Source organism: Mercenaria mercenaria, chromosome 14, assembly GCF_021730395.1.
Source record: "Mercenaria mercenaria strain notata chromosome 14, MADL_Memer_1, whole genome shotgun sequence".
In the NCBI taxonomy this organism is placed as follows: domain Eukaryota; kingdom Metazoa; phylum Mollusca; class Bivalvia; order Venerida; family Veneridae; genus Mercenaria; species Mercenaria mercenaria.
In genome coordinates, this window is record NC_069374.1 from 11,984,193 (window position 1) to 12,056,281 (window position 72,089).

The following is a 72,089-nucleotide window of genomic DNA, read 5'->3' on the forward strand; positions in this document are numbered from 1 at the left end:
CTAAATTAATGGCTTGCTTAATTCGACACGGAAGTTGTAAGTTTTATTATCCTTGTAAAAATCAACACAGTCTGTGGGAACGTAATACAATACGAATGTCAGTCATTTTCGCTGATATCGTTACTCTGTATCCAACTATTATATTTTTTTAGGCCAGCCAAGCCAGCTGACCAGGGGACTGTTTTACCCCTTGACTTTTCGTTTTTTTATGATAGTGTCAATGTGCCACTTTGTCTCTTTAGATTTATTCACTTTTTGCAGTTCCTGTTCATAAAATGATCCTGTCACTGGTATGTTGTCATACTCTTTAATTTTGTATACGGGAATGCCTTGCCTTTTATATTTTTTTAGAAATATAAAATATTTCAGTTGTCCAACGGTCATGTATTCCCTTTAAAAGGGGATGTTTTAAATGAGAAATGCGTACTATGTCATTTACTTTAAAAATTGTACGGAATGATACTTTTTGATTTTAAAGTGTTTTTCTGCTTTCTTTTGACGACTGACATACTGTAAATATCGGGCCCTCATCTTGGCTAGAATTTATGATTTCAGAAAGTGTTAATACCCTAGGCGCCTGAGTGATTTCTATGGTTATAATTAATAAACAATCCCCTGCAAAACGTCTGTAAAGGCAAACGTGTGTTGACTTGCAAAGTACCTGTACATTGCTTGCTTTAGAAACCTGATACATGCTTCGCTATAGTTAGCTTTCACTTTCCGTCGAGTAATAATTAATGTTATGTTTTTTTCAAATAGGATTGGAAAAGACGACCTCTCCATTCTTGTCCTTTATCGCTTCTTAGGGTCTCTGGACGTCTATTTGTAGAACTCAAAACTTCATTAACGCCTCTGACAGTTTCTTTGTTAGTTTTATCGTATAAGAGTACAACCCACATGTATCTTGAAAAATACATCTACAGTTACCATCAAAAAACGTACACCAGAATTATATTTAGATTAGATTCACAAGAGGCAAGATCTATGTCCTATAAGGAATCGTTTACCGTTTATACAACACGACCTCTTTTAAATTTTCTCAAGCCCCGTTTTCTGACACTATAACTGTCTTGGTCATTTACCCATTGCTTAATTTTCCTTAGACTGATGTCATTTTTTCCCTTTTTTTTTAAAACATGTTGGTTAATGTTAATGGTCCAGAATAAGAAAACTGGATTTTTAATATCATACCATATATTTTCTAAATATTGATTGGTATCACTCATACTGAAAAATGAACATAATACGGGTTAAACATTTCATTTTTATATACAATAAAACTTTTTTCATTTCTAATACTTTTTATTTGAAAACATTGCTCACTTATAAATCTGTAAAGCAATCAGAAGCAGACACACACAAATCATACAAATTTAAATGTCATGATCTTTATCCCTTTGTGGGGTTACCACTGAAAAGAAAATGCGCCAAGTAAAATTTGGGCATGATCATTCTGCTATAGCAAGGTTGAAACTGGTCAAAATTGGGTATACATCATTAACTTGGCTAAATGAGTCCTTCATTTATTATACATATCAAAAGATAAAATCTGCCCGTTCTCGTAGGGTGAATGTTAACGGTTCCTGGGGGGCCCAGTTCTTCTTTATATTTACAAATGGGTATCCGCTTTGCACACAAATGTACCAGTTTTACAAGATGGCATTTATAGTCTACACCCTGGCTCTTGTCTTGTAATAAATCTATTTTATGGTCAACTCAGTGACATATCTTTGAATTTCCCATCACATCTGTGAGTTAAGGAGATTCCTTCTTTTGTTGGTTTCTGGTCCTCCCATTTTCGAATGTGTATGTAGTTTTGACCTTTAAATTCAGATACTGACAGGAAAATTTTTGTCACCGTCTAGTTGTATGATACACGATTTATCAACGTTTTGATTGTCTTTTCTTGACATACTGTATTTTACAGTCTTTTTGATGTTTAGTTTCAACTTTTTGGAGGGATTTTTGGTGGCCATTTTAAAAAACAACCAAAATCTGTAAAAAATAAATAAATAACAAGTTTAAAAAAAATATAATCATGAAATTTAAGAGTAAAAAATTCATTCTTTTTTAAAAAATGATAATATAAAAATTTCTATAAGATATATTTTATGATAACTATTTATGTATCTTTTTTAAATAAAACATTATTGAAATAATTACCCGATGTTTTAGACTGCTTGACAACTTCGAAGTCGACAGCCGTTTCTGTCCAGCAGTTTGAAAACGTTGGTTGTAGATGTTAGTCCAGTGTCTTGTGATGGTTTGCCAAATATAAACCCGAGTAGGATGTTGACTGTTTTGAATCTAAAGTTAAATGACCAGATGAGTTTTGGGTTGATGAGATGTTCTAAAACGAAGCATCCAGAAAGGAATAGTTGGTTTAAATGTTTTTGCAGGTGTAAAGAGAAATTCTAAAATTTAAGGTCCTATCATATTTAGAAACACACAGTTTGGAGACCATCTTGAATGTTCCTGCATAGGAATATCATTTGATTCCCAATTATGTAGTTTTTTTTTACAAGAAAAACACTTCACAACGTCATTTTCCCCCAGTGTAATAAAACCATTTTAGCTAAATCTGTTTGTTTTTGCGACTTTGTTTAGGCCATTTTTAAAGGTTGAAACTCTGTCTTCGTAAAACATGAAGTCAGTTGGAAACAGGTAGAGATACACTGTCTGTCTGATCCATTTTTAACTAAAATAAAACAAACAAAAAAAATTAATAATAAAGATATAAATTGAAAAAGGACCATGGAACAAATATTTATTTTCAAAGTCCTGTTTGATGGTAATTAATAAAACAAATTAGTACATACCTGACAACTGATCCGATTTCTATACAGTAGTAAATTCTTTAGGGAAAACAGCTTTTGTATCTCAATTTGATTATGTTATCAGTAGAGTAGAGTGAAGTAAAGTGTTTGTGGTGAATAGCGAAAACTGGGCTCATTAAATACTTTTGTAGCCGTAAGGAAAAAAGCTCCAGTTTGTATTCATTATGGTGGCTTGTTTGTTTTGACTAAACAAATGCTCACTTTTCTATTCAAAAACTGGACATGTCCTCATTTCTATTATACACTGGACATGTTCTAAAATTTTTATTCCATAAAATCGACATGTCATCTTTTCTTATTCATAACTCAAAAATGTCGTGTTTCTATTCTAAACGCGACATGTCGTGTTTTCTATTCATAAACTCGACTGTCATCTTTTCTATTCATAAACTCGACATGTCGTGTTTTCTATTCATAAACGCGACATGTCGTGTTTTCTATTCATAAACGCGACATGTCGTCTTTTCTATTCTTAAACTCGACATGTCGTGTTTTCTATTCATAAACTCGACATGTCGTGTTTTCTATTCATAAACTCGACATGTCGTGTTTTCTATTCATAAACTCAACATGTCGGTGTTTTCTATTCATAAACGCGACATATTACGTCATCATTATGTAAACAAAGTGGGGGTAAGTGGGGTGTATACACCCCTCTTTCATCAAGGCACGCCGCTTTAAACTATTGAACATACTTAATAAAGGACCACACCTGGTTGCTACTGACCAAGTTTGATGCAATTTTGATCAAAAGTTTCAAAGGAGACGTCACCTGAAGAAAAGTGTTGACCGACGGACGACGGATTGCGAGCGATCACAAAAGCTCCCTCCATAGCTCTTCGTGCTCAATGAGCCCAAAATAGAAATACAGATTTAAAATTAATAATAAATTCTTAATCTGGTTTGGCCATTCATTTATCGGCATATTTACTTTTCATCAGGCGTAAACAAAAAAATTGTTTGTTTCCGGTATCCCCATACCCTAATTTTTGGCCCGACCCTAAATGTTTAACAAAAGTTACAAAACTGCACTTTTTATGCTTTAAACATGGCCAGTGATGTTAGAAATACAACTTACTGATGCTCTAAATGCATAACCCCCTTACTTGTATTCATTTTTTGACACAAAAATAATTTTCGAAAAGTCTCCCTTAATAAAAAAAATCCAAAAAAAAAAAAAAAAAAAAAAAAATTCCGACCTACCTACCTAATGTTTTTTGAGCATGTTACCGGAAAACAGATTTTTTTTAGGCCCCATGTCCCATCTATCTTGATAAAACTATGAAAGGAAGTACCCGTACATTGCAAGTTGATATATCGGTGATAACGGATGTCAGATTTTACCTTATTTTCCTAAATGAAAAAGTATCTCTTTCAAAGGCTTATTTCAGTTGTAAATATCGGCTTAAAAGTTAACACGACTGCTGATTTATTGAAATATAGTCGCGTAATTGCATTATCACATTGATCAGTCTTCTGCAAAATACACAAAAAAAACAATGACAAAATATAATTTGAATTAATGATGCAAAGCTTCAGGAATTACATACATTTAGCAGAAAAAAGTTCACAGGGATTAAGCGAGATCTTGTAGCTTTATACAAAGATTTCACATGTCTGTTACGTCAGTGTATTTCATTTGAAATAAGATATGAACCGCACCATAGCCCTATGATGGTGCGTTTGCGACCAGAAAGGATCCGACCATCCCGCGGATAACAAAATCGTGTTTGAATACCTTGAGAGCGACATTGGACCAAGATCTGCGCAAACAGTACTCGGGCGCTTTCTTATAATCCAGGAAGAAGGGGTCATTGGAAGTATTTAACATAATTGTAAGGGCTCTCTCTCAACAAATGGTATTAAAAATAAATATTTTCGATGTAACTATGATCATCGAACCGATACATTTTACATTCATTTTAAATAGGGGAATTCCCCCGCCCTTCCCATCAGCCACATATGTCAAGCCTGAGTGTGTTCGTCAAATAAAGGAGTAGCTGTTTTAAAACAGGAAGTTTTCTTGTCGGGGGCGGAGACATCTTAAAATGTTGAACTGAACAGCGGAAAAATGCTTGCTTCTTTTGGAATATACTCTTCATTCTGAAGCATTGTGAGTAGATATTTTAACTAACATATAGATTTTCTTTACAGCAGTTTCCTTTTTAGGACGGGGATGCATTTGTAGTCACATAATTTTAAAAGGACGTTCTTTTACGTTATTTTTGTTTGTTTTAGAAATGTCGCTCAGCAATTGTCTTAAGCAATCGTTTTTATCGAAGGTTTTTATGAATATTTTACACAATTCCAATATCTAAACTGAAGTACCGAGACGTTAACACATTGATTAAAACCCCATGCTTATCATTTTTGTATTCCTTCGTCCATTAAATAGCAGTTATATTCGAAAACACGGTGATAATTTCCTTATATCTGAACGAAATATATGTGACCACTCATTTTGATAGTTAGATCTCTTCCAAGCTGATGATCATGGTTTAGACTCAATTTTCGAAATGTTTTGAAGCGGATAGCAAATTTATTAAAAAACGAACAATAGCTGATGAAATATATTTTTTGTTCTGGTTTTCAGACAGGTGTAAAAATTTAACGCAATTGTTCAAATTTAGTTAATCCGGTATATACCGGAGTCTGAAATATATCATGGTCGCACCAACTCTGTATTTAGTCACAGCCATTTTTAACATGCATATTGGTGCATATGTTATTACTGGTATCTTTCGTAAGATCAACATCCAGGAATGACACATGTTTCGTTGAAATTTCATACGTGAATTTAATAGAGCTATGTATTTCATTAAGGGCTTTAACAAAGTTATTCACTTCGTCCAGTGAATGATCCCAGATCATGACTACATCATCCAGAAACCGAAGCCATAATGTAGGTTTCAGCTTCTGGCTTTGTAAAAAGTCTTGCTCTAACTTACCCATGAACAATGACGCATAGGTAGGTGCGAACGGACTACCCATGGCCGTCCCCATTGTTTGAATGTAATTATCACCATTGAACTGAAAATGGTTATTCTTAAGTGCAAGTTCAATAAGTTTACAAATACTGTCTACGGACACACTAGTATCAGACAGACTCTTGTCCATATTTAAGAAAAATCTGCAGGCTTCAATACCCTCATCATGTGGAATATTCGTATATAGAGAGGTTACATCCAAAGTCACCAAATAACTGTTGGATGATAAACTGCAGTACTTAAGTTTTGAAAGGAAATCCATAGTATCTTTGACATACGAAGGTAATGATTGCATATGCGGTTGCAATACATATTTTAGATATTTAGATATGTTATCAGTAGGGGAATTGCATGCAGATACTATGGGCCTACCTGGATATCCTAATGGCAAAGAATTATCTTTACATTTATGTAGTTTGGGTAAAATGTAAAACTGGGGTATACGTATTTTTTCGGGAAAGGTGTCAAATTCCTCTTTCAAAAATTCTTCACATTCGGATATTTCATCCATACATTCACATACATTTCATTTCACTGTTTCAGCAATATTTCCAACAAGTTTTTCGTAATACTGGTCATTGTTGGGATGGACCAACAGCGCCACGCCTTAAAGATAATCATGTAAATTCATAGTTTATCATACCGCTCATGCTTACTGGCAGGGATCCTGACAGTGTCTAAAATTGCAACTTGGAGCAGCCCCGGATATTTTAAAGAATATAAGCATTTTTCGTATAGAGTCCTATGTAACTTTACCCTGGAAGGTGTGTGCTTCTGTAGCTCGATCGCTTTGGCAGGATACTTGACCCGTTCTCATTCATATTTCGAACCATGTGCAAAACTGTTATTATTATTTATTTGTTTATTTAAGTAATATCCTATATAATGTGAAAATTACATAGACAATACTCAAACATTCAGGATATACTGGTTTTTCTTGTTGTTTTTGTTTTTAAAATCTTCGTCAATGTTTAATTTAATGCATGACTTCTGCATCCGCATTTTAAGTTTTTTTTTTGATAAATGTGTAGATTAATTTGTACTTTTGTCGTAACTCTAATTATATTAATTTAGATCAATTAATGAACAGTAAATGCAAAAAAAAGAACTTGTTAAATTGACAATATTTTGACTCTTTTATCTAATGTCAAATAGTCTTTCTCTTTGAAAGTAATAATACCTTTTTGTATAGTAATTCCTATTATATGAAATTGTAAGTTCTGTTTGTTTATAAACAAGTTTAGTTACTTGTTTGTTATGGTGTTATTGTTCTGATTACATGTTTGTAATAATCCATGACCTAAACAAAATCTTGAATCTTGAATCTACTCACACATTGCAAATATTTCAAGTTTTCTCACGCGAAACGAACTTTTTTTATTTATATTGGTATGTTTGTAGAAAACGAGCGCTCGGTCGTTGCCGTAGAAACTTGCATGAACAATAGATTTGATGAGTATAACGACGCACCGACACAAATTAATTAAAGCCAGCTAGATGGCTTCCTCACATGATATGTACAACAGGATCTCTTTTGAAGAGTATCGCAACTTCGAGTTTGTGGCAAACTGATTCCCCTGAAGTGATGCTCTAAGTCTAAAACATTCAATTAGTATACATGTATATTAAATATAAATCATTGGTTAGATTTTTTGTACTAGTAATAAATACTTAAACTGTGTTTAGCTATACATGCATTTTGTGTTTAAATTGTTCATATTTTCAAATGTAAAACTCGGATCTAGTGAACCTTTGAGATATTATATATGGTCTGTAGCTTGTATCCGCTCGTATCGTTGTATGTTCGAAACCCCGCACGAGGTGTCTATTTTTACTAAGAGTAAGCCACCAAGCTGCCTGTGTGAGCATTCATGGCTTCATCCAAGTATCAGTTCATTGCTAAGGTTATGTCCGAAGGAGGCACCCGGGGTCTTCCTCCCAAATTTAAACACTGTTAAGGACTATGCTATTTCGACAATGCAAAATTCGTATGTAAAACTGAGATTGTCGTAACAACGCGAGAAATGCACGGGGATCAAAAAGAAACTAATAATTATAAGAAAATGTATCTCCGAATAAATTATAAAGTATCAATGACACTCAAAAACATGTCCCAACAGTGCACTAGAAGAAAATGCATAGAAATTTTCGGGGTAAGTATTTGGTACCGTAAGTCTCTCATATATATACAATATATATATTCTTCAATCAAGGATATGTCAGTGTAAATGAGCTGAGCGTTAGCTTTCTAAGAAAACGCCGTTAAACTATGTTACACGAATCACACGTGCACCGCTCTTTTACAAAACTGTTTTCGCCATGTTTTCTTCAGTGAACGAAACAAAAGGAGTATTTTACCTTAGATTTCCTTATTGTAGAGTGCGATTGACTTTCTAATCTAAATAAAACATCACTTTTTTATAACATCCCACTGTCCGATCTTTCTGATCACTTAACGATCACTCACAATTACAAAATAAAACCAACGTGTCATCAAAATTATCACTTTACACGGCTTTATGGACATCACGGCCTACTAACATTAAATTTGTAATCATGCGCCAACCAAACAAATGATGAAAGATCGGTACTTTTTCAAAGACATGTTTTATTTCCTGTAATTTTCTGATATTCTAACCTTCAAACAACCGAATTGTATGCACAGAAATAACGAAACATTTATGCAATATAGCTTTTAGTATAAATTTTGGATCTATCTTTTTCCAGCCCAACAACAGACATGTATATGTCACAAACCCGGTCTGTCCTCGAAATCAGTGTCAAAGGTTACTAGAACATAAATACAATAAATAAACAACCGCTTACTATGTTCTTGTAAGTCCTGTAAGATGAAATGGCTCGTGTTTATACATTCATATATATTCCGTATCGGGAACATTGACAATCACAAGTCGATCCTTACCACGAACATGAAAACAGTTATTTTATGCCTTTGTTTACATTTCAAAAGTAACTATTCACATATACGTTCAAGAACGTAAATTTCGTGCTTTCCGACCCACATGGTGTGTAAACTTCTGTATTTAAAAGTATGGTGTATTTGGCAAACCATTTGTAACTTCCGACGTGGTAAATGTCATTGTCAGTTATGTTTACGAAATTTAATTGAATATTTATGTTTTATACTTGCAAAAGAAAAACTTGATGGTCATGGTCGCTGGCTTCGAATTCCTCGCCCATCACCGACGTGGGATCAAAAACCCACTTGAGGTGTGAAACTTTTCACGTAAGGAAGCCATCCAACTGAGGTAAGTGTCTCGATCTAGGTACTAGTCTGAGCCTCAAAAAATGTCTGGAGGGACCCCTGGAGCCTTTCACCACCAACAAAACCTGGGAAAAGTTCATTGTGTCATTTCGGTGTTACTCACAATCAAACAAAATAAACATTGTTCCCGGTTTTTGTTTGTTTGTTTTATATAAATGAATATGCAAAAAGGGTTTGTTCACGAGGGGTTATGCTTTAATCTTACAGGTAAAACAAATATATTCCTATTGTATAAAGGGTTAAGGTAAATATATATGTATATGTGTGTGTACTCGTGGAATTAAATGTTAAGTGTAAAAAGTATATATTCGCAGTTCAAATCATCCATGCTAAATAATACGTACGATATGTTTGCTTTCTCACTGTCTAACATGTTCGAAATGATTTATTCGATTTTTATCATAGAGTTCTAGTTTATTTTTCACCTTAAATTAAAGCAAACGTGTTCAATATAATTTTAAACAAACTCTGAAGTTTAGTAGGTTGTAGCATTCTCTAGGTCAATGGTATTTTTATTACCTTCTGTAGTCAGTCATTATCTATTGTGAAAAAAAAAACTCTTTTTAACCAAAGTGGAAAAATTCAGGTACTTGAAAATGCAGCTTTCTAAAGTTAGAATTCTCTATGTCATTTGTCAGACATACCTTGTAAATAAATAATATTATTACAAAATTAATACTGCTATTTCTTTTGTTGCATTTTGCGGATTTATGATAAAGTTATTTATGTGCATCTGTTCACAACGAAGCACTGACCCTGAGGACTATGTATGGGAAATATAAGAGTGAACTAAGTGTTGACTGAAAAGGGCAAACATTTATTTTGCCGAGCAATACCTTAACAAATATATATTTTCACATATCTGGGCGAAAAATACCGCTTAACAAATATATATTTTCACATATCTGGGCGAAAAATACCGCCATTGCAAAACAATACATTAAAAAAATATATACATTTTCACATGTCTGGGCAGAAAATACCGCCGAAAAATACCTTAAGAAAGTTATATTTTCACATATCTGGGCGAAACATACCGTCCTTAACAAATAGATATGTTCTCATATCTGAATGGAGTAACAGTCCAATACCATAACAAATATATATATTCACATATTAGGGCGGATATAACCGCCGAAAGCATATCAAGAAATGTAGATGAATTTGCATATTAAGAGAAATCTTTCAAAATTAGAAAATTGTCACTTGAAAGAGGAGGCGGAATGGCATGTGGTGGTAAGATAAAACCAGAAATTAGCCAAAATAAAATTAAAGAAAGAAGCGTGCTATTCACTCTTGAATGCTGACGAAGAAGGAAGATGCCGTTTCACGCTTGGTTCAACGGTATAAAAGGAATTCATTGATTGGCTTTTACCGTAGTATATAAATTAACATATTTCAGAATAGGACCGATTTGCTCCAAATGTACAACAATGACATAAATAATTTTATCTACCGAAAAAATTCATATATATCTGAGCAGTACAATTCCTATAAATGAGCACTACGTAAGCACTCAGGCCCCTATCGCACACCATACCTATAGTTCGGACTTCTTTAATGTGTAAAGGCATGTGCACAAAAATGACAAATTTTGCCAACACCTGGTAAATTGTAATGTGTTTTTTAGAAAAGTAATAAACGGAAATAGAAAAATAGCTCTCAGCTCATTTACACGGATAGTTTAGCTTTATTATGTATGTTATAGTTTTTCGCAGTTATGCACGATGACATAGAATACTTACCCCGAAAATTGTGACACGAACATACTGGTAACTTTTCCCACTTTACTTTTTAAATTAAAGTAAGAGTTCAGCACTTCATGGTTTTGATGTATTGTCACATTGGAATAACGTTTGTTTTACAGTAACTTCGAAATTAATCAGAAATAATATCATGTACCCCACCCACCTAATTCATAATTTCAAAATAGCATAGGCCTTAAAAGCTGGATGTTGCAAGTTTACTTTAATTTATCATCTTATACTAAAATTTCCAATCATTTCAGGGTTTACCTGCATATTTTCTATGGCATTAATACACTTGCTTTACTTTCATTGTTCGAATGTGAAACCTTTATACGTTCAATTAAAATAAATGAAATATTTGAAATAATTAATATAATGTTATCGACACCAGTTGTTATGACCGCACTCGCTTTTCGAGGTTTGTTCACTTTTGCGCTATTGTTTACAATAATATTGATTCCACTGATGAAAATTGATCATCATGAGAACTGCAAACTGCACATATATGTTATACAGAAAAAACACTGTCAGTAAGACCAGCTTTCATCTGTAAAATTGCTTGTTTGTAAGCAGTGTCTGATTTAGAAAGAAATATATAAATAGATGTATCGTTCGTCCGAATGTGTTGCCACTGGCCCTTCCTGGGCAGTGCCCAATGTGTTCCTTTATCCCGCTGTCAGTTTATGTACTTATGCGTGCGTGCAAGCGTGCGTGTGTGCGTACGCGTTTCTATTTGTGGCAGGCCTATTTGGCGATCTGTGTCTTGCTGTGTTCTATGCTTCCAGGAAATCTACACTTACCTTTTATGTTTTTCTATATTCACGATTACTAAAAAAAAACAAAATCAGTCTGATATTTCGAAAAACGAAAAGATTAACTTTAAATAGCCACCTAACCTCTTTATTAATTTTCACGGTGCCGAATTTGTACGCACAGGTGTATAGGCGTATGCTCAGGTACGTCCCTGAAGGCTGACTTTTCAGGGACAAATCCTCTTTTGAAAATATAAACTTAGTTTTTCGCGTTTGAGCTTCTTTTTGTTGTCATAAACACCAGTTGGCAATACCTGCAATTAAGAAATTTGAGCTCGTGATTGCATCAGTTTAATTGAATTGCGCAACTATAATATGCAAATGAAAAGCATATAATATCCTAGTTACGTTAAACTTATTTTCGTGAGATCAGTTTTACCAAATTAAATACCTTATCGGCAGGAGTTGTATAGAATACAGGAAGTAGAAATTGTTTAGGCAACCATTGGTGCATATTAATGGTTTTGGCGGGACGTAACTTAAATCTTTACGTGTAGGTATCGCACAATATTAAACGCGTTTTCGGAACTTTTTTTTTTGCAAACAATCGTTTGAATGTTAAGGTCCATGGGTTTGATATTATAAATGTGTTTTTATCGTTTTTGGTATTTGTGAAAATTTTATTATCATCTGGAGGCATGTCACATTGTCACTTCCATCATGAACTTTAGAATAGCTTTAGCAATTCTAACATTCAAGTTTTGAATTGAAGTTGCATAATAATTCTCTAATCCTAGCATTGCAGAACAGAACAGAACAGAACAGAACATACATTTTATTTAGGATTTAAACTGCAACGCGTGTCAGCGTTTCAAATTTGTTTTCACTACGAAAAACTCAAATGCATGTCAAATGCCGCTTTGAAAAGATCTTGATTTTTGAAACAAATGTTTTGATGATTTGAAATAAAATCTTTTTAAGAAGAAAATCCGGTGAAAAACTCCCTTATTTCCCGCTGTTCAATAAATGTCTTCATCTAGTTATATAGCTAATGTATCTTAACTACATTCTCAGGGTAGTAGACTGTTCAAATGTGCATGGGATTTTTATGTGTAATTAGTTTTATTGTATCTTTTCAGGTCATGCGTAAGTAAAGATGTTAACTTCCAGTACAGAACTTCCAGTACAGATCACGCTACAGTAATCAAAGTATGGTATAAATTCGTGAACATTGTCTGAACAGATCGCGCTACAGTAGTTGGGGCATTGTATAAATTCGTGAACATTACATTAATAGGTCGCGCTACACTAACCAAAGTATGGTAAAAATTTGTCCACATTGCCTGAACAGGTCCCGCTACATTATCAAAGTACGGTATAAATTTGTGAACATTTTCTGAACAGATCGCGCTACAATAGTTTGAGTATTGTATAAATTCGTGAACATTACATTTATAGGTCCCGCTACACTAATGAAAGTATGGACAGATCGCCGTACGGTAATCAAAATACGGTATAAATTTGTGAACATTGCCTGAACAGATCAAAGTATGGTATAAATTTTCGAACATTACCATACTTTAGTGGCTAGTAATTCTGGACTTCTAGTAATTTAGTCTTCAAAGCAATATCATCTTACATTTTGTTTTACATTATCAGTCATATAGATCTATATTATTGTCCATAAATATGTCTATACATAAGTACCTCTAATGTAACTATGTATATAATCGCTTGGACATTTTTATTGAGGGAAACTAAATATAGCATGTACGTAAAGGAGAGACACAGGTGAAATAAATGACAAAAAATTAAACGTCATTAAGATAAAGAGGGAAACAGTAAATATCCTACTGACTTTTTAAAGTAGATCTACGATACATTATTGCACACTTGAATGACACGAAGTATAATGTTCTTGATTACGATTTGGTCCATATTTTGAAAAAATAAATAATAGAACCATTGTTTTACATATAGATTGAACAACATATAAAACATGTATCATTCTCTACAAAACGATTGTCCATATAATGATATGTGCATTTAATTCCGGAAAAGGAAGTTGCAAAAAAGCGTTACACTTAGTGACAGTTTTACGCCATTTTCTCAGAACTGTTACATATCTTCGTCTTGATGCATTTGCAGTTATTTTCCAGTGCTGAAATTATAAATAGCTTGGTTGAACATATTTTACTCCAAGTGTTTGTTTTTTATTTCTTAAAAAAAAATGATATTCTTTTTTAAAAGGGAGACAACTTTTGTTAATTTTTTAAGTATCCAGTATCGTACGTGTCAATACGTTAAAATATGTATTGGACAGGTAGATTGTTTGTTATTTAAATATGTCGTACTTTTACCAAATATTTCTGTGGCTGGATGATTTACTACTAAACCTTAAGCTTCGTATGTCATGTATTATCTGAAAATGGAAAAAAATTGGAGTCTTCTTTTTCCCTAAAGTTCTGCCATTAAAGTGCCTTTAAAGAGTCTGTTTCTTTCACTACTGCAGTTTATGCAGTGTAGGAAAGTACACGACACGGATACTTTTTACTGTATTTTAGTGTGTGCAGATCTTTCTGTATTTTTAAGTAAACAGAAAAATTTGGATTCTTCTTTTTCCTGAAAGTTCTGCCATATGCCTTTAGAGAGTCTGTTTCTTTCACTACTGCAGTTTATGCAGTGTAGGAAAGTACACGACACGGATACTTTTTACTGTATTTTAGTGTGTGCAGATCTTTCTGTATATTTTAAGTAAACAGAACAAAACAGATATCAAATTGATATATGTTCTAAAATTATACGATAACAATTCTACGATTTTAATGTTATATTTTCTTTGTAGAGAATACGAGTGTTACTACAGTGATGGAAGAACCCTTTACTGTGAAAGCTGTTGCGAATACGAGTGTTGCGAAGGTGGGGACGGACTGTGAGTATGACTACGAAAAAACCGTTGAGGTCTAAAAAAATAATTTCTTGCTTGACAGTTTTTGTTAATGAAAATATATCTTATTGTAAGCTTTAAGTCATTAGCAGAATAGCCTTACAGTGTTGCGTGCAATTCATGTAGCCAGTTTAGAACAGCCACATCATCAAACGCACATATATGCTTAATAAATAACCATACAAAAATATAGTGTTGGGCATCTGTTGTTTTCTTCTATGTGGCATGAACTGTGTCAGTGTGAGTAAACAAAAAATAATAATAATAAAAAGCAACAACAACGTACAGGACACCAATAACAAGAAAAAATCATATTACAATTTTAATTCTGCATTGTTCAGGTCTGGTGGTGCCATTGCAGGGATTGTAGTAGGTACTATAATTCTCTTGGCTCTGAAAGTCTGCTGTATCTGTGCCCGAGTGAGGAGGTATCAACGATGTACAAGAACAACTATTGTCACTGTCCCAAGTAAGTAAACAACACTTTCAAACAGTAATATTTTTTACCGTCAAGTAACCGATACAGTGGCGGTAATTTGACCAGTGTTTTCTGGAATCCATACACGGGTGAACATGTTCTACGAAGTAATCGACAAGGCCAATACACGTATCAGAAGTGGAAATAACTGTTTAGTAGTTTCTTTAAATAACGTGTCGGGTCTTCCATGAAATCGTCATTGAGAACATTATTTGGTTTGCAGATAGAACTCACGACCTCTTGCCTTATGTGCACGAGCGGGCAGCGGCCTATTTAATCTCTACATTTCATATATGTGTGCAAGTATCGCTGAAGAATATTTTGTTTATCTCAACTTCCTTTCGTATTGTGGTTTAGATGGATATTAATGTGTCAGATAGGTTCAGAACACAAACTAATACATTGACTAAAGAATCAGGGGACGCTGAAGAACAGAAAACAATGTGAATGTATATTTTGAAAATTTCACACTACCTTTATTTAATAGATATAATGCAAATGCAATACACGGGAAAGTTTTGAATTCTCAAACATACTAGATTGCGAATAGTAGTGAAAATCAAAGATAATTCTCTTACATCTTACTAACACTAGTATCTAAATAAACATCATGTTGATAAAAATTGACACAACGAAACTCAGTTGTCTCTTCGTTCTGTCCCGTATTTTTTTGTTTGATATTACAGAAAGACGTCAAAAACACGGAATTCAAGTTGACAATATGGAGGCTTTGTTACAAACCTTCCAAAACATCTTTTTAGTTTTAAGTAGTGTTTTCGGCAGATTACAATCTTTCAGTTTTCAACCGCTTTACAAACAAAAGTAATGGGCGCTTCCAATTCGGACAGAATAATAATTTCTTTGAAAACTATATGGAATTAAATGCTAAGAAACCTTTTTTGAAGTCATTAAAATTTAATAACTTCGGTATACTAACATAAATTATAAATACGTTTCCTTTTTTAAATGTAAAACGTTTACTTGCCATTAAATTTACATAAATACACACTTTGTCGAGTGTAACGAAAAATAATAATTTGAAAATATTTTGAACATGTGTGATTTTACAGGATCTGTTTTGTAACTAATCAACACCATGTCGGCTACGACCAAACAAGAATCCCCACAATTCATCACCAAACCCTAATCAAGCAAGGAACGTGAACCAGACTGGATACGACCAACAAGTGCCCAATTTCGAGCCAAATCCCTCCACCGCCGAATGAGAGTGTAACTAAACAAACACAGAAATGAACTGGATTGTGCAGAGAGATAGCAAGAAAAAAAGAACTTATCACTGTAAAGCCTGTCTAAAAATGACCACCTATAAATCGAAGAAATCAGTGACTTTTTAAGGCCAGGTGGTCTCTGTGTACATGTGACTTCTAACACAGGTTTTGACTGTATATTGCTAGTAGGTTAGATAATTCATTGACAAAGTAAAACAATTTGTGAACAAAAGAAGGAAAATGATGTACATATAAATGTGTATTTTTTAATGAGCAGTATGAAATTTACACTTCCCTAACAAAAAATCATTAAATTTTGTCACCTTCTTACAATCGAGATACGGGTATAGTGCGCATAAACTATAAATCGTTCATATTTTATTGCATTTTCTTCGACAACTCATTCATACATAAAGAACACTTGAAATATTTATACTGCAGAAACAGTACGAGTATAAATGTTACGTTTTCTTACATTTATTTACTTTAACACTAGATCGTTAGGCAAATATAGAAATTTACGTAGCTGCAATTATATCTTATCGTCACCGTTCGTTTGCATTTATTACTTGAAAAAAAACTTGTTCATAGATGTGTTTCATATTCAGAATGTAAACGACAGCATAGTAAAAGTGATATTCTAATTCAACATTTTTGTGTACAAATTTTACTAATTCTATCATTTCCGCTGACTCTGTTACAAATTTTCATCAAAAAAGAAATGTTTAATTATAATGTTTATTTGAACAAAACATATACAGTTACTTAAACCCCAAAGAGTTCTTGTTTCATTTCAAATTATAAAATAAAGCGAATTAATTGTCCATCATATCTAATTAAATATCTAAATTACTTTACTGACCTTTTGTATTATTCTATACTTTATCTGCTCAATGTAAAGAGTTCTTACAAAACATGTTTTTGGGTTGTTGTTATTTTTTTTGTAAAACAAAACATAACAAAGCGTTTTAAAGTTTAAGTTTTCAGTCATTACTTTTTGGTTGTACATATCTCATCTACCAGTTAACTGTAGGTAATTTGCACATCTCTTCTACACTTACCGTACATGGTTATTGGCCGCCAAGTCCCGTGGGTCGGGAAGCACGTAGAGGTATAAAAGGTAGAGTAGGAAGTTAATATAGAAGTGACTCCGTAGCGTTACCAGAGCTTTTGTAAAAATGTTTTTCTACCTCTGGGGACTGGACTTTTAAAAATTTAAGGACGCTAATTAAATTTAGAATTAAGGAAAAATCCTATTAACCGTAAGATATCTTACACTCCAACACAAGAGACACATCCGCTGATTTAGTCTAGGCCGTAGTGTTTATGGTCCGCCTTTACCCTGCAAAAATTCCTTAAATGGACTGGCCCATCATTCAAATTAGTCAGTACAACTTCTTATTCAAAGGGGTATTCACTGAAAATTTACTGACTGAATAGTGAACAGTGCAGACCATGATCAGTCTGCACTAGTGGCAAAGGCAAAACCACTTGCGCTAGCAGGCTAACGTATAAAACAGGTCAACAAAATATGCTAACTGAAATCAGTGTTATGTAGAGACATTTTAAGGAAACAAAACAGGTAATAAATTTAAAAAGTTGAATCTTAACGTGTAAATAGTAAAAACAAATCTATATGAAGATCTCTTTGAAGCACAGAACGCCCCTTCGAAAAATAACTGCTGATAGTTAAATTGTGTCTGTTGATGAATTGTTATAAATATCCCCCTAGCACCGCCTAAGCGGAACACTGTAATTTAAAAACACGGTGAATGATGTAAACGAACCTAAAGGACCAGCCATAATCACCCAAAAGTTCATGTATGGGCGACTTCTGAAAAACCATCAGACGGTAACACTGTTTAAAAATACTGGGTGTTGTAATAGTTTTAACATTTTTTGTTAGCAAGCAAAATTTATAAAAATCGGTTTAACTGAGTCTATTCATAGGTGGTAATGTGCGCATCCATAACGGCGGCCCTAGCAAAAGACATAAGAATGAAAGATGATCCCAGAGTCTAACCTAATAATAATAATGAATGTACTTGTTCTCTTTTACGACAGTCACATGGCACTTAAGTCTGCTGTTTTGAAAGTCAAGTCGTTATTCATACTTGACTTTACATATTTTTAAGCCCAAAGATTCCACAGACTTGTTTTACTTTACAGATCGAGAGAAAATTTTACCCTTCAAATCCTTCATTATTTTTCATCTTTTCAGTAAAAGTCACTTAACGTTTGATTATTAACCTTTAGCCTGCTGGCGGCAAGTGTTTCTGCCTTTGCGACCAGGCTGATCTTGGTCCCGCACTGTTCGCTATTCAGTCAGTAAAATTTTTAGTGAACCCCTTCAAATAATAAATGGTACTTGACCAAATTGAATGAAAGACCATTCCATTATTATAATAGCAGGGGCGTACCTGGACGATTTTCAACTGTACGCCAGATAGACGACCAGCATAACTATGAGCCAAACAGAGATGATGCGAGTACGGGGTAGGAGAGAGAGAGAGAGAGAGAGAGAGAGAGAGAGTCCCGATTGGATTGTGTAAGGGTATTCTAGTTTGTGTTGTTATCGGTTTTGAAATCATCGCAATGTTTAATTTTCATGCATGACTTCTGCATCCGCATTTTGACAGTTTTTTTTATAAATGCGTCTACCCATAAATTGCGAATGTATCCGATTTTATCAAATGAACATTGATATATCTTTCTCACACGAAAGTAAACTTTTCCTAGAAAATGTAAACCACATCTAATTTTTGCAAACGAAAAATTCAAACTGCGTAAATTGCTTTAATATTTCGGATCCGGATCTAGATTGAATTACACTTCGATATTGATGTTATATTAAGTGCTTTTTTTGTTCTCCCTTTGCATGCTTTGAATACCAATGTTTTATCCGGGCCTCTATGGCCGAGTGGTTAAGGTCACTAACTTGACATAGATGTTTGGGGTTTGAGCCTCACTCGGGCGTTATTCTTCTACGAAAAAAACCATCCAGCTGGCTTACGGAAGGTCGTTGGTTCCGTTGCAAGGAGAACCTGGGGGAAAAACTAGGACCAGCTTTCATCAATAAAATTGTTTCTTTATATAATTTAGAATGAAAACAAATATCGAAGTTGTTACCACTGCCCGTTCCTGGGCAGTGCCAATAGTGTTCTTTTTGCCACCACTGTCTGTTTGTGTGCGTGCGTGCATGTGTGCGTCTGTGTTTCTATTTAAATAGAAAAAGTGGAAACTTCACAGGTCGCTCAACACGACAAAAACGAAAATATTGCAGGATCGCTTTGATTGAGCCTGTTCATGGACGGTAGTGGAAATGCATGCTACCGTCCACGCCCTCTAGCCCCGGGTGAGCAGAACTCAACATTTACACATGCTAAAAGTAAAAAAAGCAATTTAGAGACATCCGCAGAAGGCGGGCCTATTTGGCGATGTGTGGCTCTGGCTGTAGTTGCTGTGCCTTATGCTTGCAAAGAATATACCCTTACCCTTCGAAGATAATTACAGGAACAAATAAATCTATTCCAAAAATGAATATGATAAATCTCTTGCAGATGATATTGTTAAACGAAGAACTTGAAACAGCCGCCTAACTCCCTTTAGGCTTTAAATTTCATTGCATTTTTTCCACACTTTTTCATTTCCCCGGTGTCGAATTTAATTGTACGCACAGGCGTATCGGCGTATGCCCAGCTACGCCCCTGTAATAGGTATTTAGCAGGTTAAAGCTTCAGCACCATGCCGACGGCTTATAGAACCACTCTAGAGTCCGTTTCCTGGTAGAAGATAACGACAACAAGCCCTCTACAGGAATCGACCTCGCGAAATTTTAAAATGTGAGACTGACGCCACTTGGACACTATATCCTTAGGACGGCCAGCACATATTTATGCAATCTCGCCAGGCATATGTATGTTTTTGACAACACAGAAAATGACGTCACTCGACCTTCAGCTATTTCCGGAAGTAAATAAAATGAAAGTAGAAATGCTAAACTTGAAAACGAAAGCCGCATTTTTTTTTGCTATTGGGGAGCCAATTTTCAGCACTTTATTACGAATTGAAATTACCTGGGCTTTAGTACAGCATGTCAGCTTTTAATCTTTGAAAAATATTTGGCTCTGGATAAACAGAAATCCCACGGGTTTCCCTAACGGACCAAGGGTAAAATTGATAATTTTGGAACTTCATCAAATCGCTCAAAATGTCATTTTTTTATGTTTTCTGAGGTCAGTATATGCCTCAATGTAAGATATAAACCATATTTGAGAGCTGCAGACCTAGACATTTCGAAATATTTTCAAAATGGCCTAGGGTTTTGTGTAATAAATGTTGTTTCTACGGAAGCGTGAAAGGGCCATCAGACGCTAATACGTTTTAGTACGTTAAGGCTGCAGAAAGGATATACAGATTTCCTAAAATGCATTTTAGTTTAGCCATTTTTGTCTCAAACGTCAGTTTTCGTACAGACGTGTTAAAAATGTCGAAAAAGCACTGATTTTTAGATAAAAAATGATTTCTGTAATAGGCCTAACCTTAGGACGGCCAGCACATATTTTTGCTATCTCGCCAGGCATATGTATGTTTTTGACAACACAGAGAATGACGTCACTCGACCTTCAGCTATTTCCGGAAGTAAATAAAATGAAAGTAGAAATGCTAAACTTGAAAACGAAAGCCGCATTTTGATTCGTAGATAGTCAGGGGTCACGCGCAGAGGTCACCCCGTCTAAATGTATGCGCGTGGACTTCTTCTTTTTTTCTCTTTTTTTTTTGCTATTGGGGAGCCAATTTTCAGCACTTTATTACGAATTGAAATTACCTGGGCTTTAGTACAGCATGTCAGCTTTTAATCTATGAAAACATATTTGAGCTCTGGATAAACAGAAATCCCACAGGGGTCCGTAACGGACCAAGGGTACGTTGATAATTTTGGAACTTCATCAAATCGCTCAAAATGTCATTTTTGATGTTGTCTGAGAGTGTCAGTATATGCCTCAGATGTAAGATATAACCGTATTTGAGAGCTGCAGACCTAGCCATTTCAGAAATATTTTCAAAATATGTTTCGTGTAATAAATGTTGTTTCTACGGAAGCGTGAAAGGGCCATCAGACGCTAATACGTTTTAGTACGTTAAGGCTGCGGAAAGGATATAGGGTTTTCTTTCTTGTAGAATGTAAAAAATAACATTTATGAAATCAAAACCACGTCCAGAAATAATTGCGATACAATATGACTTACACTCTCGAAGTTACACTTAATGAAAAATATATAAAACCCTGTACATGGCCATGATCAGAAAATGACAAAAATGTTTCTACAACTTCTTTGTCCTGCCTCCTCGTCATTTTCTGAAATTTCAATCATGACATTGTTTGATTTGTCTTTATCTACGATTTCTGGCTCCAAATACACCATGCTGTCTCCAAGTTGTTCAGATACGCCATCAACCAACATATCTGGCATGGTGCTTGATTAAGGAAATAATTGGAAAAGCATGTATTTTTGTGAATTAATCTTCAAAGGTGTCATTTTTGTTGAAAATCATTAATATTTTTGAAATTCGATCAAATTTTACATCTATCATTCTTGCAAAAATACGCTACTAGTATTATCAAAAGTTTTATGCTTGTATTTCAAAGTGTCACTACATTTCGTTTGTGTGGAAATCTTCTCACCAAGGGCGTGAATCTTCACCGTGAATAAAACGAAAAACTTCTCAGGTACAGTATAATGGAAAACAGAAGTATCATCCAATTTGGAAGTCAAAATGTTGAAACTGGAAACGATTTCGTGCAGTATCTTATACAATTCATTTGTAGTACACTACGTATAACAACTTACACAGTGTCTTCGAGAAACATATACACAAAACAAGGAAGAATAACGTAAAAAACAGAATTTGGAAAGCTTACAGGCACTGAATAAAAATGGAAATGTTCTCTTTGAATAGTGCGACGATGGTTGCTTTTTTAAAGTACAAAGTTTAGCGATACTTAATTTCGCAAATTATTGTAACACACATTTTCACATGCCATTAACACAGGAGTATTATATACATCCAGAACAAAGTTACCATAGATACAATGGGTACACACAATGATATATTCTACTTTCACCATTCGAGATTCACAAATTTATGCCCATCCAATGAATAAAGAGAAAATTAGAGTGAAAAGAGAAGGACACACACAAACTGTAAGTCGATTTTTCGCAGCTCAATCAATAGTCTGTTAAATTGTAACTGTGCACACTGGTTACATCTATTACTGCACTTTACTGGTTTGCATTTACGATTAAACGCTTTGAAACTCACAAATATATGGTGCTCGTTTGAATAAGGAGAAAAAATAAGCAAAAAGAAAAGGAAGCACACAAAATGTATGTGTGTATAAAACTGGCTGACTTTTCACAGCTCAGTCAATAGAAAAGGTATAGTTATCCACAAAGTGTGCTCGCATCAGCTAAATTGCAAGTGCGCACACTGTTTATATCGTAATATTTTGCATTTTCAATTAAACGCTTGCAAGCCTGTGATTCACGCCAGTGGTTTTGAAATGGTACAATTGAAGGCGGTTTAAAACTTATCTGTTTAATCATATCGGGTGTTTGAACGAGTATGTGAAAAGTCGACAATAAAAATTAAAACCAGCGATCGACTGTATATTATATAATATTTGTACATTTTAGAATCTGACCTAGACTTACTTAATTTTGAAAATTAGGATTTAATGATGAAATGTATCTGTCATAATAATATGTGTTGCATTGTTTTGTAGATGTCCACCAAGTTTTTATATTGATTGATTTTATTGAAACTTTTTTTTCAGTGGTTACTATCACATGATTTATAGAAACGTATAGACTGGTTTACTGATCTTTTAGAAACTTAAAGTGTTCGTTACCCCAAAAACTCGAGCTGTGTTTATGAGTGTTCAAACTTTTCAGATTATTTAAAGGGAGGACCAAGATGGCAATGTATCGCTCACCTGAATTTCAGAGTTTAAACAAGCTGGAAAGTGTGCAACTTTGGAAGAGGATCATAATATGCTCCAGACGTCGAAAGTTCCAGAGGCAGTAGAAGTTGATAATTACGATAGTGTGACAGATGACAAACAGTTCAAACACTACATGGTTCTACTACTACTATTGGATGGAAACTACACACACAGACAACTGGAGCAGGCTGGGGTTTTTTTTGGAAGGTATTTTTTTAAAATGGCTACAGATCTCGACCAAGTTTGATGGAGACGCATCCTGCTGTGCATGAGAAGAAGTTGTTTAAAGATATTTGTATATTTAGCTGTAGAATCCCCTTAAAGGATGCTGAATTCCCCAATATGAACAAGTTTGGTAGAGGACCTAACGATGATGCTAGAGACCAAGCTTAGTAAAGATCCATCCAGGGGTTCATAAACTGAAGTCGTTTAAAGGCAATTCTATTTTTTGGCTCTAGTTTAAAGGTACCGGGTGCCCCTATTCGAATAAATCTGGGACTTATGCTACAGACCAAGTTTGATGAAGATCTATCAAGCAGTCCATGAGAAGATATCCTTTCTAGGTATTTCTATGTTTAGCCCTAGTTGCCCAAAAGGGGCCAAGTGCCACTATTTGAACACAATTGGGGGGGGGGGGGGGGGGTGGAGGGGGAGGACTTTATAGTGATGTTACATACTAAATTTGATGACGATCTATAAATTGGTTCATGAGAAGAAGTCATTTAAAGGTATTTCTTTTTTTAGGTCTAGTGGCTTCTAAAGGGGCCAAGCTCCCCATTTGAATATGTTTGGGGGAAAACCTTATAATGATGCTACAGTTCAAGTTTGAGGAAGATCCGTCAGGCAGTTCAAGAGTAGAAGTCATTTACAGGTATTTCTAATTTTAGGCCTTTCGGTCCCTAAAAGGGGTCAAGTGCTCCCGTTTGAACAAGTTATCCTTTCCGCACCTTTTAACTTAATAATACGTATTAGCGTCTGATGGCCCTTTCATGCTTCCGTACAATCAACATTTATTACACGAAATTCATTTCTAGATCTGCAGCTCTCAAATAAGGAAATACTTTACCTTACGCTTTCAGACAACATCAAAAAGGACCTTTTGAACTATTTGACGAAGTTCCAAAAATCTCTATATACCCTTGATCCGTTACGGACCCCTGTTGGATTTGTGTTTATTCCGAGTTCAACTATTTTTTCCTAGATGAAAAGCTGACATGTCGTGCTAAAGCCCAGGTATTTTCAAATCGTTAGAAATTGCTGAAAATTGACTTCCCATTATCAAATTAAAAAAAAAACGAAGTACATATACATTTAGACGAGGTGACCCCTGCGCGTGACCCCTGACTATCGACCAATGCAAATGCGTCTTTCATTTTCAAGTTTAGCCTGTCTACTTTCATTTTCTTTACTTTCGGAAAATAGCTGAATGTCGAGTGACGTCATTTTCTGTGTTGTCAAAAACATACCTATGCCTGGCGAGATTGTATGAAAATGTGCCCGGTGTCCTAAGGATATGGAGCATCTAAAAATGGTGAAATGCCCCAATTTGAACAAGTTTTGGAGAGGACCTCGTAATGATGCTTAATCAAGTTTGATGAAGATTCATCAGCGGTTAATGAGAAGAAATCATTTAAATGTCTTTTTTTTCTATTTTAACTCTAAAACATTTGAACAAACTTGATAAAGGACTACGGCTTGATCCTACTGACCAAGATTGAAGTAATTTTGACCATAAATTTCAGAGTAGATGTTACCTGAAGACAAGTGTGGACGGACGGACGACGGACTGCGAGCGATCACAATAGCTCATCCACAGCACTTTGTGCTCAGGGAGCTAAAATAGAAATACAGATAAAAAACAACATTATTAATCCGGTGGCCATTTATTTTTGGCATATTTACTTTTCATCATACCCCATTTTTCTTGATAAAAAATGAGAGGAAGTCATTGATGTATTGTATCGGTGATAACGGAGGACGGGTAGGTTAACATCGATCAGTCCTATGCAACTACACAAAGATAACTATGAAAACATATAATGCAAAGCTTCTGAAATTACATACATTTTAGCAGAACAAGTTCGTAGGGATTAAGCGTGATTATATAATACAAAAAATATCACACGTCGGTTACGCCAGTGTATTTAACTTGAAACAAGATATAAATTCTATTGAAGAAAACTTATGCTTGAGCGCATTTTAACACACCGATATTCTTAATCTACTGTTTGATTTACCTTTTCCGTAACAAGGGTTTTCTCCTGATTTCTCTTATCTTTGGCTTTAAAGTTAACATTATTAAAGGTATTTGGAAATGTCAAAATATTCAACTACCTCCCTCGGAGACCTTTAGAATGATATATAGTTTATATCTAGATCTTAAAAAAACCGGTTATAGTTAAGATGTATCAAACTGTAGTTTTTGTAAGACGGAAATACATATATTCACACTTTATATATACATGCACTATTTTTTTACTTTGGTTGAATAATAATGATTCAGAATAGAACATCCCTAACTTTTAAGCGATTTTTAACTTCCCTTACACATTCAATTCATAATTACCTGTTTGGTAAACACAAAGCAAAGTCATACCAGGAAGTCCACAATACTCAGAAATGTCATTCAATCTAAAATTGATATCCAGATGTTGTCCTGATCGAAGACAGGTCTCGTTTTGCGTGTGTGCTATATCCGTTCAAAATATAAAGTTGAGCACGAATGAATTCTACTTTTACGCAATGAAGTGTTTGTTTTCTCGATCTATGAAATCAACACGCGATGGTAATTCACATAATGATTTGAAGGGTGAGCGGGGAGGGATATGCTGTTTATTTCGGAGATGGGGGATAGAGCGTAACAAGATCGTGTTTGAATCTCACTGAGAGCGACATAAGACAAAAATCTTCGCAAACCCGTACTCGTGCGCTTCCTGAAAAAAAAATCCAGAAAGTAGGGTCATTGAAAGTATTTTACTTAAATTTTAAGCGTTCTTTCTTCAGCTAGTGTGAAACAAATAAGTTTGAAATAAGTATTACGACGTAACTGTAATATGCACATTAAATTTATTATGAGATCGTATCGATCATAAATTTCAAAAGCCTGAGTGTGTTCGTCAAATAAAGGAGTAGACATTTTAAAACAGGAAGTTTTCTTGTCGGGCGCGTGGTTGCGGATAAATCTTAAAACTGTTGAACTGAACAGCGATGAAAATGCTTGCTTCTTTTGGAATACTACTCTTTATTCTGAAGACATGTGAGTATAAATAGACCTTTACAACGGACACGTAGATGTAAATGTAAAGGTAGACGTACTAGGTACTTTGGTCAAAACACGGGGGATTTCTCAAAACATAAATTTCGGAACAAGTCAGCTTCAAAAAAAACAGCGGCTTCAAATAAAGTCACAAAATCGGTCTTAATATAAGCATGTTATATACCATGTTTGGCGGATAATATGTTCACGGTGAGGATGCGTACACCGGATATTGCCATTTAGTGATAAGGTATTTTCCGAAAACGTGTTTATTTTTCGTCAACATGGTAAGTAAAACACCTATTTACTATCGTATTATACTACTATAGAAGAAAAGAGCATTGTTTTTAATAACTAGATACTGTGTATATGCTCTCACAAGCGTAAAATGAGTCAATCTTATGAAGAAACGCTAAAATTTGTGATAAAATGGCAACTTTATCATCTGATAAATGCAGGTCGAGGACACATTTCTCCCGATACCGTCACTTATTGTCTTGTGATAAAAATTCTGAATGGTATGATTTATTTAGCTGCATACAAAGAAAACATGTACAAAATTTCAGCTTTGTAAATGTTCAAATGACGGAGAAATCGATGATAAATGAGCGTTGATGGTGTACTGTGTATTGACTTGTATCACATTTTACTGTACTGTGTATTGTTTACATTATCGCTGAGTTTCCTACAATTAATCTTGCAAAATGTACATTATAATTTCCTTTTCAAAGTACAAAACAGTAATTTCTTTAGCTCTGAAGATACATGATGTTTTACATTGATATTTATAGCGTTTACTCTGTTGTAATTCACGTAATAATCTCTAAACGTAACTCTCAGTCACCATAGTGCAACAGAGGGTAATATTTTTTTTTTGTTATGCTTACCAGTTGTAAATGTATTTATATTTTCTATTCTTCCATTGAGCATTGTTTAAGTTGATATTACACGAATTATCTCAAAAACAGTTAAAGGTATATTTTAAACTTTTGCATTGGGACGCCACTAAGACTTACTCTCAATATCTAGCAGAAAGCCCGGCCCTACTAATAAATACTATATTGTGATTTTTTTTCGTTGCAGATCCAACTTGTTTATGTGTGTTTATGGCTGGCTCGACGAACGAATTTAAGGCCATTGTATGTCATTTTCTTGAACACCACCCAAATGACGAGAATATTATAGTACGCTAACGACCAAAACCGCAAAAAAATGTAAATTACAAGATAGCACCAGACATATGCGGAGAGAAAAAAAAGAAAAAATACTGTTGATTCAGAAAATATTAACATACTTGTTTCAAAAAGGAACCCTCTTACAAAAGGGACCAATTTGCAACAGAAAGAAACCTTTGATTTGGGCAAATGGTGAGGAGCCTGTTCACTGACGGCAGTGGAAATGTATACTTCCTACCACGCCATCTAGCAGAACTCAACATTTACACAATGCTATCAGTACAAAAATATAAGCTAGAAACACATACACGGCGGTGTACATGGAACTTTCAATGTTACACAGAGTGCAATTCCATGGACAGACAAGGTTTTCAGAGAGTATTGTTATACAGTCTATGAAAGAATGTGACAAAATAGATGGATGAATAAATAGCCTGTAATCAGTTTGTTTGCCAAGAAACGTTTTCTTTAACTGATTTTATAGTTTCCTATATTTCTTGACGTCGCAAAATGTTTCATCGACAACTTGGTTAATATGAGGTATAGTGAAGACTGCAAGTTGTTTTGAAGAGCAGGCTTATAATGATTCTTCCAATGATTTTACAACTGCTTGCATAACAGAGACCGCATTTCTGACGCTAAATTAAGAGGAAAGAGAATGCAAGACAGACAAATACTTATTGACATTAAAAGAAGCAGCTAGTTACTGCATAAATGTGATGAGTGTACATTACTTCCACATAAGATTGGGCATTGATACTGAAATAGGTTCTGTTGTGACAGATTTATCTTACCAAACATTATTTCACAAGTAATATTGTAAAAGCCATGTTTTACTTTGATAAAGAACAAAAAGTCATGTACATTGAAATATTTATTAAACAAAGTTGAAACGTAAACACAAATTCATAAAATATCAAAGATAATAATAAGATAGTAGAAGAACTCCGTAAGATTTGTCTTTCGTTCCTTTCCACCAACTGTACTTGTAATGTTAGTATATAAATATAGTTATGTATATTGTTGGGAATAGATATGTTTAAACCAAAGATCATAAACATTTGACATTCAACAGTTTGAATACATGAAAAAAATCGAAATGATCTTCAGGTCAGTTCCCAGTCATTTGTTATAGTTCGAAGTTGACCTTGACAATAAATATACTATTTTGGTCAAAGGGAAGTTGATCACATAAAAGTGATAACGAACTGCTTGCAAAGAAATGACATATATCTTGCAAATGAAGTGTGCAAAAACTATTTCAAGAATAACACATGGCACTGTTTCCTCCTACTTTTAACACAAATTGCTCAGTGCATATGACACCCATTTTGTTTCGTATGAAGCAAGTGGTGAGCTTATTACCTTTCAGAACAATGCATTTAAACCAATAAAAATAGCTTTAACTATATTATTTTAAGAAAATTTCAAGTGAAACTAGTTCGAAGGTTCTACGTCAAATGAGTCTCAGGTTATTGAGGAGAAACCACATTAAAAGTTCAAAGCCCCTACGATATTGACCTTTGAACTATAGTGACACCATAATCGATAAAGGTCGTCTATTGACCAAGGTTTATGTCTCTTTGTAGTATGAAGGCGAAAGGATAACACATTTTCATGTTTGCTCTTCTTATAAGGGGGGACCTTTTCCACACTTGTCGTCATCATATCCTGTGTAACATTATTATAAAACTTTACGGCTGAACTTGCGGCTGCGTCATTGCTTGGCAATGGCTAGTCTTTAGACAGTTTCTCGGAGTCACTATTGGCATGCCGCTGTAATTGTAAGTTGTTATATCAGTGTTCAAACTGGTGCTTGTTATTTTCGCTGTGAAGTCTAATGTCATCTGCAAACAGAAAAAGACATTCCATCATTTGGGCCAATGGAATTACATGCCTTGTCTATCTAATTACTATAAATGTTGAAAATATGCACGTTTTTCAATATCAATACTCAGTACACCAAACTGCAATACACAGTACACATATTACTTTGAAAACTCAATACACAGTACACCATCGGCGCTCATTTATCACCGATTTCTCCGTGATTTGAACATTTACAAAGCTGAAATTTTGCACATTTTTTCTTTGTATATAACTAAATAAATCTTACGATTCAAATTTTCCATACAATGCAAATAGGTTATGGTATCGGGACAAATGTGTTTACGGCATGCATTTATCAAATGATAAAATTGTCTTTTTATCACAAACTTTAGCATTTCTACTTAAGATTGACTCATTTTTCGCTTGTGAGATCATATACACAGTATCTAGTTATGAAAAGTAATGCTCTTTTCTTCTGTAGTAGTAAAATACAATAGTAAATCGGGGTTTTACTTACCTTGTTGACGAAAAATAATCACGTTTTTGGAAAATACCTTATCACTTAATGGCAGTATCCGGTGTACGCATCCTCACCGTGATGTCATTACAAGCTAAAGTTGTTGGCCGAAAACTGGTTTTCATCTATTTTAGTAACCGTGTAGTTGAAATTACATCAAGCGGCCCCAAATACTAGAAAGCTTCGTGGTAATATTTCAATATTATTGAGAGGTATTGTACTGAATTTATTTCTCTGTTTTAAATTTTACTAATTTATTGTTTATATCATACCATGGTTATATTAAACTGTGTTCAAGTCAACTTTATTGAATAACCTTCTTGCTTGCTATATACAGACTTTAGTGAAAATTTGTCAATTCGAACTTATGCTAAAGACTGAAAACATTTTGCTCTGCTTTCCGATCCAATTATTGAGCGATTTTTCTCTATCTTTTGTGTGATATTTTGACCTTGAAAGCATTTACCCTAATGCCATCAACACTGCCAAAACAAAGATAAGTTCCGATCGGGATTTTAACCACAACTCTTCAAAATACCTAAATGTAAATGTGCTCTAGACCAGCACGTTAGATCAGTGCATACAGTGGAGTTTCTCAAGTATAGCACATTTAGTAATGAACTTTCTTGCTGCAAACACAATTCGGGTCTTGGTTTTTCATTCTAACAGAAATTCATTGAGAGGACACATTTGAAAGAAATATTTTTAGCAATAGTGATATTGACATTGAATCTAGCGCCCAAAGCACATTCTCAAGCTAGGTCTCCAAACAAATTTGCTATATACTACTTAGCGTGAAAGTTTGCCAATCTGAAAAGTTGTTGACCAGAACAGCCTTACCCCAAGCATGTAATAACCAGGCGTTTTCTATAATTATTTCTGTACTATTGTACGACATGCAACTTTACTGGGATAAACAAAGTTTCATTAAAGCGCATTTTAATATATAATTATATAAAAATGATTAAAATTATTGCAGTGCAAGAAAGGGTATAAAATCAAAGTTGAGATATTGGTACCATTTTTAACTATGACTGTTTCACTAATGACGTCACAAGATTTGATGAAAAGTACATAGTGCATAGTAGTACTGTTTTCCTAAACTTAACGGATTGATTCCAAAAAGACATGCCTGGACTGCAATTCATGAAAATTTTGGACTGGTTTGCTAAAACGTTATGGTTTATAATAGATATTTTTGATTCAAAAAGAAACGTATAAAATTTTATGGATTAGCCTTCGCTGGCCTTTAACACATTTTTGCATACCCAGAATTCTGAGAAGTATTTTTGTGAATACACATGTACTTTATTCAAAAGGACTTGGTACGGTTAAGTTGAAAAATGGCATGTTGTGCATACTGCTAAAAATCAATGACAAATACTATCACTCTTTTGAATTACAAAACTTTAAAAAACATGTTAAAAAATCACGAAAATTGTCCCTTCTACACGTCGGTTTTCAATCTGACTCGCAGTGCGATAAAGATCCACTTACATTGTACGTGCTACTTTGACGTTTGAAAGGCATATACGAGTATATATGTAATTAAGGTAGTTTCATTTCAAATGTACTTTAATCATGCAGGCGTGCATAGTATTCCTGTAATGAATGAGTTACTGAAACGGAACAAAATCCACATTCTAACATCAAACAATAAAGTCAACGAGGAAGACGGTAAAAACAATTTTGTTGATTAAAAATAGTTTCATTATCAACGTGAGGCATAATAAATACATGGAAAAAATGTCCTATTCATTTTAGTTGTTTGATTTATTGACATATTATTTGATCATGTCCATGCAAATATAGCCATGCAATATCGATTCCATAGAGATCACGAAGTGCACGTGTATGTGATAATAGTATTTTGTTTGTGTAAATATTTTTAGATTGAGAGGTGGTACTTGTACGTGTACGCGTTCATGTAGGATTTCATTCTTCATTTCAATAAGCGTCTATGTGCTTAAGTTTAGAACATTAACTTTACACAGACTATAGCCATACAAGTTCATTTAATATTTGTGTGATAGAGCCGTTGCCATGTGTCGTGTAGGGTGTTGAACATTGAACAGACACAAACAAAACAAGTCTCAGCGGCTGTTATTTACTTTGTTGTGTTCTATTTCTACAAATAGTCGTTCTTTGTAAATTGTATTCAATACACAAATGACATGCTGGAAATTCTATAGCAAAGATTCAGTTACAAGAACGAGAAAGAAACACTTGCCTTATTTATTTAATGATAAAATGCTCGTCACGAGCCTCAGGTTTTATTATGTTAATTCACTAGTTGAATAAATTCAGTAACAAAATTCACTCACGTAAGATCCTTTATATATTTCACCAACATCGTAAATTTCAAGTATTAAGACTGTCGATATTTTCCTTTCAGATAATTCACTCAAATGAATATTTATCAAATTACTTAATTCTGTATTATGTTGAAAGAATATACAGAATTTTAAATTTACACCATTCATTGAAATCAATGATAAATCGAATGAAAAGACGATTGCTTCGATGAATTCTTAAAAGTTTATGATATTTAAGCAGTGTTTATAAAACTTCCAGAGTATATGTTTTATTAAAGTTGGTAATGCAGGTGAACATCGCTGTAGCTAGCAAACTACGGGGACCCACGCATATATTCTAATTAATGTTGATCTGAAAGCGACACATGATAAGTACAGTACATAAAAATATTTCTATTTTGACTAAGTTACGTTTTAAATGTTGAATTAAATTTTACTCCTCCAAATACTTCTTACCGAAGAACTGTGTAGATCTAATCATTTTACGTATCTGTAGAACTACGTCTATCGGATAAAACACTTGTCTCTTATTAATATTCAATAAAGAAATTGTCAGTCTAGTTTTGATATCTCTGTTGTTAGAAGAACACTAAAATGCATAGAAACTCATTTTAGTAAGATATTGAGCTTCTTTTAAAAAAAGCAACGATGACAAGATGTCATATCAGCATTTTCAAATTTTGTTATGTGACAGAGTTAACTCTTCCTCCCACATGACCATGTAAGTAATGGAAAGTTTATCAATTGTGGATATTGTTTATTTCTTGATTTTATAGCAAAAAAAAAACACGGTTTTTCTAGCATTATACAGTATTTGATAAATGACGTAATCAGACTGAGTGACGCCACAACTAGAAAAACTAATAACGTTATTTTCACTATGACGTTCAAACACTTGTTTATAGATTTAAGAATATCTATCAAAATATTTTATTAAATGTTTTAGAATTTGAACTCATTGTTTTAGGCCATTTTGTACAGAAAACCATACTGAACCCTTTGATAAATTTACAACATTCCTAATTTTAATCCGCACATTTTGATTTAGAAAATGAAAATGTGAAATAGCTTCCTTTTTGCACTAAGGCCTTTATATATCCTCACTATACACATACGTTCAACAACTTGAACAAGTAAAACAGTTTTGAGATGACCCCTCAAGTTTGACTGAGGTACAGAGTACATGTACATTTCCATTTCCATGTCCGTGTTCGTGATAAAGGTCTAATAATTAACTTGTATTTAGATTTTTTCCTTTACTTCCTGTTTTCCTTTTAGAAATAGAAAAAGGCGCTGTAGTGGCTGTAGTGTATATTATAAAAGGACGTTCTTTCACGTTGTTTTTTTTGTTTGTTTTAGAAATGACGTTCAACAAACAATGTATTAAGCAAAATATATTTAGTATAGTGTAACGAACGTGTATAGGCTGTACAGTAGTAAATAAATTTGCTATATGTTCTATATAAAATTAACAGTCTTCTGAGAGCTGTAACACATAGCCAGGCCCATTTTGAAACAGAATTACTAGCCTTATATGCTTAAATGACCTATAAATCACAAAAAAGACACCAAGAAAAGTAGGGGTCATGTATCTTCTAAGAGAGATTTTTTGTCTGACAGGTCAGCACTATGGGTATGAACACATGAGTAATAAGGTTTGTTTACATTTTTATAAATGCAAAATATCTCCTTGAAAATGCTACCGAAATGTCATTGGCATGACGTTTGGTCCACAATGAAACAAAAACAGGAACTGGTTTCTATAAAACATGAAAATGTCACTTTAACTGAAAAAAAAAATGAGGATTTTTTTCTTTCCGCCATTATTCGACTAGCCCGGAAGCGCTGCTTAATTACCTATTTAGTATTATTTGACCTTTAAGAAAAAGTGGCTTTCTGTAATAGCGCCAGTTTCATTTATATAGTAACGGTAGCTTATTTGCATGAAATATACCAAGTATCATTTTTCAAGGTTTATTGGCATTTTCAGTAACGCGTGTCACTGCGGCAATTTTCCTCAAAAAATACTTGTCGCGACATAACTATTTACCATTTCTCCTAGTTAGAACTTATTTTTGCCCAATTCTTCTGCTTTGTACTCAAATTTGCAAGCAAATAACACATAAACACTGTTAAATATACAAACTCACTACTCTGATAGCTATGAATGGGTAATATTTAGACTCTGAATATGCATTTTGTGAAAAAAGTACACCCGAAACAGTGAAAAAGTGATTTTTGTGGGATTTTTCACAATTATTGCAGCAAATGGCAATGAAATGTTCATTTTCTATCAAAATCTGACCAAAATGGCCCATTTATACCCGTATCTGGACAAATCTCTTTTTTGCCAAAGTTGATGTTATAGGCTGTACAGTAGTAAATAAATTTATTACAATGTTCTATATAAAATTAACAATCTTCTGACAGCTGTAACGCATAGCAAGACCCATTTAAAAAAGAATTACTAGCCTTATATGCTTAAATGACCTATAAACCACCAAAAAACAACAACAAAAAACACCAAGAAAAGTAGGCGTCATGTATCTTCTAAGTGACAGGTCAACACTACGGAATATCTTCCAAACTGACAGCTAAAATGTCGGCATGAGCACATGAGCAATAAGGTTTGTTTACATTTCTAGAAATGCAAAAAAATCTCCTTGAAAATGCTACCAAAATGTCAAGTTTATGTCCACAATGAAATAAAAACAGGAACAGGCTTACAAAAAACATGAAAATGCCATTTTAACTGGGAAAAAATGAGGATTTTTTCTCTTTACCATTATCCGACTAGCCTGGAAGTGCTGCTTGATTACCTATTTAGTACTATTTGACCATATTATGAATTTTTTACACAATTCCAATATCTGTAAATTGAAGTATCCAGGCGTACTGAATAGTTTCGGGAAGTAGGGGTCATTGAATGTATTTTACATAAATCTTTAAGCGTTATTTCTTAAGCTAGTGTGACACGAATAAGTTTGAAATAGATATTACGACGTAACTATTATATGCACATTAAATTTATTTTGAGTAGAATTCCCATGACCTTCATATCTGTCACGTATTTCAAGCCTGAGTGTGTTCGTGAAACAAAGGGATTTTAAAGTTTAAAACAGGAAGTTTTCTTGTCGGGCGTGTAGTTGTGGATACATATTAAAGCTGTTGCCCTCCATGTATTATTTCTTAGTTTATGAATGTAAAGTCTCATAATTTTATTTTGTATGTGTACACACTGAGAGTTAAATCAAATAAACGTTGAAACTTTGAATTGAACAACGATGAAAATGCTTGCTTCCTTTGGAATACTACTCTTTGTACTGAAGACATGTGAGTACATTTTGTACAAATAATTAACTGAAATTTCGTTTTTTCCCTTTTAAATTACATACTGTTTTCCATTTACAAATAGAAAATGCTCTATTATGATAAAAGACGTTATTTTACGTTAGTTTTGTTTGTTTCAGAATTGACATTCAACAAACAATTTCTTACTCATTTATCTATTTTGTCGGGTTTAATGCAGCAACGACACAATTATAAGTCATATGTTACTTTCCAGCTTTGATGGTGGAGGACGACACCAGGTGCCCCTCCGTGCATTATTTCATCACGAGCGGGCACCGACCTTCAATAAGCCAGCTGGATGGTTTTCTCACAGAAAGAATTTAACGCCCCGAGTGAGGCTCGAACCCACATTGATAAGGGGCAATTGATTTGTCATCGAACTTAACCACCTGATCACGGAGGCCCCAACAATATCTTAAGCAATATATATTTAGTATAGTGTTGCGAACGTTAAATAATGAATATTTTACACACTTCCAATATCTGTAAATTGAAGTACCGAGACGCATCGATTAACCTCATGTTTATCAGTTTTGTATTCCTTCCGGTATTTCAGCGAATCCAATAATAGATATATTCGGAAAACGGTGACTACATTTTTATTTCTGAAAGATTTACAATGTAATGTGTGATCACTGACCATCTCGATATTTAGACCCTTGTAATAAGAACCGTTGTGTCTCAATAGCGTGATTGCACTGTAGCCGCTAATGATATTTTTGTTCTGGTTTTCATGTATGTGTAAATATTGCATGTAACGCACACTATCAACAGTGAGTGCTTTTCAATACATGCGTTATTCGGTAGTAGGACGTTTGCCCCCAATGAAAAACATGAACTTCTGGACATTTGCCCGCCCCACAGTTGTAATGGCAGACGGAATTTACTCCCGTCCCAACGTTTTGAGTAGACATAATATATGTCCGTAGATATATTTATGTTTGTTGTTATGTTATAACAAATAAAACTCTAAGGTGCAATCGTTAGTACAAAAACTTTTATTGAAAGAAAATTGATGAACATATTAATTACGTTGTGTTAAGGTAATTAATAGCTTACTATTGAGTAATAAAAATGCTCATTACAATGTTACAGTTTCTTAATTGTGCAATGTTTTTAACATTCAAACTATAGTGTTTTTTATTGTTTTCGTTGTTACAAACACCAGCCGGCAATACCAACAATTCAGGAATTTCAACGCGTAATTGCATCAATTTTATTGAAATTGTGCAACTGTATAGTCAAATAATAACACATTATAGTCCACGTAATGTAAAAACTAAACTGCACTTCAGATATTTCTTTGCACAAACTTGTTTCTGCTTATCTGTATTGTACGGTACGGAATCCTGTTCGTGCCACTTAACAGGATTCCGGAAAGTTACAATAGGTTTATAATCGTTTTCGTGACTTTAATCTTGAAAGATTTATTTTATCAAATTAAACTAGATCTACTCTACCTGTCAGTTATTAGAAGTCTATAACAGGAAGTAGAAATTGTTGATGTGGTCACTGATGCATTAATGGTTTGCGTGAGACCTAACTTAGGTATTTTATGTGTAGGTATCGCACAAAAGAATAGGCGTTTTTGGAACATTGTCTTGGTAAACAAACGCAAGAACGTTAAGGTCATCATAAATGTGTTTTTAACGTTAACTTTTAAATATTTGTGAAAATTTTATTAACATCTGGAGGCATTTCTCATGTCACTTCCATCATTAACTCTATGAAATTAAAAAAGACTAGCTTTAGCAATTATTACATTCATGTTTTGATTTGACGTTGCATAATACTTAGTATTAACAACTTTAATTTAAAGAAGATAACATATTTGGCTATAGCTAGTCTAATATAGTAACGTAATAATCATCCGTACATAGACAGTGAATCAAAATAATGTATTATGAACAAATTAATTCTTAGTGGCATGAACAGTATGTAGTACAATTAACATAGATTAAAATAAGATAAAATTAAGTGGTGGACAAATAAATGATATTTGTAATCCGAACACCACCCCCCCCCACCCCCCTAAAAAGTCTTGTGCGAGAAAAGTACGGGAAAGCGTTGGATTATATTTAAAGAAATAATATTGTTATTATATCACATATGTAGTAAAAGAAATAAACTTATGAAAAAACAATAACACATGATATAAAATGGTGAAGATTGCAAGGCTTTTTACACTTTTTGATCAGGCATAAAGGGAGAAACAATAGATAAGAAAGACAAAAAGAAAGAAGAAAAGCAAATAAGAAAGACAAAAAGAAAGAAGAAAAGCAAATAAGTAAGACAAAAAATGTTATGACAGAACTGTCATATGAAATATTCATAACTAAAGTACTCGTAGATAAGAAAAGAATAAAACGAAAGCAACGCCACTAAGTAAACTTAGTAAAAACAAAAGAAGATCTGTAGAGAATAATGAATATGTTTTTTATTAATGTATACAAGAATGAAACTTATGAAACTTACAATGTCTGAGAAGTCATGAGTGGGAAGAAAGAACAGTACACACCCATGAATGATATTGTGCATTGTGCTGGTCAGAGAAATGAAATACACAAATCAGAAAATAAGGAAACAAACGGTCATGACCGCACCCTTCCCCCTGAGGCTATCTTACCCCTGTTGCCGGATAACAGTGCTAAAACTTACATGGTACACCCAGATGGACTGCATATAGAGGTTCAAACCACCTGGTCAATGGTGACATCACTAATTTAAAATAGAAAAGAAACAATACTACACACTATCCCGTGGAGTTACAATATACATAGGCCCTGTTCCAGCAAGTATACAAAACATGTAAATTAAGTCTGTTTTTTAAATTAATAAAGGCGAGATTGTTTACATAGTTTAATGTGTTTTTAAACTGACTTAGTGTTTCGCGATTTCTGATTCCGTAGGGGAGTTCATTCAACATGGGACCACTAACAGGGCATGGACATTAATATAATGCTGTTTTCTATCTAAGAACTTTAATGTTTTCGATCTAGGAACTTTGAGATGTTCATTTGTGGCCTATCGTAAGGTTCTGTTGTTATATTATATTGAACATATTTAGAGAGTAATTTGAGTAATGTTATATTGATGCATAGTTGATCTATCTGTTTATTCCAAGTTAAGTTGTTATCAATATAGATTCCTTACATTTTTTTAAGTTTCTACATGTGTTAATATCTTATCATCACATAAAATATCAATTTGTGGTGTAACTGTTCTTTTGTACAGTACCTAAACTTATATGTGATGATTTTTTTTTACATTAACCACCATATTGATTTCACTGCATCATTGCACTGCTCTGAAGCCTGACTGCGATGTCTGTATCCAGTTATATTTGTTGTGATATTAAGTGTTTAGTGACAGGTCTCTCAGATATGTTTTAAATAGAAGACAATATAGAAATAGGTCTGTAATTATTTAGATCAGCTGTATTACCACGTTTATGAACAAATAATTAAACTAGAGATCCAGAACAGAACAGAACAAAATAGAATCTACATTTTAATATAGAATTTATGCTGCAACACGTGTCAGCGTTTCAGTATTGCTTTTATTAGGAAAAAAACAATTGCATAGCAAACACGACATTGAATAGATCCGAGGTTTTGATGATTTGAAATATTAAAATCTTTTTACTGGGAAAATCCGATGGAAAACTCTCTCTGTGGCCCATTATTTCAGCAAATGTCTTCATCTAGTCATTTAGTTAATGTACTCAGGATAGTAGACTGGTCAAATGTATATTAGATTTTAAGATCATTAAAGATGTGAAATGTGTAATTAGTTATGTTGTATCTTTTCAGATCATGCGTAAGTAAAGATGTAAACTTCCAGTATAGATCACGCCACAGTAATCAAAGTATGGTATAAGATTGTGAACATTGCCCTAACAGACCGCGCTACAATAATCAAAGTATGGTATAGATATGTGAACATTATCCAACCAGATCGCGCTATGGTCATTAAAGTACGGTGTAAGTTTGTGAACATTGCCTGAACCTATCACACTACGGTAATCAAAGTACAGTACACGTTTGTGAACACTGGCCTAAAAGATCGCGCTACAGTGATCAAAGTACGGTATAAATTTGTGAACATTCTCGTAACAGATCGCGCCACGGTAGTCAAAGCACTGTATAATTTTTTGTGGACATTAACCTAACAGATCACGATGACCGCCTCGATAGCCTAGTGGTAGAGCGTCCGCTTCGAGTGCGGGAGGGCGTGAGTTAGATCTCCGGCCGCGTCATACCAAAGACGTGAAAAATTGTACCAGTAGCTCCCTTGCTTGGCGCTCAGCATTAAAAGGGAAACTGGCCTCTTCGCTCATACCCTCATGGCGATGGATTTCATCAGGAATGCGACGTCAAGAGTGATTAATATAAGTTGTAGAACTTTCTTCACAATCGACCTAAATAAATTATGTATAAACTAACAAATCACGCTATGGTAAAGTACGGTATAAGTTTGTGAACATTGCCTGAACATATCACGCTATAGTAATCAAAGCACTGCATAAGTTTGTGAACATTGCCCTAAAAGCTCGCGCTACAGTGATCAAAGTACGGTATAAATTTGTGAACATTTCCGTAACAGATCGCTCCGCGGTAGTCGAAGCACTGTATAAATTTTTATGAACATTAATCTAACAGATCGTGCTACGGTAATCAAAGTACGGTATAAATTCATGAAAACTGTCCTAACAGATCGCGCTACAGTAGTCAGAGTACTGTATGAATTCGTGAACATTGCCCTAACATATCGCGCTACGGTAATCAGAGTACGGTATAAATTTGTGAACATTACCCTAGCAGATCGCGCTACGGTAATCAAAGTATGGTATAAGTTTGTGAACATTGCCCTAACAGACCGTGCTACGGTAATCAAAGTACAGGATATATTTGTGAATATTGCCTGAACAGATCACACAACAGAAATCAATGTACGATATACAAGTTTGTGAACATTGCTCTAGCAAATCGTGCTACAGTGATCAAAGCACGGTATAAGTTTGAACATTGCTCTAAGAGATCGCGCTTTGTTAATCATAGTTCAGTATAAATTTGTGAACATTGCCCTAACAGATCGCGCTAAGGTTATAGAAGTATGGCATTTTGTGAACATTGCCTTAACCGATCGCGCTACGGTATCACAGTACGGTATAAATTTTTTGAATATTGCCCTGACAGATCGGGCTACGGTAATCAAACTACGGTATAAATTTCTGAACTTTGCCCTAACAGATCGCGCTACGGTAATCAAAATACGGTATAAATTTGTAAACATTGCCTAAACAGTTCGCGCTACGGTAATCAAAGTACCGTATATGTTAACAGATTTACAGTAATATGAGTATAATATAGATTTGTGAGCAATATCATTTTATATTTGTAACGTTGTCAATCTTGTATATAATTGTCCATAGATATGTCTATACACAAGCAACTCTACTAACCATGTATATATTTGCTGGGATCTTGCTTTTGATGGAAACTAAATATTATTAATATATATAATATAAACACACAAGTGAGTGAAATAAAGACTAAATAGTTAACGTCATTCAGATAAAGGGAAAAACAGTAAATCTCTAATTGACGTTCAAAACAAAAATAAACATAACCATAACACAATAAGAAAGAAATAATTCACATAACAATTAGACATGAAGTAATGAAATAAATCAAAACAGATGTCAAATTGATACAGATTCTAAAATCATACTATAATCATTTTGCATTTTAATATTATATTTTCTTTGTAGATTAAATGAGTGTGAGTATGATGGAAGAACACTCTTCTGTGACAGCTGTTGTGAATTCGATTGTTGCAAAAGTGGGGGCGGACTGTGAGTATATATGACCACGAAAAAACCTTTAAAGACTAAAAACATTCTTGCTTGATACTTTTTGCTAATGAAAGTATACCTTAAAGTAAGCTTTGAGTCATTTGCGGAATAGCCATATAGTGTTGAGTGCAAGCCGCGTAACCAATTAGACTTACCAAAGCATCAAACGCATTGCGTAATAGATAATAATAAAATATTTGTTAATTAAGCACCTAATGTTTTCCTCTTGTGGCATAAACTGTGTCAGCATAAATACAAAACTAAAATAACAACGACAGCACACCGATAACAGGAAAAAAAATCCTATTAAAATCTTAATTCTGCATTTTCAGGTCAGGTCATGCCAGTTTTGGGGTTGCAGGAGGAAGTATACTTTTCATGGCTGGGAGCTGCATCTGTATCTGTCTCCGATGGAGGATTCATAAGGAACAAAGAGAACGACGTAGAGCAGCAGCTATTGCAAATGTCCCAGGTATGTTAGCAACACTTTTATTGAAAGAGCGATGATTGTACCGTCAAGTAAGCGAAATAATGGCGGAAATTTTGACCCGCGTTTCAGGAATCCATACCATGATGTATTTGTTCTTCCAAGTAATTGACAAAGCTAATATAAATTGATACACGTATTAGAAGCGTAAATAGCTGTTTAGTAGTTTATTTAAATAATGTATTGTTTCTTCCATGAAATCGTCATGGACAACATTATTAGTCTCCTACCGGTTGAAAACCAGTTTCGGGGACAATAGGATTGCGCAATTGCATATTAGGTCCATAACTCTGACATTCATCAAGGGATTTTAATATTACTTGCCAGAAATGTTACACATGATGAGACATTGTGTCATGTGCAAAACCGTACCCCTAGCCCAAAGGTGAAGTTCACACTTGGAGGTCAAAGGTCAACACGGCTTATTTTCCTGTATGGTGTGTAACTCAATTATAATTCATAAAGTTCTTTTGAAACGTACCTTATAATAAGATGATGAGTCATGCAAAGCTTTCAGAACCCTAGTTCATAAGTCAATGTCACACTTGGCAGTCAAGTTTTAACATGACACGAACAGTCCATAACTCTGACATTCATCAAAAGATTTTGATATCATTCGCAGATATGTTTCACATGATAAGAGACGTCTCATGCGCAACACCTGGAACCCTAGCTCAAGTATCAAGGCTACATTTGGAGTTCAAATTCTTAAGGTCATTTACTTTGTCATGCAAAGCAGGATTTAAATATTACCTTGCAAATTTATTCCCCTGGATTAGAGTCATGTACAAAACCCAGCCCACTAGCTTAAAAGATCAAGGTCACACTGGAATCTCAAAGGTCAACAGGGCATATTATTTCCTGTCCGGTCTGTAACACAACTGTTCATAAAGGGACTGTAATATTACTGACCTACTTGACTCAAACGTTCCCCAGAATAAGGTGATGTGTCATGAGCAGCACCCAGATCCCTACCTCAAAGGTCAAGGTCATACTTATTGTTTAAATTTAGATTTTTTCTGTCTGGTTCTTAGCTCTGTGATCCATATAGAGAATTTAGTAATCCTTGACACAACTGTTCCTAATAATGAGACAACATGTCTTGCTGAACACCCATAATTATCCCTACCTTAAAAGGTCAAGGTCCAAGTCGGACGCCGAGGGTCATTATCAGAGGATTAGAATATCATCTGACACAAACGTTCTCAATAGTGAGACAATGTGTTGTGCGCTATACGCAGACCCAATGCTCAAAGGACACGGTCGCATTTGAAGGTCAAAGTCAGTATTGATCTTTTCTTGTCAAATTAACATTAATTTTTCCCTGTCAAGTCTGTAATATATATATTTTTAAAGCTCATGTACATTTGTATCATATTGATGCAAATTAAAATATGTTTGTGTAATTTCTACAGAATTACTTCTCTTTAATATCCTTACTGCTGCCGTTACATTTAAATGCAATATCGCAAAGCATACGTAATTTTTGCCAACACAGAAAAAGACATAAGACGACCTTCACCTTTTCCGGAGGTAAAGAAAATGAATGTTAACAGGCTCAAGGTCGCAATTGCACTGATCTATAATCAGGCGTCACACGCAGGTGTCACCACGTTTTAATGTATGCGCGTAGACTTCTTTTTTCTTTGCTTATTGGGAGTCAATTTACAGTACTTTGTAATAATTTGAAAAAAGAACTGGGCTATTGCACGACATGTTAGATTTGCATCTTAAAAATATATTTGAATTCGGAATAAACACAAATTCCAGAGGAATCCGTAACGGAGCAAGGATATATAGAGATTTTTTGAACTTCGTCAAATCCTCATAAAGGCTCTTTTTGATGTTGTCTGAAAGTGTCATTTTATGCTTCGGATAAAAGATATTTCAGTATTTGAGAGCTGCAGACCTAGCTATTGCAGAACTATTTTTAAAAGGAGTTTCGTGTTATTAATGTTGATCCTACGGAAACAAGAAAGGTCCATCAGCCGCAATAGCGTTTTACTACGTTACGGCAGCGGAAAGGATATGATGATTTCTTGAATTTAATTTTTTTTCTCATATTTTTTCACCCTTTTCAAAATGAAATGCTACTGAAATTGAAACTAAAACCTTGTTTATATAGTAATAAACAGCTGGAAATTTATACATATGCAAATTTAAAATGATTGTATCATAACATTTTGCATATATAATGCAATATTGGTTATACATCAGAACGGACGCAGTGGCCCAATGGTAACTCTGGTGTCGTGAGTTCGGGCTCCGCTCCTCCGACTAAAAATATTATATTCTGGAATAAGCGTCCCGTCCCGTTAAAGAACCAGGGAAGCTTCTGGAATTGGAACGTCTTTTTTTGTCATGCACTGCACTCCAACTTATATTACTAACAGTCTTTTAGAGGAATTGCCAATAAGGGTTACCGATGGCGACTATGAATCAGCTAACAAACTAACATCATCGACAGATATCCTAATGTTACACCTCAGAAGGCAAAATTAGTTACCTTCCAGTAGGGGACTTTATTCACGTGTTTGTTTTTAGGGATAGAACTGGTAACCTCCTGATTCGTAGTGTGACCGTTTACCTTATGTGAACGAGCGAGCAGCGACCCATTCAATCGCTAAATACCATATATCTGTACTAGTATCGCTCAAGATAATTTTTGCTTATCTCGACTTCCTTTCGTATTCTGGTTTAGATGAAAACTTTAGTCTCAGATCAGTGTGCCAGATTGTTTAGAACACAAATAATTCGTTAACTAAAGAATAAGGGACGTCTAACGCAATTCTTCGAAAATTATTTGAACATGTTTAATTTTTACAGGATCTGTTGTTCTAACTAATCCACACCATGCCGGCTACGACCAAACAAGAATTCCATCTATTCATCAGCCAAACCCTGATAAAATAAGGTTATCTGAAAATCAAGTAAGCAACACAAACCAGACTGGATACGACCAACAGGTGCCCAATTTCGAGCCAATCCCTCCACCGCCGTATGAGAGTGTAACTAAACAAACACAGAAATGATCTGGTTGTGCAGAGAGATAGCAGGGTAAAATAACTTATCATTATAAAGCATGTCTAAAAGACCACTTATATATGAAAAATAAGTGACTTGTAAGGCCAGGTGGTCTCTGTCAACATGTGACTTTTAACACAGGCTTGACTGTATATTTGCTAGTAGTTTAGACAATTCATTTACAGAGTCAAACAAGTTTGTGCTAATAATGAAAATGATGTAGATAGAAATGTAAATGTTTTATAAGCAATATTTATTTGCACTTGCCTATAATAAGTCATTAAACGCTATCAACTTCTTATAATCGAGATACTGCTAAAGTGAGCATATTTATTTTGTGTTTTTTTCGGCAAAATCGTTCATACATAGAGGAAATTTGAAATGTTTATACTGCAAGAACAGTACAAGTTTGATGTTACGATTCTTACATCTTTTACTTTAACACTAGACCGTTAGGCAAATGTAGAAATTTACATAGCTGCAATTATATATTATCTTTACCGTTCGTTTGCATTTAGAGAATAAAAAAGTTATTTATTACTTGAAAAGAAACTTGTTTTTAGATGCTTTCATAGCTAAAACAACATCATAGTAAAATGTGGTATTCTGCTTCAACATTTTTGTGTACACATTTTACCTATTCTGTCAGTTCTGCTTTTCGATGAAATGTCACTTTTATTACAACACTCCAACTTTTTGTTTTTGTGTTGTATGCTTTGTTATCGAATGGAATTTTCAATGATTATCGGCGTTAAAGTAGAAATGAGTGAAAGGTTTTTATATGCGCTATTTAAAGAAATAGAACTGTGTCTGGTCATGCATAATAAGTGAAAGTAGTCCGGCAACATAAAAAAAATATACAGTGCGTTTTTTTCCAACCTGTTCATATTTACTTGTCAAATACATTATATAGGTAGATATATGAAAATTTATATTCAGATTTTACATTTTTGTGTACTTTATACTGTAATACTTTTTGATCAAAGAAGTGTGTTTAATCATAAGGTTAAAACGAACTAAAAAGCAACATAATTATACATGACGCTTGAACTAAAGGGTTATTGTTTGAGTTTCATTGAGAAATAAAGAGAATTAATTGTCGAACATATTTTAATAAATATCTGAATTATTTTAATGTTTGTATTATTTTATACTTTATCTGCAGAATGTAAAGAGTACTTGCAAAGCATGTCTTCATTGTCTTTTGTTTTGTAAATCACATTGTGACAGTGCTTCTTCCAGTTTAATATTCAGCCATTACATCTCATCTACACGCTTAATTGTGTGGTAATAAACGAAATAAGCACGTACGGTAATCATAGAAGAGATGCGTAAATTACCATACAGTTAAGCGGGTACATGAGATATATACAATGGTTAAATTGAGTCTGTTCATGAGTGGTTATAAAACGCCCCCTAGCACCGCCTAAGCTGAACACTACAATTAAAGAACACTGAATGATATAAACGAACCTAATGGATCAGCCATAATAACAAGAGTATATGTATGAGGTGACTTCTGACAACCATCAGACGACAACATCGTTCAAAGTACGGATCAGCCTGCACACCCATGCCCTGCACAGTTAGTAATATTTCAATGAAGGCCTATTCGAATAAAAAATGGTACTGCTCAAATTGAATGATTAACGACAACAAGCCCTCTAAAGGAATCGAACTCGCGAGATTTTAGTATGTGACACTGACACCATACATATACAGCTAGACACTACATAGGGTTTCCTGCCATGTAGAATGTTAAATAATATCATTTCCAGAAAAGATTTTGATACGATATGATTTACACATTCGAAGTTACACTGTATGGAAAATATATACAAACCCTGTAAATGGCCAATCTCAATGAGCAGAAAATGCCAACAAAAAGTTTATACAACTTAATTTGACCTGCCTCCTCATCCTTATCTAAAATTCCAATTATGACTTTGTTTGATTTGTCTTTATCCATGATTTCTGGATCTAAATACACCATGCTGTCTCCAAGTTGTTCAGATACGCCATCAACAACATTGCGTAGTGCTTGATTACGGAAATAATTGGAAAAACACGTATTTTTGTGAATTAATTTTAAAACTGTCACTTTTGTTGATCCTCTTTAATATTTTTGAAATTTGATCAAATTTTAGATCTTTTATTATTGCAAAAATATCGGTACTAGTATTATCATACATTTTATGCTTGTAACAAAAACTGTCACCACATTGCGTTTGATAAATACAAATGTATATGTAAATCCTCTCATTAAGGGCGCGAATCTTCACCTAACAAAAACCTTCTCAGATAATTTGTAATGGAAAACACAAGTATCATTCGACTGGGAAGTCAATATGCTGAAAATGGAAACGATTTCATGCAGTATCTTATACAATTCATTTGTAGTAATACTACGTATATTAACTTAAAATGTGTCTTCGAGAAACATATACACAAAACAAGGAAGAATAACAATAAACCAGAATTTGGAAAGTTTTCAGGCACTGAATATAAATGAAAATGTTCCTTTAAATGGTACGACGATGGTTGCAGCTTTAAAATAGAAACGTTACATAATTTCACAAAAGTTAACATGCCATTACTATAGGAGTATTATATACATTCAAACAATGTTACCATAGACACAATGAGCACGAACAATAAAATATTCTAGTTTCACCTTTCGGCATTTACAAATGTATGCTCTTCCAATGAATAAAGAGAAAAGAGTAAAAAGAGAAGAAAAAACACACACTATATGTCGAATTTTCGCAGCTCAAACAATAGTTTGTTAAATCTGACTGTGTACACTGGTTGTATATTTGACTTAATTTTTATGTTTTCTTTATCTTTAATATATTTTGCTAATTGTGTTTAAGCAATAATAAGTTATCAAGCGTGATTTATCTACGATAACTCACATTTGGGAACTTGTTTTTTTCGATTCTAATACGACATACTAGTATCGGTAGTGTTAGTAAAATGTTAACTATTTTTACACTTCGTGCTACGGTAACTTATACCGTTTTACTATGTATTACAGAATTATATATAATTTTGGCGAATCAACTGTCCTGCATAAATTAATCACGGCTCAAAAATGTGTGCGACCTATATATCCCAAAGGGATGTATACTTATAATAGATAGAAATATGCCTTATCAATTAAAATATTCCAAGTAAGGTATGGCCAGTTGATGTGTTGGCTGCTTGTCACGCGGGCGAGGCTAGTTCGAAGCTGGTGGTAGGCGAGGTATATTTATGTATTTTGTTTGCAGCAAAATATAATATCGCTTGAAAGACCGTTGACATCCGCTTTTCTTTCTATTATATCAGAAAAATGTTGTTTTATATGTTTTTTGTTGTTGCTATATTTTGTTTGTTTTTAATGGTTTTTTATCAATCATATATTTTATTATAAAAATATCAGATGTTAATGTAACATGTGTCTGCTTCACTATCAGTCAGCTGCGTCTGTCTCAGTGTCAGTCAGCTGCGTCTGCCGCATCGTCATAGACAGCTGCTTCAGTCTCATCGTCGAAGTCATCTGTGTCTGTCTCACTGTCAGTCAGCTGCGTCTGTCTCAACGTCACAGTCAGCCGTGAAGGCAATGCGCTCTTGATGGTCCTCATTCGTTATGTCGCTCTTCCAGTATGCATCTTCCACACTTAGGATATGTCTACAACAGGCTTGCACGTCCTGGAGCAGAAGAAATCGAGATAAGTATACAAATGAAATAAATTATCGTGTGGGTAAAAACTTCCGCTGACCTGGTTCGAAGTCAGTACCTTTCGATTACTACAACAGCGCCGATACCCATGGGCTACGTATTCATGAAAAACGTAATGATAATCTGTAGTCTGATTCTGACGCACGAGAGTGCACTTGTGTAGTCTGATTCTGACGCACGAGCGTGCACTTGTAGACTCATCTGCCGATTAGAGAAGTCAGCATGATTTACTTTGCATTATTTATGTAAGAACCATTATTGTACTGAATAACATAACCTTAATAATGGGCCGTTTCATTATTAAAAGTTCAAAACATCACTGACCTCAAAATCAAACTATTGTACAAAATAAATATAAAAAATCTCGCGTCATAAATTAAACGATAACATGTTTGATTGTTATGATTATTCTACATTTAAACGTTCAAATACAGAAAATATTTTTGTATAACATAACAGTCTGCACTTAAGTTCTGTTTTTTTTTCGTGCAACCATGCATGAAAACCATAACAATCAAACAATAATATAAACATGTTGTCGTTTAAATTATCGTGAGGAAGTAGTAAACATTGGAATGTAAATACAATTTGACGTCACTGTCGGGTATCATTGGTTTTCAATTAAACCATTGCAATCCGATGATTCACGCCAGTTAAGAAAAAAAAATATGATGTCTGATTTATGTGAATTTATTGGCAGGTGTTTTAACATGTCGCTGGAGAGTTGAATAACAGGAAGTTAGAATTGTTATTTGAGCCAACCACATATCCACTTTTTTATCTCGATTTATTTCGTAAAAATGTCACTTATTCAGTTATTATCTGGCAAGTGACAAAACTGCGTTTTCCACTTAAGTATCTTAGCAGGACAAAACTGCCTGTTAGTGCCCACTACTGCCATCTACATATTCACTTACGTTAACTAGGTATCTGGATTTTTGTCAGGTAGTCAGTTATTATTGGTAATATCCCGTAATCGTCCCCTATCATTACGGAAATACATAAATGGGCATGATAAATATGCAAACTTATCATTCCTTTTGAATGTTATGGGGGCCTCCGCGGCCGAGTGGTACAGGTCGCTGACTTCAAAATCACTTGCCCCTCACCGATGTGGGTTCGAGTCTCAATTGGTGCGTGAGGAAGCCATCCAGCTGGCTTACGGAAGGTCAGTGGTTCTACCCAGGTGCACGCTCGGATGGGCACCTGGTGTCTTCCTCCACCACCAAAGCTTTAATAATCTTAAACGTTAAGAAATAGTATATCACAAACAGTGGTTTGTCGTTGAATAAAATTATTGCTGGAGACCGGAGCTCAGATGTATATGAATTATATCACGAGTGTGCTAAAAGTGCTGAACAAGAAAGGGACCCTGCATTCTCCAATTTTTGAAATAAGCTATGTCAATAAAAACCATAATTTGTTTAAATTATGAAACCATTGATAGTTGCACCATGGAAATGACTACATCTCCGCTCTTTATCAAAATGTTTATGGCGGAGGTACATACTATGTCAATGTCTTTACACGAATAACTTCTTATTAAATATATTGGGAAAAATTTATCCATTATTGACGAAAACGAAAGTGCGCGGAATTACGCATGCCTAACCGAATGGCTATAGTACGATGTTGATTATTCATGCAGTCTGGTCAAGATCTGCATTGTCCGCCATTCAGTCAGTATCTTTTTTTGTAAGCACCCCTTTTAAACAGTTAATGGTACTGTCCAAATTGAAAGATGGACCGGTTCATTATAGAAATTAAACAGGATAAGGGTTAATATTCATAAGGTGGAAAACTCGGCTACTGTTCACAATCAAACTTGGACGGCTAGAGTTTCTATATGAATAACAAGTAAGTTGAAGAGTTACCATGTTTTAATGTTCGAAAAAAAAACAAAACAAATACATATAGATCTTATGAAAATCACACCAATATCATAAAGAAGCACGTTTAATAAATTTATAAAAAACATTTACAACGTTTAGCGTTTTTTCTTGTAAGAATCAAATTTTTTCGCTATATACAAAATGTATCACTTTATGCAAAGAAATTTCACATTTACACCTATTATGAACAATATTCTCGTTGAAACAGAAAACACTGACAACAAAACTATGCAATAAAGAACTGTTTCAATATTTCTAAACATTTGAATACAAATCATTTAACCATTGAATTATCTGACAACATGTATTGCTTGCAAACAAATGACCAAACACTTAAATAGTGTGAATATTCTAAAGAAGTATCGTGTAAAGTCTTTGATATGTCAGTCTTCTTAAAATGCAAATATGTAATTCAAGTTTGTGAAAAGTTTATTTTTAATTTCTTATCTCATTCCAGTTCTTAACCAGCTTCATTTACCGTGTATTTCCTAATTAATGTTGACATCGTCATAACTCTGAGTTTAACATTTTGTTCCCATAAAAACAGAATTATAAATGAAATTATGTTAAAATGGAAAAAATGACGACTAGGGAGAAGGACATATTAGCTATTCCTTAATATTAAGGACTGATAATAATTTATGCTAATGCAAGTTTAAAGACTATATGTTTTATTTTTAATTGTTGTGATACAAAATTATAGTTACGATGCTTTGACAACATATCTGTACCAATGAAGTAAATCTGGTACTGACATCACACAGCAAAGCACAAATGGCTATTTACTGAACATATAATCACAGAGCTATGGTACTAGTAGTCATATTTCCTAAATGGTTATAGTTTAACGTGACAACCATACAATCATGTCATCTGTCGAGTTTCAAGGTTTTGATTGTTTAGGAAGACCCCACGTGCCCCTTCGCACATTACTTCAGGCACGAGCAGGCAAATAGGTGGGACCATCAACCCTCCTTAACCCAGCCGGGTGGCTTCCCTAAATTGCATGAATTTTTATATCCACAGTAATCTTTCGATTCTATAGGGCAGGTTACCTCATCCTCACAGCCGAGGAGGCACTTACATTTCAGGTCCACAAATAAGGGAGTTTTACAAATTTAAGAGCTGATATATAGTAGCATATGTGTAGCAGAATAAATCTGTTGCACAGGAAGAGGATGAACTTCATTTATTAGACCTAAAGACTGAAATAAGATGTATACACCTCCAAATACTTGAATGGACCTAGGAATAAAAAATAAATATTACCAACATGCTCAATCAGTATTTTGAATATAGCCACATATATGGGTACCAAGCTTATGGCCCAAGCTATAGACATAAATATTTCCATCATGCGCAATCAGTTTTATTGCATATGACCCATGCATAATAACCATGATCAAACAGTATTTTGAGGATGGCCCATTATAAATAATACCACTATTGTGGTTATGGCCCAAGGAATAGATATTAATATTACAACCGGCTCAACCAATATTTTGAAAATGGCTCCAGGATAGATATAGAAATATTACCTTCATGCTCAAGTAGTATTTTGATAAAAATATTACCACCCGGCTCAACCAATATTTTGAAAATGACTCCAGGTAAAGATATAAATATTACCATCAATTATTATAATATGTATCAATTTGTCATTTGTTTTAAATTGCCATGTTATGTACACTTTTGCCAAATAAAACTACTACTACTACCACGACAACTATGATTACCAAACTTCAAACGACAAAATATAATTATAGTTTTCAAGAAATTTTACTTCGCAATTGACTGCCCATCAAATTTCAAATTTTAGTACATTGAGTAAATGAAGATTTTTCAACAACCTCATGTTCTCCGAGTTTAAACAAAACACTAATTATATGACGCCAGACAACAAAAGGTTTTGACGATGGATTGGTATACAGACGCAGAAGTATCTAAGCTTTAAAGATACACCCAAACGACTCTACATACGATAAGATTTTATGGAACGTAAAGGCATCATGGTATCATATTAGCAAACACAATTAGCGAAAACTTTAATGCAGACTTCAACTAGTCTTGCTCTTTTGTGCCATTATTATACACACTCTGTGTATCAATACATTTTGCATGTCGTTTCTGTGTCTTCAGCAATATTACTGTGAGTAGTCGAATAACTTGACCAAGTTGGTAGATATTCTTCTTTCTCATCTCGTTAGATGAACACTCAAATGGATCATCTCTGATTTGTACATCTCCAATAACCTGGAAAATAGCATTCAATGCATAATGGTGAAAACTCGCTTAAATTATTATGCTCAGCAAAATAACGGTTACTCTCCCTTCTTCACGGAAGTAGGGTTTTACAAATCTATAATGACTGCTTTAATGTGTTAAGATACATATTGCGCTAAACCAACAGATACAGACATACGTGTATAGTCTAAACAGTGATAGTCAAGGGATGTACAGCTCAGCTAAACATTTAAATGTCCTGGCATTTTAAAATAAATGGCACACCATGGCCGCCATATTCAAAGAGAGAATACTGCCCAGCGAGTTAAAAGTAAATGTAAAATATAATTTCCCCCTCTTCCTTTACTTTGAGTTAGTTTTCGTGCGCCACTTTATTTTGGCTGCCAGAATCCTGAGGCGGTACTCTATTGTTTTATTTTCCTGCTTATAGGGGTGCGTTTGTGTGCTTGTGAGTCAAAGCGGTGCCGTACTGTGTTCTTGTATCTTATTTGTTTGTTTTCCTTGTTAGTTAATTAGGTGTGGTTATGTGTTTATCTTTGGTACATGAATGTCTGCGCTATTGTGGTTTACGTTGTAGTGCAACTGTGATTAAGGAACGTAGCATTCGTTGGCTCTGAGGATGTGTTTTTGGTGCTCTGTGCTTCCGAGAAATATACCCTTTCCTATTATCTTTTAATAATAGTAATACAACAGTATGATATGTATGATGTGTAGTATATGATTACGTAAATGAGGACTCCGTTGCCGAGTGTTAAGGTTGCTGATTTCGAATCACTTGATCCTTCCTATGGTTGGTTCGAAACCTCGCTTGGGGTGTGAAACTTTATCATGAGAGGAAGCTACCCAACAGGAAAATGGAAAATTATTGGTTCAGCCTAGGGCCAAATTGTTCGAAACTTTAACAGCTGATTAAGCTAACAGTCGATTACCTTTTAGAATTACATTTCAATATTTTAGAAGGCTTAGTAAAACATATTATAATTTAAGAATTATGAACATTACAACGTCTTTACAGTAAAAATTAAAACATCATACAAGTGGTTCCCATCATGCCTAATATTTTGAATCAAAATTTAACAGGCTGTTTGTTTATTATCCGGTTAAAATTTCGAAAAACTGGGCCCAGGTGCCCGTTTATGCACGCGATAATGGAGGGGCACCTGGGGACATTTACCTGGCTGTAGAAGTCGCCTTATGACCTAAATTGCAAAAAATATGAAAATATAACAAATGTTAAAAAGTCATTGTTGCCATTAAAAGTGTGTCTATTCATGGCCTTAAATAAAAGAAATAGTCACATTTATGCCTTTGGTAGGATGAGCAAGTTGTAATTATATGGCACAAATACCTGTCAGTATCAATTAGTATTTAAGCTATTGCAACTTGCATAAAGTGGGTTTCTATTCTCTATTAGTATCAATAACAGTTGAGTTTTTAACCGACTACGCAGTAGAAAATGGTGTTTGATATTGCAGGTGCATAATTTTTAATTGTATAAACTAATTTGTTTGCATAATTAGAGCTTCAAAGACAGTTATACATTTTTATGTAGCCATTGTGTTGGACAAACCTAAGCCGCATGGGGAATCTTCCGACAACATTCTTACAAAAACTGTTTACATAGCCAGTAGATGGATTCCCAGTCATGATAATTTCATTTAATTTTTTTTGACATCCCGGCGCTAATAATTCACAGAAAATCCTGAAGGTAGAATACAATTTACGATTCTAGTGTGATAATTGACGATATAGAACAAAACCGTCTTTCTTTCAAAAGTTTGTTGTAGAATATAGATATACATTTTAGTTACATATCTAAAACATGGCTAATCCTACAAAAGGCGTAATTGGAATATTTATTTAATTTAAGGTGACCAAAACCACCAAAAATGTCGTTGATAGATTATTGCTCTTAGAAAATTATCGCTGTGTGTAATTTATTTCGAATCATTACAGACACATATCGTATATATAAGTTAAAGCAGCTGTAAATATATTTATCAAAATAAGTATGATATAGCTTTATACAGTAAAACAAGAAAATAAGAGAAATTCCCGTAAACTATGCCAATTATTGGATTGGTAAGCCACGTGACATTAAGTTAAGGTATATAATAAACAACTTATTAAACGAAAGTTTAGACATAATTTTGCCACTTTCGTTCGAGACTTTTTCATTACAACATTTTAAAATATTCCGTTCATACCGTCTCTCTAAGATTAATGTTACTAGGTTCAAATATTCGCTGAAATGTTTGTTCGAGTGTTTATCTCTCCTTTTTGGGGCATACGGCGATAAATGCAATTTACCTTGTCAGATTCCATGCATACATAAACGCTTCGTCCATTAATCTCCACAATCAGTGAATTTTTATGCAACAAGCAAATGTAACGAGAAACATTAAAGACAATGGTCAGAACATCCTTTGACGTGAGGGTGTTTTCTGTGTCACCAAGATCTTCTAGCCTCACAAACTTCTAAGAGTATCGGTTTCTATGATGAAGTTTCGAAATAATTTGTTGAATGTTCGTTTTTTCGTGACTGAAATTAAACAATATTTCATTTATTACACGTTTTATAGTGAATTTATCGAAATATTCGAGTGATATATATTTGGCATTTTCACAGGGAAAAATATCAAATATATTTTTTCAATGGTACAAAACTATACAATTAGTACTTTTATTGAGTTTTAGTCGAAACATGAAATAAAAAATAAACTGTGTTTTGTTTAACATGCAATAAGATCGAAATATATTTCACCGTGAATACAACATTTACATTTTCACCTATGGCTATGCCACTCGGGAAAATATTGCATCTGGTGTTCACCCCTGAAAGATGTTTCAGTCTTATACTGAAACAAACAAATATCCTCCTTATTCATATTTGTCTATAAATGGTTTTAATATTCTTTTTAACTAAACTAAACCGACATTGCATGAGCGTATATACTAAGTTAAATCAGTCACTCTTACAAGATGTTGTCCTGGAATCTTATACTTATTGATATTTGCCACCAACATTTAAAAAAAAAATATTTACATCATATTTAGCTATAATCATTGCCTATTTACTACTTCAATTCAGCAAAATAATTTGCTTTTGATTCAGCCACGAACAATTCGGCTAGCAAAATGTAACGTACAAACATGAATTTAAAAAAGGAGACACACAAAGAACAACAAAGCAAGCAGTAATGCGAGTGATACATGCTCCTACAACTTACCCTTGTGCTGCGAGTCGACTGAAGATACTGTATGAGAGTCTTGTTGCGCCTGCGATTTCTGGGTAAATGCAAAGGGTAAATTAAAAATATCATGAACCTACATTTGTCTTACAAATAATATCACTTATCTTACTAACAATGACAAATAGTACAATGATTTTTCACTTACACATCACATTTCATTCTCTGACTATTTGACATTCAAGTTCTCAACACGATACTACCCCAAAAGCACCAAATGCTTGGATTTTTTTTCAAAATATTATTGTATTTATTTGTAGCGATTCTATACATTTATACACATTGCAGCACTGCTCTTCTTTGCTCTACAAAAATATATCATCATGCACTGTGTAAACTTCGTTTAGTCTTTCTACATCCGAATCAGCTACGCAACAATAATATTTACATTGCTACGACTGTAACGCAGTATAATGTTATGCATTTAATACGGTTTACATATCTGCTTCTGATGGAAATGGCATAAAAGATAATAGTATTACGCGGAAGATGATGATGCAACATGCAATACAGCTGTTTGTTTTTTAGAATTATGTAGATTAAAGTTCAAACTCTCTTCCTGGAGAAGTCATTGGCTCGTATCTGTCATTATATATGAGCAAAGATGTAAAACTTACTTTCTTTCCGAGAATAGTTGTTAACGTGTAAAGAACGGGATTTAGCGCAGAATTTACGGGAAGTATAAAGACGGCCGTCCATGCATAAACTTCACCGGGAATCACCCGACCGCACAATGCCATCATTCCTTATCAAAACAAATAAACATTGCTCAAATAAAATATAAGTAACATATGTAAGTAACATATATAAATAAACTCAATTATATTATTTGTAATAAAAAACATTTCTTTGAAATAATGTGCTGCGGTGCCATGAATATAAAACTAAAGGTCAGAGGCCTCCTTGGCCGAGTGGTTAAAATCGCTGACTTCCAATCACTTGCCATCCACCGATGTGGGTTAGAGCCTCACTCGGGGCTTAAACTTCTTCATGTAAGAAGCTATCTAGCTAACTAACGAGGGATCGATGGTGCTACCTAGGTATCTGCCCGTGATGAAGTAATGTAAGTAAGGGCTTATGGGGTCATACCCCATCATCAAAGCTGGAAACTCGCCATATGACTTATACTACTGTCGGTGCGACATTAAACCTAAAACTAAAATATATAAAACCACAAGTCATATTATTTGAGAAATAATTTATAGCAAAAGAGCGTTTTAACGACGTATTACCGCCCGAGTGTATAAATAGTGTTAAAACACGGTTTTGTTATAAATTATTTCGATTCTAATATGCCCTTAAACTAAAACAGTAGATAAGATATAGTAGCGCTCTTTCTTCGTCGCAACAAAAACCATTGACGTCACCGCACATTAGGGTGTCATCATTCTAGAGTGTTTTAACAAAGAAAAACATATTAGAATGTTTATTATTGTGTTTTCAATTTTGTCTGATGATGATTTACTAAAAATAGAAGTCTTACATGGCATAATTGAACATTCATACAGGTACCTATAAAACACAACTAGTATTGAAAATCAGACGTAAACAAGTATGATTCGTTTATATAGTTGTTCCTTTATAATAAAGAAGCAAAAAGCTTAAAGCAAACAATGTTAATTGTTCGACGTATGAGAATTATATGCCAAATATTTGCAGATAACGATTACTTGCAGCTTTTATTGACAGTCTTGTAAGGTATGCGTACCCATACACCCAATTGGGAACCAGCACAGGAAGTCAGTGGCCACGACAAGCAAAAGGTTTCTTGCAACTGTAAGTTCTCTCCGTTGTCTTGTTCCAACCTTGCATTTATTCGTAGACAACCGCTGTAAACCTGCTGTTGTCTTCTTAATTTCCGAATAAATCATCACCTGCCCTAAAGCTATTAAACAAAATGTCACAAAATTTAGTCCGATAAAAACGATAATAGAATATAACCATCCAGGCGGCCGGTCTCTCGTCAACGGCAAAGCAATGGATACGGCAGATTTGGAATAGAACTTATCTTGAAAGTAATATTTGTACAAAATTGGTATCAGGCCAATGGACACCGAAATCACCCAGACAATGCATGAGAAGATCCCAGCATGTTTCGTGTTAAAACGTACTTGACCAAATGGGTACTTTATGACTAAAATTCTGTCCAGTGTAATAAGGCATAGAAAGAAAACACTAGCTTCAGATGAAACTGTGGATAGGAATCCAGCTAGGTTACACCATACACTATTCCTCCAGTAGTCATCCATAAATATATATCTGAAAAGAAAAAGGCAAATCTGTCTCAAGTATAAATTGATATTAATTTATAATAGAGCACTTAGTTGGTAAAGACGGTAGACGACGGAGCCTGATTGACTGCACTTGTTTACTTGCAATGTGTTATTTTAGTGACTTTAGTACTGAAGTACGGGAAATAGTATATGTACAGTGTTAAGTAGAAAATATAGTTACCGTAAACAAGAGAAAGTTATCAGGACTGTTACAGATAACTTTTAACAATTGTTAAAATGTTACATTACGGGCGCATTCCCTAAAAAGAAAACAAACAATTGTCAGACCTTTTCCGGTATGCAGCGTCAGCTACTGCTATTATTATAAGATAAATTCCCATAAGGAAATCTGCTACAGCAAGATTTGTCACAAATATCCCAAAACCAAGTTTCAGCCTTTCTCTGTCGTAGACGAGTCGGTAAATAACAGATAGAATATTCCCAAGAAGCGCTAGTATTCCGACAAGCCATAGCATGGTCTGAAGTGCAGACACACGCAACAAATCTGCGCATGAAGAAAATTCGTCCTTTTCAGGAAAACAGTCTTTGTCTGCTAAATAGTTAGGGCGAACACAGCAGTACTTAAAGGCAGGTGTATATAATGTAGTCACTCCATATAAACCTCGGAATAAATCTTGATTAAATGTTGCTATTTCATTTGTTTCCATGTCGACGACTGTCGCATTCAGGCCAGCAAATACGTCGTCTTCCTTTTCTTGTATATTGTTATCGGATAGTCTTAGTTCATCAAGATTTAAACCGTCAAATGCGTGAGAGGAAATTTTATAAATATGTGCACCGGTTATTTCAATACTTCTTATACTAGACAGTCCATTCATAGAATATGGCTCAAATAAATGAATGTCCTTGTTTCCAGCTAAGTTCAACACTTTTAGCTTCCGCAGTCCAATAAAGGCTGAAGTTGGTATTCGAAACACTTTATTAAAACTGAGGTCTAGGATCCGCAAATTAACCAATGTTTGAAATACGTTTTTGCCAATCTCCTTTATGTCACACATTGAGATATTCATAAGTATTAGGTATGGAAATCCTTCAAATTGCTGAAGAAGTATTTCTCGGATTCCAGTGTTTCCGCTCAGTTCCAACAGACGGATATTTGTGTGCAAGTATTGCAAAGTATCGTTGTTTATGTCCGCAAAACTGCAGTCGGTTTCGTATTCCGCGCATTTGCATTTGTCGGGACAGGTGGATTTACAAGAACGTTCGTCATCTCCGTACAAACACTGTGCCTCTCCATCACATACTTGCTCCATTGGAATGCATGTCTTACTTGCCGAACATTTATATTCATTTGGACAATAAACCGTTGCTGCTTCTGAAACATCAAACTGCAGATTAATGTAGTATTAGAAAGTAGCGATTTCAAATTGCTAAAGAATTTCCATCTTTATTTCAGTGAGTCTCCGAGGTGCTATTATTTAGAATAATGAACATTATTCACATAATTTAGCCATAGTCGTTCAACTGTACTTGAAAAACTAAACTTATTAGTTTTAAACGTGTAGTGTAAATTTACTCGAAGTTAAACGTGTAAATTCATCTGAAGCAAGCAACTCGATCAGACAGGAATATCTTTGAGCAGAGGCTTATTATCATAAGATAGGAACACTTTTGAGCAGACGCTTATTATCATCATATGATAAGAACAATTTCCAACAGACGCTTATTATCTTAAGATAGGAATACTTTTGAGCAGACGCTTATTATCATCATATGACAGGAACAATTTCGAGCAGACACTTATTATCATGAGATAGGAACACTTTTGAGCAGATGCTTATTATGATAAGATAGGAACACCTTTGAGCAGACGCTTATTATCATAAAATAGGAACGCTTTTGAGCAGACGCTTGTTATCATAAGATTGGAACACTTTTGAGCAGACGCTTATTATCATGAGATAGGAACACTTTTGAACTAACGCTTATTATCGTAATTAAATAACCCATGTAATACCTCGAAATAAGTTGCAAATCACAGCAACATGTCAGCACTGATAACGTCACAACGAGAAGTTCGAAAGTGATACAATATAGAAGTATGTATCATATTTCTTAAAATAGTGTACTGCATTTAGGTAAGGCATAGAGACCAGTAAAATATTAAGTTTTGATTACCTTAAATTATACGAATATCTAACTTTAAGGATAGTAGATTTAATAATGATTTTATTTAAAATGTTATTGTTTCATACATTCGAAGCAGTTTGAACTTATATATATAAACTGATTTCGTTTGTTAAATATTACCCCTTGGACATAATTCATCCTATTAGGACATTCTAACATCAAAATGATTTTGATTGGAAATCGATCTACTGTCTCCGTTAAGTAATTTGTTAAGAAATAGGTAAATTTTGGATATGTCTCCCAGAAACGGCCTGTATATGGAATTCTAATGCTACTGAAATGTTTGATTATTAAACGCCACATCATCTAATAATATTACACTTTGTCTGTGAAACCTCTATTAGATAACCAAAATCAATTTATAAAATTGAAACAGAATGATTTCCCCCTGCAGATTACCAGGCTTGTTGCAAAATGGGTAAGGTACAAGAGTTTTAAAATAAGTCAGAATTTAGGTAATGAAATACCGTGAGTCAGACCTGAAAGGAAACTAATCTTTTGCAGTTTTCATTTATCCTCATTCAAACTTTGAGGATATGTCACAAAACATCCGTGAATTTGTGGTTATTAGATATTCAAAAATATTTATATATTTTCATGTACAGAATATAATTTACATTCCTTTCTTTAATAATCCTGACAACATTTTAAAACTAGTTTTTTCGATCATTTTAAGCTAATTAAACTGAAATTTTCAAGACGAATGAATATTTATTAGATCTACTTCCCTAAATAGTTATCTACTATAATTTAAGATGTTTTACTTCGCATGCTTAATCGTTGTGGCAATAGTTTACAAGCTCGTTGATAGTCAATTGCCTATATCCTATGTGTTTTTTACGAAACTAAAACACGAACTGAAATGATTATGAAATCACTGTAATAACAATTAGATTATCAATTGATATAGTAACATTCGACAATTTGTTATCATCTTGGTTGCTAAAACCAGAATTTGAAATATATTTTCGATCATACCTTTGCATAATTCCGGAAAATATTTAGCTCCAACTGCAACCATTGTCTCCCACGATTTTACAACTACATCTGTTACAAATGGGAATGATGTTGGCTTAAACTTTCCATTGAATGGGTCCTGTATAATTCTGTATATCAGAAACTCAGGTTTTGACTTTATGTTTTCAAACATCAATTTCGCAAGAATGTTGGATTCATCACTTTTTTGGAAAAATAAAATTCCTTTATTATATGTTTTTGAGAATTCAATTCTGTTGACAAAGTCTGATGCCAGTATAGAATAGTTGCAAGTAAACTCTCTGTTGATAGTGCTATATGGATTTATCACAGTATCTGATATATCAAGGAAACGATGGTCAAAATCAAGTTTATCTGGCCGCATTGTTGCCTTATAGCGTAGCTCTCGAACAATGCTCCTATATGTAAAAAACTGTGCCGCAATTTTCTGTTTTTTCTGATTTTCCTGTTGGCTTTTCTGATCTTCGTAGAGAATAATAACTTCCAGATCTTCAGTCAGACAACCTACAGCAAATTAGGTAACGAATATATAACAATTATAACCAATCTTAGACACACCTCTAAACGGGAAATATACAATCAAGCTCATGACATGCGTAGTAACGATAAATGCAAGATGCTTGGCCATGGCTGAGGCAAACTCGTAAACAAATATGCATCGGCTACTTATATGAGTGTACAAAGGACACTAAGTTATGCTTTATATACAGGACTGTCACATAGGAAACTAAATTATGCCGACAATGTTCAAATCGTTTTTAAGTGCTAGTTGAAACAAGAGTTGTCATCATTAGTGAAAAAATGCCCCCGAGCATTTATGCCAAGTTATTTTAAAATCCCTTCATCAATGACAGAGTTATGGACCGGACAAGAAACAAACCATGTTAACCTTTAACCTCTGAATTTGACCTTGACCTTGATCTTGTTTTTTTGTTTGTTTGTATTGGGTTTAACGCCATTTTAAACAGTATTTCAGTTATGTAACGGCGGACAGTTAACCTAACCAGTGTTCCTGGATTCTGTACCAGTACAAAAGATAACAGGTAAGGGTAGATTTCTCGGAAGCATAGAGCACCAAAAACACAGCCTCAGAGCCACGCATTTGCGAAGTAGGCCCACAACAAAAAGAAGCTGTAATGGAAAAATATTACAGACGGGTTCTCCGTAAGTAACTGTCAATTTCCCTACATGAATCAGAGGTAGAGGACGAATGATTTCAGACACAATGTCTTTCATCAAATCGTCACGGAGAACATACGCCCAGCCCAGGGATCAAACTCACGACCCAGAGATCAGTAGCACTGCCCTCTCCCTATTGAGCTAAGCGGGTGGGCGTCTGGATCTTGCGCATGACCTCTAAGTGTTATCTTGACCTTGAAGTTAGGGTTCTGGGTCCTGCGCATGACACGTCGTCTAATTATGGTGAACATTTGTTCCAAGTTATGGAATGACAGCGTTACAGCCTCGACAAGAATTTACACGAACGCACGGACGGACAGTGCGAATTTAATATGCCCGCCTTCGGGGGCATTAAAACAATTATTTCCAATTCTATACAATTTTTTGCTTTATTCTAAAAGTTAATTTCATCATAGGTGCTTAACATTATTGATTGTTTTCCGCAGCAACTAGAGTCCAGATCAAGGATTGTAATAAACGTTTACACATAACATTAATGTCCGGGTTATTTTTATTTTAAAATATACTAACCACACTCTTCCTCATCCTGTCCACCAGGACAATGTATCTTTCCATCACATATAAATTTCAATGGCAAACAAAAGCTACTTGGACATTTGACTGTGTTCCTGGGACATTCAAAATGCTCTAAAGAGAAAGCGTACACATGAGGTTTAGCAGTTAGCTAAATTTATTTATAAAGCTTACATCATTATAAGTGCATACATTATAATTAGACATTTGCGAATTAAGTCTACGTGGACTGTGGACACCTAAGACGATAGATTTTTCAAGGGGACCGTCTCAACATAATTTGATTATATTATGCGTGGTAGGAAATTGAGTTTATAACGGCAATACGGTTTGGGTTATTATATCATCACTATGCGGTTGGTTAAAGTTTTTGATAAAGTCATAATATGTTACTATCAAAGCTATTGACTTGAAACTTATAATAGTTATTTACTATCAAAGTCTATACCAGGAGAAATAATCCCCATAACTTTGATTGAATTTTGATAGAATTATGCCCCTTTTAAACTTAGAATTTCTGGTTAAAGCTTTTGATAAAGCCACATATCTCTGTTACTATCAAATCTATTGACTTAAAACTTAAAATAGTTATTTACTATCGAAGTCTACACCAAGAAAAACAAACTCTGGTTTGAATTTTGACAGAATTATGCCCCTTTTCACTTAGAATTTTTTGTTAAAATCTTTGATAAAGTCAAATATCTCTGTTACTATTAAAGCTTTTTGACTTGAAACTTAAAATACTTTTTACTATCAAAGTCTACACGTGGAGAAACAATCCCCTTTACTCTGATTTGAATTTTGACAGAGTTATGTCCCGTTTTAACTTGGAATTGTTTTACTGGCAAAGCTCTAATTCAGAGTCAAGTACTGAGAAAAGTCGAGCACGTTGTCTTACGGACAGCTCTTCGCTGTCTTACGGACAGCTCTTGTTCCGTGTTTCTGTCTGTCAGAGAGAAGTTATGCCACACATATCGCCAAAAGTTTTAAAGCGAGCCATGCGCTTTGCACGTCGTCATAATGTGTTGAACATTTGTGCCAAGTTTCTTTAAAATCCTTCAAGCAGTTCAAGAGTTACACATCGCACTCGAAACAAAGTTATATGACCTTTGACTCCACCCCTAAGTGTGACATAGACCTTGTCTCGATGTGATGGACATTTGTGGAATGTTTCTTTAAAATCCCTCAAACAGGTCAAGAGTTACAGAGCGGACACGAAAAAAGTCATATGACCTTGACACCTAAGTATGACATTGACCTTAAAGCGAGTCACCTGATACAGGCGCTCTAGACGTCGTCTTGGTGTGGAGAACATTTGTCAAGTTTGTTTAAAATGCTTTAAGGGGTTCACGAGTTACAGAGCGGAGTCGACAAGAAATTGCTAACGGACAGACGGACACACACACAGACAGACAGACAGACGGCCAGATGAACACCTGTGGTATCCCAAAATACGTCCCCTCGGGCGTATAGTAACATCAAAGGAACGGAGACGCAAGCTATTACGTTTTCCACAATGATTTACCTACTGATCTACATTTTGATCCCAGCTGACCCAGTTTAGATTTTTTCATGTCGGACGACGACGACGGTGGAATACGGATACATTGCGATCAGACTAGCTCATCTTTTCAACTTTGACGCAGATGCGCAACTTATAATATTAAAGAACATTTTAGGAAAGTGTTATGACGTTAGATCAAGAATTTTTTGCGATATGTATAACAAAACATTTCTCTGGTGAACAGACGTACGGAAAGACAAATCCACATCTTATCCTGTTCGGTGACATAATAAGCCAGACCTTACCATCATTATATGAATGTGAATGTCTAATATATATTTTGCAACATACAAGTCAAAGGCGTAAACTTAAACAACAAAGGCGAAAAGACATTCTATGTGTATAATGTGTAAATTTATTATTCTCTAGAGCCTAATAAACAGCACGAGTTAGCGGTCGCGCTTCTATTGCGACCTCACACTCTAAGCGGGCGTGAGAGAGGGGAGGGTTGGAGTATATTGTTTACTCAGTTCTGTCGGTCGGTTGGCTGGTCCGTTCGTCCGTCTGTTGGTAGACACTTTAGTTTCTGATCAATAACATAAGAATGTTGCGGCCTTCAGTAGTCTAACTTCACATTCTGGTCAGTGCATATTAGCTATGTGGTTGTAAGTAGGTCAAATGTCAAGGTCAATAAAGACTGCTTCCATTCAGAAATCTTAAGAATGAGAATGCTCTGGCCATTAATTGTCAAACTGCACAGGTTGCTTTCCTGTGGTTTGTACATGATCCCATTTGTTTATTGCTTCACCTTTGTGTGAAAAAAAACCACACAAAAACACGCTTATTGATATCAGCGCTAGAGAAATATAGACAAAAAGATGCGTGAATAATGCCAGATTAATATTAGTTTTGAAGAAACAGGTGAGGGAAGGACAATCATTATTTGATTCATTGCATATCCATGCTATTGGAATCATGTATAATCAATTCCATTTAAATTACTGTCATAGTTATGGTTTCCAATTATCTTATGATGAATAATAATTACACTTATATTAAATACTTTTATTTCAAATATTTGCTACTTTAAAAATGCATCCAACAGACTTACGGCAGGCAGATAGTTCTTTCCATATAACCATAATTATGTCTGTGTGAGTTAAAACCCAACTAAAGCGTACACGTTCCGGATGTATATTGTATATCCATTTGTTAGGGTGTTCAGGAATAAATACTGTCTACAGTAACGGTTTGAATATGAAGGGAAAAGCAAACTATTACATCAGCAATTAATTGATGCTGGTTCTTAAAACCACTTATTCAACATATGAACATATTAAACATTAGCATGTCGACCACTCTTTGTCCCTCTATTTAAAGACTGTATAAAATCTATGCCATATGTTTTTTTAATTAACCATCTTGTTAATGATGATTTCCATTAACATGGTGTTACATTATTTCAGATATAAATCTAATGTTCCAGTTAACAGAATCCACAGGTTTTATTGTCATACGTATTTTTGCAGAAAATGTCATGCAGTTAACAATATTCTCCAAAACGTTAAGCAGAAAATACGTATTTGAAATAAAAGGAAAAACTAGTTTTGTAAAACAGTTAAGATACGATGGTTAAAGAATAATATCTTCTATTTTATTCAACAATCATAAAAAAATCAGTAGTACCACATCCTTGAAGATGCCGTGCAGATCTGTTCCAAGTGATGAAACCAATAGAATCAGTGTCGAACACACACTGTACTGGTTCTGGGAATGCATTGCTTGTCATGTTTACTCTATCAACTGACAAAATAAAGCCACAAATTTCAACAGATAAAATAGTATCGTTTTTATTGCATCTACTTTGACTGAATTCGATCAATAATAATTCGACTGACTGAAGTGTGATCAAACTGATTTTGGCTTTATTAAAGTGGCTGAACCAGTCTAAAGCGTTTGTTATTCTAGCGTAAAGACGGCGGGAAAAAGTAAGATAGACCTGCTGATTACGATGTCTTTAGTAAATTATTGAATGTGAAAATTAAAATTATTCCAAGTAAATCACAGACAATAGTGATTTTTTAAAAGGCACAATAAAACAAAAGTTACTCATGAAATTTAGCAGCAAGTAAAAATAAAAAAAATTTGGCCACCATCTTTAATAAACAAAACTTACCAACGTGCATTTGATCAAAATGCGCGGTCCCGCTTCCTGTACCAAAGTCGGATTGTTGATCGAATTCACTTATTTCTCAATACAGTACCTATTATATAATTAGTTACTATCGGCAAAATATTTTGCTTTTCATTACTTATATGTCAAATGTAAGTATAAGTGTCTGATATCACACTATTTAAATCCTGTATGCATTTCATTCAATATTCTATAGCAAAAATGACATTTTATATAGCCAGGTAAAATGTATTAGGCAAAAACGTATACATGTTCATCATCAGTTTCAATGTGGTGGTACATACACATTTCACATACTCATCGGTATTAGTCTGTGGATCAGTTTCTGTTTTCGATTTAGTAACCCAGAAATTAAGCAAATGTTCATGTATTTTAGGCATCAATACATTTATTCCGGGATTATTTAAGACCGGATGTCGCTTTCTGCCGTGTGTCAAACAAAATTTATACCACATGTATTTGAGTTAAGTTAACCTTGTGTATGAAAAATGCGGAATTCTATATGTTTGAAAGTATTATTGGCTACACACGAATTTTTTGTAAATTGTTTTAATACTGACTTTCGGATATTAGCGTTTTGCTTAAGTAACTGTTCAAAATCAATTAAAGGCTCACTGAAAAAAAATATTCCAAATTTTGACGATTATTACCAAAATGTAAGGGTTAAAATACCTCACCAACCCGAGCTACATTTTCGCCAGTTTTAATAACTTAGAAAATTATGTATTTTTTAATAAGACTTCATCAAATAATTGTGTTAAGATTCACAATTTCATATATTTTCATGAAAAAAAATACCTTGCAATCAGTTTGGTTATAGACAAAGTGCATACAAATGTAATACATATTTAAATCACATGCTGTTTCTCAATAAATCGAACCTATTTGTATTTCATTCAGATAGGTTTAGGGGTACCAATAGTTTCCTTCTATTTCAGATGTCAGAGTAAGCTTACATGTATAATTTTGACTTTAAGTTGATAAGGATACTTTAAAATGTAACATACGTAACAGTCGCCACTCAAACTTTTCACCTTGAAGAATAAGTAACATTTAAAACACTCCAACAATTGCATTTATAAGCTTTTAATTTGAATGAATCATGTTTACTGAACATGCACACATGGCCGTTATAATTTTGTTAGACTTAACCCTTTTAATTTTCTCAATTATAGGATGTCGACAAACTAAAGTAAAACAATGATACCTTTTTCAGCATTACTGTAAAGATAGCACAAATTAGAAATTTTTATGGTTTCTGCTTCAAACAGAGATACATGTAGCATATTGAAAAGATGACTTACAATATGTGCGCAGTCTGAATAAATTAAAAAGAAATACAGAACTTGAGGGCATCTTATTCAATTTAATATTTCGTATATTGTTTTTCCAGAATAAAGCATAACGTATATATCATGCTTACTAGCATTGCAAAGCACCTACTCAGTCAGTTTTTACAGCATTATAAAGATGAAATGAAACATACATTATGGAACATACGTAACCAAGATTACACAGAACATTAAATAACATTAAAGCTAGGATAGGTGTTGGGTTTCGATAGACTGTGGTGGTTTCAAGACAGAGGTGTTTATATTTCCAATGCGTTTGTGTTTTTATATTCATGGAAGGCAAGACTCTATTCATTACTGAAATTATCGGTTGATATGCATTATATGTTCAAAGTTGCTATTGTAATTCCTGATGTAAATAAATACTGCACATTTTGAACTTATAGATCATCATACGTATACAGTGCAACATGGGTAGTGAAACAAGTGTCACTTTTGGTAAAACATGTTTCTTCAAACATTTCTGTTTCCTTGACCATAGTGATTTTCAAGTATAACTTATACTGTGGGACGAAATTACTGAACTACGCGATCATATTACATTTCCTTAACGAAACATAGATGAGGTATTAATAAACTGTTACTCGTATAGATTAACTCGGTATGGCACCGTGTTTAAAATATAAAGTCTAGTAACTACCTTTATCAAATTCGGTAAGGTATGCTATAGAACTACACAAGAGGACACATTATAACACCAAAGGATACCATATGACAGACATATACTCTAAAATTTGATGTGAGAGGTTGCCAGAAATCACTTTTTGGTATCAGTATCAGAACACGTTCATCATACATTATGCATAGATGCATATGTACATACTACTTACAGAGTCTGCACTATTTGTTTGGAACACGCCAGTGGTGCATTGATGTCTTTATGACATATTTGTAAAAACTCTTTTTAGTTATGTGCTTTATTCCGTAGTAATATCATTAACCTACATCCTAAAATGGACTGAAACATACGCTACTTTAAATATCATATACAACAACACCTGTCCATAATGTGAAATGCATTACTATAGATGTATTCAAAATAGTTTGGCACTATTTAAGAGGCATACGCATTGAATGTTTTTTGTTGAAGGATATTGAAGGGATTTGACATTGTGATATATCTGAAAATTTCTAATTCAAACAAAACAGATAAAGCATTCAAGTACCACCAAAAGGTACATCGATATATATATATATATATATCATAAACTGCTTTGATTGGTTTAGAACTGAATATGATAATTTCCGTTTGTGTAAATATGGCTTTGCCCTTTAAAAAGAGGTCGTGAATATTTAGCTGAACTGTATAAACATAAACTTTATAAATCCCTTCGAATGTTTAAAATAACATAACTGTTTGTACAGTGACCTTCTTCACTTGACTTTCTTTATATGTTTGATTCTCCATTTCTCGTTATTTTACTCAGAAACACTGTATATGCAACATCTATCAGGCAGCCATTCTGATACAAATTAATATTACATTGTAGCTACATTCAAAATCCTTCGAATGAAAATTGAGAGTAACATATTTAGTTTTAAAAGAAATAAAAGCAACATTAAGATTATAAAATTATTATAATTGTAAAGTCTTTTATGGTATGCATTATCGTGATTAAAACAAGAAAAGTGACTCATATTGGTGACAAAGTTTTTAATTGAAATTATTTTAACAAAATCAGATGACATCTATTACAGCAATGCTTAATTAGATTTTATCCATATGTATGCTTGCAAACTTATTTCTGGCGACCAGTTTGAAAATGACATGACAGTATCTTTATTAGATTTATCTGAATAACCAAACTTCAGTCCCTTGAAAACTTATTTGATTTGTTTTATAGTACTAAATATTTTACCAGTAGTAGCACATTAAAATTTCTACGTGTAACCGATTTCAGGTGGTCATTTTGTGAGCGGTAAAATCCTCCGTAACATGTTTAAATCAATATCAGGAGATTTGATTTCTCTTATAGCTTTGACTTTTCAAGAGCTATACCTCTTTCATATGTACATGTTTGATCGAGTTTAAGACAGTTATTTGTAAATTTGGAAAATGGTGGCCATCTTATTTATCGTCTTCAGCCCATTTGACCGATCGCATATTTAACAGTACAGAAAAATGTTAAGAAAATATACTGGTCATACCATTGAAACAAATAAGTGGTCCAACTGTTAGCTGCAGATCCCTCGAAAGATTCGAAAAATGCAGATCTGGCCAAAGGTAACGATATTTTATTTTATTGCTGTCTGGCACCAGTCTTTCGTCTTCACAAAGGTGTGTCCAACTGAAAGGAAGTTTCGTTAAAAATACTGTAAAACACTTGAAATTTACACAAACTTTATTTCTATACTTTTGTCTGGCTTGTCCTATTTTCTCGCCAAATGTTGAATTCGTGAAACTTGAAGCCCGAAATGCATATGGATTACCCATTATATACAGAAGTACACCTGATACAAACTAGTCTTTCTTTTTTGCAATAACTTTATTTTTCAAGGGATGCAACTCCCAAATGTTAGCGATTATTGAGTTATCCTGAAAAAAAGTTCGTAAATAAAACAGCTATGATATCACATTCTATAATTAACAATTCTCCCCTCGATTTGTGCATTTTCATTTAACTACAATTGTACAAATGAAAACGTATTATACGAGTGCGCAATAAGGACTTCTTTCGTTAGAAATAACATGTTCGTCTTTAACATCCTTAAAAACCATACATATTAATAATAGCCTGATGTACTTCGTCTGCAAGTGACTACACTAAACAGAAAAGTTTAAAATTTGCATTTTCTTAGAGAGACCTGGGTATCATCTTGTCTTACTTATTTGTTTACTTAATTTCAGTTACAGAAACTATATAACTGACGAAGACATTTTAAGGCAGTAGACAGTTGGAATTTTTCCCTCGAAGCACGTCGTATTCTCCGTATACCATTTCGGCAGTCTACGGTTGATAAAAACAATTTCCGTTACGGCTGAACTATTCGAAAATACCATTCGAGAATTCGTAACTGCACTGAATTTGCCGATGGTCTTTACGGGTCCACTACCGTAAGATATTTCAATCAATCTGATTTTCTAATGTATGACATTTATAAAATATAAAATGGGCTTCGTTCGGTTTGACGATTAGCAATTGGAACTTAATCATATTTCATTAGTTTACCCAGCTGGTGTATTGGTGTGTTGATACGTTATTTTCTTGTTGGCATAAAATATGTCTAGGTAAAATTCACTGAAAATAGATACGGAGTAAATATCTTGGTAATGTACCTTTAAATATTTTCTCATGTATATTAGTATCTCTAATCCAAAAGTATTACTTAACAATGAACTGTCCGTTTGAAATCTGGCCGTGAACTAAATGTAAATGTATGCAGCTGACACTTACATAACTGCGAGTTCTCCATTGGATATGTTTGCATATGGAAATCCTGTTGTAGTTATACATGGACAGGTATCGTTAGCATAAACTTGGTCCTGGTCTTTGTAATCAGATAAGGCTTCAAAGGCGGGAATACAAGATTGTGTTATCTGAAGTAGAAATAATATTGAAATGTGTTTATTTTTAACACCTTTAAACAGCAAAATATACTTAAAGGCTCTGGCCTTCAGATCTAGCAACAACAAAAACAGAGAAACATTTTAGGTATTAGGAAATTAATGCTATATTTCTTAAGAAAGCTTTGAAACTAAACTTAATTACCGA

General features: G+C 34.1%; 2 protein-coding genes and 1 long non-coding RNA gene across 5 annotated transcripts; 2 read left to right on the top strand and 1 right to left on the bottom strand.

Moving 5' to 3' along the window:
- Nucleotides 1-12,769: 12,769 nt before the first annotated feature.
- Nucleotides 12,770-46,217, top strand: LOC128546119 (cysteine and tyrosine-rich protein 1-like). Of its 3 annotated transcripts, none has more exons than XR_008366974.1 (4): nt 26,158-26,526; nt 41,488-41,571; nt 41,904-42,043; nt 44,885-46,217. XR_008366974.1 is itself a non-coding variant. In XM_053522944.1 (4 exons), exons 1-4 carry the CDS (start codon nt 40,082-40,084, stop codon nt 45,088-45,090), a joined length of 444 nt encoding a protein of 147 aa, XP_053378919.1. In that variant the 5' UTR covers nt 40,067-40,081; the 3' UTR covers nt 45,091-46,217. The 3 variants fall into 3 exon arrangements, 2 of the variants coding, with proteins under 2 accessions (XP_045161468.2, XP_053378919.1); XM_053522944.1 differs by lacking the exon at nt 26,158-26,526 and adding an exon at nt 40,067-40,095; XM_045305533.2 differs by lacking the exons at nt 26,158-26,526; nt 41,488-41,571; nt 41,904-42,043 and adding exons at nt 12,770-14,542; nt 14,899-15,026.
- Nucleotides 26,535-29,079, top strand: LOC128548364 (uncharacterized). The gene is made up of 2 exons (XR_008366975.1): nt 26,535-26,813; nt 27,610-29,079. It is a non-coding gene; the product is annotated as an uncharacterized LOC128548364 (long non-coding RNA).
- Nucleotides 46,218-50,872: 4,655 nt separating the features above from the next.
- Nucleotides 50,873-59,891, bottom strand: LOC128548252 (G-protein coupled receptor GRL101-like). Its single transcript, XM_053522739.1, has 6 exons — nt 58,755-59,891; nt 57,902-58,452; nt 56,811-56,938; nt 56,173-56,230; nt 55,253-55,484; nt 50,873-52,951 (listed from the first exon to the last, which is right to left on the bottom strand). Exons 1-5 carry the CDS (start codon nt 59,738-59,740, stop codon nt 55,411-55,413), a joined length of 1,797 nt encoding a protein of 598 aa, XP_053378714.1. The 5' UTR covers nt 59,741-59,891; the 3' UTR covers nt 50,873-52,951; nt 55,253-55,410.
- Nucleotides 59,892-72,089: the final 12,198 nt, after the last annotated feature.

Coding starts and splice junctions, on each gene's coding strand:
- LOC128546119 (XM_053522944.1), top strand. Junction 41,572..41,903: donor TGCAAAAGTGGGGGCGGACT/GTGAGTATATAT, acceptor CTGCATTTTCAG/GTCAGGTCATGCCAGTTTTG. Junction 42,044..44,884: donor AGCTATTGCAAATGTCCCAG/GTATGTTAGCAA, acceptor TAATTTTTACAG/GATCTGTTGTTCTAACTAAT.
- LOC128548252 (XM_053522739.1), bottom strand. CDS start 59,740: ATGGAGCAAGTATGTGATGGAGAGGCACAGTGTTTGTACGGAGATGAC. Junction 58,453..58,754: donor GACGCTGCATACCGGAAAAG/GTCTGACAATTG, acceptor TTTTCTTTTCAG/ATATATATTTATGGATGACT. Junction 56,231..56,810: donor CAACTATTCTCGGAAAGAAA/GTAAGTTTTACA, acceptor GCATTTACCCAG/AAATCGCAGGCGCAACAAGA.